Genomic DNA, 56,094 nt, shown 5'->3' on the forward strand with positions numbered 1-56,094 from the left:
TCAATTTAAGTTCTTAAAATTTAGGAAATGGAGCTTGAATAGCTATGAGATTGCAAAAGTCCTGAAAATCCATTAGAAAAACCACAGGATGCAAAAAACAAATTAAGTCAGGTCATGAAGAAGGCTTCAGAGGTCCCTGGTGTTCCAGCGACGGATAGCGCTAGTGTCCATCATCACAGGAAAAATTACGTGCTTTAAAAGGCAGAGGGTTAGCAGGGTGCGGGGGCTCACGCCTACAGTTTCAGTACTTGGCAAGCTAAATCAGGAAGATTGCTGTCAGCTCCATAGAGAATTCCTGACCAGTGTGGCTATAGAGTGAGAACCTGCATCAAAAAAGAAAAATGAATAAACAAAATGAGGGTTTCAGGAGAGGAAGTGAGGACTCTGATAGAAGCAGACTCGCCCTCCCACTCGAGTTCGGGCTTTTACTTTAACTGGCAGGCATCTATTGCTTTGGAGATTAATTCAGCCCTTCACAGCATTTCAAATCCACTATGGCTTTGCTAGAATGTTTTAATACATGATAAAAATTTCATCCTAAACCGAAACACAATAAGCGTTCTTGCAAACCCCACCCCAATTTCTAGTCTACAATTAACCTATTACATGTGCTGTTGACGGTATACTTAATTGGAAACCTAGATTTAAAAACCTGAAAAAAAATCAATCTTCATCTCTAAATAGAAAAAAAAAAAAAGAAAAGAAAACGTGTAACTTAAGGTTTATAGCACATAGTTTAGGTGAGCGCACACAAGCAAGGGGGGAAACAGACATGGAGGCGTCCCAAGCAAAGCTGCATGATGGAACACGCTCAGCGGGGCGGATGTTTGCATAAGGCTGGAGTGCACATCAGGAAAGGCGGCGCGAGCATTCGTGCGCACGCGTCTGGAGGTACTGGATGCCTCCATGGCGGACGAACGAGGGGGGGGAGCTAACGGAGGCCCCTCCCAGTTCGTTTTAGACGTTCCACGTGGAAGAGCGTGGGGTGCGGAGGAGCGGGGCTGTGGCTTACTGGTTCCGCAGGCAAAGTACAGAGAGTGCGTCAGCTCCGCTCTCGGAATGACTGACTGGTCTGGGCCCACCCCTTTTTCCCAGCCTCATCACTTCCTGTTTGCCTAGCACGCGCTTCAAGGGCTTGTTCCGGGCCGGAAGGAGTCAAATATCTTTCCTTGCTCGATCACCCGGCTGTAGCGCACCACGCAGGCTCGGCGGCGCTTCGGGAAGCGGCAGCCGACTTGGGAGGGGTTGGTCTCCACCTATACTCCCACGGTAGCGGCGGCGACGCGGCGTGGGGAAGGGGAGGGGCGGAGGGCGTGCACCGGAAGTGAACTCAGCGGAGGCCTTGGATTCTGACTCTTTCTTCCGGGTGCCTATTACGCACGCGCGCGCCGCGGGCGCTGCCGCCGTTCACCCTCACGCCCCGCCCTGAATACAACGATGAGAAAAAAACTGATTTCCAAGCAACTAGGCATTTTTATTACAAAATTGTTCATCAAAATTATCTGTTCCAGGGCCCAATACTCTCAGGTCTTAGGCTTTTTTTTTTTTGTTGTTGTTAAATGTATTTTTTTTCCTGTTCAAAACAGGAAAGCCTTTTTCCTCATTGACAGCATATGGTGCCTATAAAATGCATTACTATAATTTTTACGTGTAGTCTGGTGGAATGACTGATCTGTTCCCGCAGCAATAGCACACTTAAAATATTATGCTGTTAGTCTGGTGAGATGAGTCAGCCAGTACAGGTGCTTGCTGTCAATCCTGACAGCCGAGTTCGATCCAGGGACTCATGATGAAGTTCTTGGACATCCACGTGGGCTATGACCATACCCCCTCCCCACGCACACTATAAATAAAATAAATATAATTTAAAAATCGAACAAACAAATATGTTTTTAGATGTTGTAAAATGTGGTATGCCGGGGCTGGAGAGATGGCTCAGCGGTTAAAAGTACTTACTGCAGTTGCAGAGGACCCGCATTAGGCGGCTCACACTTGGGTTTAACAGTTCCAGAGGGTTCCTATGCCTCTGGCTTTGGCAGGTACTGGCACACACGTGCATACCCAGACAACACACATACACATAATTGAAAGTAATAAAAATCTTAAAACTGTACTATTGTTTTATTGTATATTTTGTCTGCAAGCATGTGTATATAGTGTACCACGTGTGTGCTTGGTGCCTGCTGAGGCCGAAAAGGGCGTTGGATCTCCTGGAACTGGACTTACAAACAGTGGAGTCGCCACGTGGGTACTGATAATCGAATCCAGGACCTCTGCAAGAGCAGCCCGTGCTTTTAACTGCTGAGCCTCTAAAAAGAAAATATTAAAAAATATATAATTGTTAATATAAATAAATATATGGGTTGGGTGTGGAAGGCTGAGGCAGGAGGATCTCTGTGAATTCGAAGCCTGCCTGGTCTACATACTGAGCCCCAGGACAGCCAAGGCTACATAGTGAAACCATGTCTCAGAAAAAAACAAGTAAATAAATAGCCAGGTGTGGTGGCGCATGCCTTTAATCTCAGCATTCAGGAGGCAGAGGTAGGCGGATCTCCGTGAGTTTGAGGCCAGCCTGGTCTATCATTGTGAGTTCCAGAACAGCCAGGACTATTCAGAGAGGCCCTGTCTCTAGATAGATAGATAGATAGATAGATAGATAGATAGATAGATAGTCAGCCCTCCACTTGTTTTTTTTATTATTATTATTATTAGTGTGTGTGTGTGTGTGTGTGTGTGTGTGTGTGTGTGTGTGTGTGTGTGTGTGTGTGTGTACATGAGTGATGGGGCCCACAGAAGCCAGAGGCATTGCACCCCTCTGGAGCTGGAGTTACTGGTGGTTATGAGCCACCTGAAGACTCCAGTCCTGTGAAAGAGGGTACTGCTCTTAACTGCGGAGCCATCACTCCAGCCCCTGGACAAATATTTAAAAGTCTTACTGATATTTAAAGGCTGGTGAGTGGGATGGCTTTGCAGAGAAAGGTGCTTGCTGACTAGTCCTATGACCTGAGTTCAATGCCCAGGACCCACATGGTGGAAGGAGAGAACTGGCTCCTTCAAGTTGTACTCCATATGTGCCATGGAATCCGTGCATGCATGCACATTGATGTGAATAATATGGACATGCACACACACACACACACACACAATTGTATTTTTTTTCAAATTTTACTGAAATTTTGATTGAGATCACATGGAATGGAAGGAAAAATTTGGAGGCATTGACATCTCTATAATAGAGTTGTCTCAACCAAGAATATTGTCCATTTTCTAATTGTTCATATTTTTTTTTTTTTTGGTTTTTCGAGACAGAGTTTCTCTGTGTAGCTTTGCGCCTTTCCTGGGACTCGCTTGGTAGCCCAGGCTGGCCTCGAACTCACAGAGATCCGCCTGGCTCTGCCTCCCGAGTGCTGGGATTAAAGGCGTGCGCCACCACCGCCCGGCTATTTTTTTATTTTTAGCAAAATGCTAGATTTACTCACACATCTTATTCCAGTTAAGTGTATGCCTGAATAGTTTATATCTATTGCATTTTTATTGTGTATGTTTGGTAGATAAGGAGTAATTTTGCATAGTTTTTAGTGCACTGTGACACAGATGTGCCACACACATGTGCACAAATGAAGTGCAATAGGGAAAATTAACAAAGGCAAAAACTGGTCTTTTGAAGAGAATAATATAATTTAAAAAAAAGTCATGTGGCTAAGGATCCTTGAGACAAACAAGGTCATAGGATTAGTGCTTTTGAGATTGCTACAGAGCTGTTAGGTTTTGTTGGATTTTCACAACCCCTTGGAGGTTGATGATTACAGACAATGATATCTCTAGGACTTCCAGAATTTACAAGGGGGCAGAGTTCTTGTTTAAGTTTGAAGTACACATGTTATCTATCCTACTGACCCTAAAACGCATTCTTGGTTAGTTGAAGGTTTTTTTGTTTTTTTTTTTTTGGTTTTTGGAGACAGGGTTTCTCTGTGTAGCTTTGGGCCTTTCCTGGATCTCTCGATCTGTAGACCAGGCTGGTCTCGAACTCACAGAGATCTGCCTGGCTCTGCCTCCCGAGTGCTGGGATTAAAGGCGTGCGCCACCACTGCCCGGCTAGTTGAAGTTTTCACTGTGACATTTTTGTTGTTGTTGTTTGTTTTTGTTTGGGGGGGGGGGTTGGTTTTTCGAGACAGGATTTCTTTGTGTAGTTTTGGTGCCTGTCCTGGCACTCACTCTGTAGACCAGGTTAGCCTTGAACTCACAGAGATCCTCCTGCCTCTGCTGGGATTAAAGGCATTGTGTCACCATGCCTGGCTCCTAAAGATTTATTTATTTATGTATATGAGTGCTCTATCTGCATGTACGACTTTATACCAGAAGAGGGCGCCAGATCCCACCAGATATGGTTGTGAGCCACCATGTTGCTCTGAATTGAACTCAGGGCCTGTGGAAGAGCAGCCAGTGCTCTTAATCATTGAGCCATCCCTGCAGCCCGTATTTTTGCGTGTTTATCTTCAATTTTGTCACCGTATTCTCTTACCTGTCCCAAGTTATGTTTTCTGGGTGGAGAGCCAATATCTTGTAAGTAATGTTCTGTCTTTTCCATTACGAATATGTGTACCTCATTTCCTAAGGGTCAGAGAACAATACTGCAGAGCTGAAGTGGGAACTGGCCGTCAGGGATTGTTCTAAACAAGAGCATCAATTCAAATCCAATGCAATTTCATCCTCTGAATTTTATCCTAGTTGCTTCCTTAATCCACAATTCTCACTCATCCCCTTTGGAGACAGTCTTGTGGTGTAGCTCAGAGTAGCTCCAAACTTACAATTCTCCTGCTTCAGTCTCCTGAGTGCTTGAATTACAGATGTGAGTGGCTGTACTTGGCTTTCTTGTTTTCATGCAATGTAAAAACTTCCCCTATCTATGGCCCTGGGAGCTATCACTAAGCTCTAGTGTTTCAGTAAGCGTTCCTTTGCAGTACCAGGGAGCGGGAACTGGAGCCCTGGACGTACTACATAACCTTTCTACCACTGAGTTGTACCCCAGCCCCATGGTTTCATGAAATGATTGATGGTCCTAAGAGTTCTTTGTTTCGAATGTTATACTATTTCCTTTTCTACATTCACTTAGGTTCTTTCTTAAAATTACTTTAAATTCTATCAAATACATCTCTAAGCCATTCCCCCTTTTAATTGAGAAAACATTCATGTGAACACAAGAATGCAATAATTGCTGGATTTTACTTTTAAAAATTTTTAAATATGTATGTTTATGAGCCAGGCATGGTGGTGCATGCCTTTAATCCCAGCACTTCGGAGGCAGAGGCAGGAGGATTTCTGAGTTTGAGGCCAGCCGGGTCTACAATTCGAGTTATAGGACAGCTAGGGCTGTTGAACAGAGAAATAACCAAAACAAATTTATGTTTGTATATATGTGTGTCTTTGTGGATACATATGTGTGCAAGGGTGACTTCGGAAGCCAGAAGAGGGCATAGGATTCCCTGGAGCTTGGGTTCTTGTATAATATTAGAAGGTGGGATTTGGCTTCCTCTGAAGGAATTCCTTGATCCCTTCAGGTAGTGGCTTTGCCATAACCAGCTGAGTTCTTATAATAGATTCCTGTGGCCCGCAGCATCGAGTTACAAGGTGGTTGTGAACTGTCTGATTTGGATTTTGGGAGCTGAACTCTGGTCCTTTGCAAGAGCAGCAAGTAGCTTAACTGCTGAACCATTTCTTCAGCTCCTTTCACTCTTAAAAAAAATGAAAAAATTGTATTTTTAATTATGCATACATGTGTGCATTTGTGTCTTCAAACGTGAGTTCAGGTATCCACAGACACCTCTTATCTCCCTGCTGCTGGAGTTCTTCTAGGTAGTGGTCAGACACCCAATGTGGGTACTGGGAACTGAACTTGGGTCCTCTGCAGGTACAGCATGAACTCTTAACTGGTTAGCCACCTTTGTCCCCTTTTGTTTTTTGAGACTGGGCATCACATAGCCCAGGCTGGCCTGGAACTTTCTACTTAGCCAAACGTGATTATTAATCTTCATTGCCAACTTCACTGGATTTAGAATCACCGTGGACACACACCTCTGGCTGTGTCAGTGAGTGTATTTCCAGAAAGTTTTAGCTGAGTAGGGAAGACCTACCCTGAATATGAACAGCAGCATCTCATGGGCTGGGTTCCAGGACTAAATAAAGTGAAGAGAGCAAGTTGAACACCAGCCACATCTGTTTGCTTCATGACTGTGATACAGTCGACCAGCTACCTCACATTCCAGGTGCCTTCACAGCCATCATGATCTCCCAAACGGGAAGCCAAAACAAACCCCTCATTCCTTTAAATTGTTTTTTGTCAATTATCCAGTAGTGAGAAAAGTAACAAGTGCAGAAAATTGGTATTGTTGCTGTGGTAAACCTACATGGTTTTGGGCCTTTGGAAATGATTCTCAGAAGGAATGAGAAGAGTCTGAACTATATGGGCTAGAAAAGCTAGACTGCTGTAAGCAGGGCTAAACTGGGTATTCTGGGGAGAATTTAAAAGACCACACTGCGGAGAGAAATGGAGAAGAGAAGGCCCATCTTGTCAGGTTTCAGAAAGGAACATGAACTCTAGAAGCCATTCTTGATATAACGGGTAAAGAATCTGACTGCATTCTACCTCCATTCTGAGAACTTGAGTAAGGCTGAATTAAAAAGTAATGATCTAGCTGGGCATGGTGGCACATGCCTTTAAACTCAGCACTCAGGAGGCAGAGGCAGGCGGATCTCTGTGAGTTCCAGGCCAGCCTGATTAAGTTGTTTGGCAGAGGAAATGTCAAGACAGGATAGTATTCAGGCTGTCATTTTATGTCACTGCCTTTGTTCAGGTCCACAAGGAGTAAAATAGGAAAAAACAGTTTGGCAGGGTTGGGGGTTTTAAATTTGTAAACAAGTCTGGTGCTGAAACGGCAGCTGTAATTGTTAAAGGAATTAGTACCGAACTGGGACAACAGGAAAGATAATGTTCTACCCATCGAAGGCGCCATCTTGTGAAAGGAAATTCATTGAAAGGAGGGAACCTAAAGAGAGAGCAGGGCTTCCCTGCTCCAAAACCGCCACTTAGGCACTGAGCTCACTCCAGCTTTGGTTTAAGGAGGCCAGGGTCCTTCCTGAGCTGCCTAAATCCAGAATTGGCAGCTTTGCCCACGTTGCCTCGGTTTCACAGGCATGCAAGATGCTCGAGCACAAGGCATAGGGCGGTACCCTAAAGTCTGCCAAGACCCGATGATGAGGGAAGAAACGTGTGGCAGGGCGGGAGTCCTTCTGAGGAGGCCCTGAGGTGCATTGTGTGAATGGAGTGCGGCTGGCCCAAGGCAGGCTGTGTGTGCTGGCAGGCAGCAGCAGAGCTTGACGGTTGCAATTACCCATGATTTCTGAAGCCAGGATGACTTTGTCATGAACCTCAAATGCCTGCCTGACAAGGAGCTGCAGATTTGATGTTTGCTCGGAGTTTTGGTCTTGCTCTGGCCAGATCTTTTGTTCCTACACCCCATCCCTATGCAAATGGGAATATTTATCTTGTGCCACAGTGTATATAATTTGTATTCTGACTTTCTATCTTATCAATTTGACTGAATAATTTACAATCACCATGGAAACACATCTCTTTGGGGTTGTATATGAGCATGTTTCCAGAAAGCTTTAAGCACGGAAGACCCACTCTGAACATGAGTGGTTCAATCCCATGGGCTGGGTTCCTAGACTGAATAAAATAGAGATGGACGGCTGGGTTCCTAGACTGAATAAAATAGAGATGGACGGCTCAGCAGTTACAAAGGTGCTTACCGCTCTTGCTAAAGGTCCCAGATTCAGCTCACAGCTCAGCTCTGGGGGATCTGACATCTGTGAGCTCCTACACGTGGCACACATATATGCACGCACTCAAACACTAAAACATACACATAAAAATAACCGACTCATGCCGGGCGGTGGTGGCGCACGCCTTTAATCCCAGCACTCGGGAGGCAGAGCCAGGCGGATCTCTGTGAGCTCGAGTCCAGCCTGGTCTACAAAGTGAGATCTAGGACAGGCTCCAAAGCTACACAGAGAAACCCTGTCTTGAAAAACCAAAAAAAAAACAAACAAACAAAAAAAAAAAACGACTCATTAACATTGTGGACTTTACACCTACATGAAAATAGTCACTCATTTTGTATTGGTTGTGCTGGAGATCGAGTCAGAGAACTATACTAGGCCTGCACTCTATACCTCCTAGCCATTTTTCACAGGATTCTTCCATGTTTGGGTGGCAGCAATTTGTAAAAATTAACAAAGTAATGGGTTTCATCATGGCATTTTAAAAAAAATATGTTTTACTTTATTTATATGTGCATTTGTGTTTTTGCCATGGGTGTCAGGGTCCCCTGAAACTGGAGTTACAGACAGGTGTGAGCTGCCATGTAGGTGCTGGGAATTGAACCTGGGTCCTCTGGAAGAGCAGTAAGCGCTCTTAACCCGAGCCATCTCTCCAGCCCCTCATCATGACATTTTCATACATTTATTTCATCCTCTCCTGTGGCAATACATTGTGTCCCCCAATATATTGCATACCCTAATAAAACTTATTTAGGTCAAAGAACAGAACAGCCACTAGATTAGACAGAGGCCAGACAGAGTTGAAACACACACCTTTAATCCCAGCACTTGAGATCTCATGTCTTGCTTGGGTAAGGCACACACCTTTAATCCCAGGAAGTGATGGCAGGAAGCAGAAAGGTATATAAGGCGCGAGGACCAGGAACTAGAGGCTTTTAAGCAGCAGTTCAGCTGAGATCCATTCAGGTGAGGACTCAGCTTTCAGTCTGAGGATTCGTAGAAACAGGATCGGATGAGTTGTCAAGGTGAGGTTGGCTGTGGCTTGTTCTGCTTCTCTGATTTTTCAGAATTCACCCCAATAGCTGGCACCATGTTTTTCTTAATAAAACCGTTTACCAATTACACTCTCCCTTCCCTGCATCCCTCTCCTGCTTGTATCCTTCTCTCAATAGATCCTATTCCATTTTATGTTTTATGTATTCTAATGCCCTTAAAATTTTCCCCCCACTTTTTTGAGACCTCCAGCCTCCCTAGTGCTGAAGATTAGCAAGCAGCCTGGCTAGGGATATAATTATCCTGAACAACAAGCTATCTTCCACTTCCCTTTTATATTCTTTAATATTCAATTAGTATAAGAATAATTTCTTTATTGAAAATTGGCAAATGTCCTAGCTTGTCAAGATTTTTGCACAAGTTTTTTTTTTAAATAGGTATTTTGGCCGGGCGGTGGTGGTGCACACCTTTAATCCCAGCACTCGGGAGGCAGAGGCAGGCGGATTTCTGTGAGTTCCAGGCCAGCCTGGACTACAGAGTGAGTTCCAGGAAAGGCACAAAGCTACACAGAGAAACCCTGTCTCAAAAAAAACCAAAAAAAAAAAAAAAAAAAAATAGGTATTTTGCCTACACGGCCTTGAGTTCAGTCCTCCAGCCTCAACAGTCTTCTGAGTGTTAAGATTATAGGCCTGTGACACTGTGCTTGGCCCGAGCATCAATCTTAAGTATATCTGTTTTCAGTAAAAAACAAAAAACAATCGAACAAGCCCCCAAAGTATCTATTTCATTGAAAGCAAAACCAAATGAAATCTTTTCTTAAAGAAATGAAATTTATGAATCCAGTTATTTGCACTTATTAGTTCTACTCCTCTGTAAAAAACTAGCACACATCTCATCCTTGGAGGTTACATACAGAGTATAGAAATAGAGCTTTAGGTGGCATATTCATGACCCTTATTCTTTTAGTCTAACTTTAAATCACATACATGTTTTGCTGAGAATCACTGCACTGATTTGAAGTGACTTTTTTTCCCCCTCCGAGACAGGGTTTCTCTGTGTAGTTTTGGTCCCTGTCCTAGACATCTTGCTCTGTAGATCAGGCTGGCTTTGAACTCATAGAGATCCGCCTGGCTCTGCCTCCTGAGTGCTGGGATTAAGGGCATAACCACTGCACGTCTTGAAATGACTTTTAAGACAAGGTCCATTGCTTTCATACCTGTATGGTCACTACATGAAGCACAGCGCTTTATAAAACTGGTATTCACACAGACGCTTGAAATGAATAATAAGAGATTCTGGTTTCAGTTCTGACGTGAGATTACATAAGCCATTCAATAGTTTCAGTCTCATACCAGAATTTCTAGTGTAAAGTATCTATAAAACACATGGGCACGTAGATATAAAATTAATGCTTGACTCAGAACCTTGTTTTATTTAAATGTGTTCTTCATGCTACAATACAACCTTCAGAGTCAATCAAATACGTAACGTCAATAGTTTCCTCAAAACTCTTAAAAACTCACAGCCACAGTTCTACACCTCTATAAGGCAGCTTCAGTATGCAAAACATCACAACACACTAATTGTGGAATTAAATCCCATTTTTATGCAAATCAAAAGAAAAGCAAACAAGAGTATCAAATATCAAACTACCAAAAGCCGGTGACATTCAGTATGTGTATTTCTCAACCCCCTAAACTTTTCTCAACACTGGGGAGTTGCTTCCCCCAAGTTTTTTGAGACAGGGTTTCTCTGTGTAGCCCTGACCGTCCTGGAATTCACTCTGTAGACCAGGCTGGCTGCCTCTGCCTCCATAGTGCTGGGATTAAAGTTATGCACTACCACCACTACCTGGCCTTTTTTTTTTTTTTAAATTCCCCAGCAATTCTCTGTCAGCTAGAGTTGGAAATCACTGCTCTAACAGAACATCTAATTAAGCAAAATCACAATTCAAAAAGCACAGCACAGGAAAATTGCAGGCACGTGGGGGATAGACTTAGAACCAACATACTCTGCTTTTGAACAGTCTATCTCTTCCAAGACTCAAAGATTACTAACAGCGTAATTTATACCATAATCCTACCAACTACTACAGCTAGGGGCAGTAGTCAGCAGGTGCTTGTTCATCATGCAGGAGACTCTGTTACTAAAACAAAGACCCCAAGAAACACAACCTGGACAGAACTTTGTCAACTATCAATCATCCATCGTTATAATACTATTTGTTGGTGAGGGAAGACTGAGATTTTTAGGCGTAAATAAGAAAGACACAGTCTCAGGGCACTGGAAGAGGGCGAGACCTTCTGGTGCTGGATTCCCCTGGTCCCATCCAAGAAAAAGCTAAGAGCAAAGGGTCACCTGTGGCAAGGGACTGAGCACTCAATTTTTAAGAGTCTTGCTCATTTGAGCTCACTGGTCTTCCTTCCCTTCCAATTTCAGATAAGAGAAGACCAAATAAAGGGAGTGGGTCACGGAAAGTGTGGGCCCTTGTTTTTGACAGTAACAACTGTCCTTCACCATGGAGCCACTCACAGATGAAAACATGAAAAAAGAGACCGGTTTCATTTTAGATAGGTTCATGATATGTGTGCTATAGCAAAGGCTGGTTGTAGTGAAGTTCCACTTCAAACTTTCACTCATTGACAAATCAAACATCGTTTTGGAATGTTTAACTTCTGCTAAAATGTAGATTTAACCCAATATAGTATGTATTTTGACATTTACTTGTAGGCCCTATATTAGAAGTTGAGGTTAAATTTATCACCAAAATATGAGAATATTCTTACAGCTACTACTAAGGTAATGAGCTACGAAATTAATTCCCTAGTATTGCTTTGAAAATATACCCCTAGATATTAAAAGAAATCCCAATTCCATCCCAAGGCATTGTTTAACTTGGATTCTTCAGTCATCATCTACAGTTGGCTTAATGGTCACTCCTCTTCTTATCTGACCCCAACCAATTAAACTGCAAAATAAAAATAGAAGAAATTATGAGCTTTACACTACCGCACTGGCATCACCACATAATCACCCGACAGATTGCTTTACCTGCCTACCTTCTAAATGCAGATATGTTCCCAAAGCTGCTTCTTTTTTTTTTCTTTTTTAAAGATTTATTTATTTATTATGTAGATAGTATTCTGTCTGCAGGTATATCTGCAGGCCAGAAGAGGGCACCAGATCACATTACAGATAGTAAGTTTGAGGCTAGCCTGGGCAAGAGGAAATCCCATCTTAAACATTGCCGGTTGTGGTGGCTCATGCCAACAGAAGAATGCAGATCTGTGTTCAAGGACAGCCTGGTCTACAAAGTGAGACCCTGCCTCAAAGAAAAACAAAACCTAAGTGCTAGAGAGATGGCTCAGTGCTAAAAAGCACTCATTGCTCTTGCAGAGGACCTAGGTTCAGCTTCTATCACCCATATGGTGGCTCATAATCAAACAGATCTGACAATCTATTCCAACCTCCTTGGGCACTGGGCACACACATGGTGCACACATCAGGCAAACACATAAAATAAAATTTAAAACAACAACAAAAACAACTCCCCAGAAAGAATGATTTGCCTTACAAGTCTAACCAACAGAAGAAAAGAACTCATATACCTGTTCAGATCCATCTAAGGGCCCTTCAGGCTACCCAAATTATGTATCTAATACATTTTGTGTTTGTGTGTGGACATGCATGAGTGCACCTGTCAGTCTATAAATGTGTTTTGTTTTCTTTGAAAAGGAGTTTTACTGTGTAGTTCTGGATGCTCAAAGTTGCTTTGTAAACCAGGCTGGCCTTGAACTCACAGAGGTCCACCTGCCTTTGCTTATGTGCTGGGATTAAAGGTTTGTGCCACCACACCCAGATCAGATTTAAAAGCAAATCAAACCCTCTTCTCTATACTTGTCTTTCGAAAATGCTTTCTTTCCACTGATTGCCTCAGCAGATCAATGGTCTTTAAATAACATCAGCTGGGAAAATAAAGAGAACCACAGGAACACTGTCTAGAAGCAGACTGCTCTCCATAGCAGGATACCAGATAGCTATGATGATGCATGTCTTTAATCTCAGCGCTTAGGAGGCAGAGGAAGATGGACCAATTTGAGTTCCAGGGCAGCCAGGGCTACCTAGGGGTGATGGTGGTAGAGATTACAAAAAGGTTAACTTTTGCTAAACTGCAGCGACAACTCAGATCAATCTTCTTGGCAAGCATGCAATCAGAGCCGGTCACCTGCACAGCATCAAGGAAAGACAGACAAGTAAAGAACAGTCAAGATGCAGAGGAATAATTAGGGGAAAACCAGCCCGCGGGATAGTCTAATTTAGGGGTATTTTAGACAAATCCACAGGAAAGGTTAAATGGACCAAAACTGGCTTCTAGAAAGACCCCAAATATCCACAAGCAGCGACAAAATATTAGAAATTCTTTAGCACAGCACTATGACAGTGTTTAGAAGAGTCATCCTGCCTGAGTCCCTAAGTAACAACAGATAAAGCAAAGCAGAATTCTTTCGCTACAAGTTAAAATGATAGTATAGACCACAATGCAGCGAGGAATGGGAAGGAAGCAGTAGACTCAATAATTAATTTGGGAAAGAACACAGAATGAGAAACCAAAGATAAATGCTTCCCAGCTTGTGCATAGGCCTGCATTTCTAAGGGTCCCTCTCTACTGACCAAATCTTGGACAATTTGTACATCAAAATAAACACAGCAACAGATCATAGCCTAATGAATTAAACAGATCCTCAGGAACCTGCATTATGAAAGTAGGTAATCAAATAATGGGGAAGAAAAGAATGGCAACCAAATGTGGACTGGTGGAATTGGCAGGGGGAGGGTGCTGGTGGGTGGAATCACTGTTTCAATCAATACAATGAAGTTCAATTCAGGCAAAAATCATCCGCGAATGATAAATACAGAAGGGGGTAGAATTTGATGAACAGCAGGCTATTTGCATATACAGGGTTTCCAAACACATTTCTCTTTCTTCTCTTTTTGGCTGTGCGTGCGTGTGAGCGTGTGTGTACTTGCATGCACATGTTAACTTTGAGCTAGCCCAGGTTACCCTCAAACTCACTATGGAGCTGAAGATGACTTTGGACTCCTAATCATGTGCATCCACCTCCCAAGTGCAGGGATTACATCTAGCCTACTAGACTTCTTATTAATTGCAAGAGTAATTAAGAGTAACTAAATAGCAGGAAAGTTGGACACGCTCACCACAGCAATAGTCAACTTCCAGAGAGAGCAGTCAGTCATGTATCTCTGGCCATGATTTCCTGAGAAGACATGACCATCCATATAAGAATTCCAAGGTTGCTGGGTAATGTTGGCACGTCTTTAATCCCAGCACTCAGGAGGCAGAGGCAGGTGGATTGCTGAGTTCGAGGCCAGCCTGGTCTACAGAGCAAGTTCCAGGACAGTCAGAACTACACAGAGAAACCCTGTCTTGAAAAACCAAAGAATTCCAGGGGATTCAGTTCCCAGCACCCTCACTGGGTGGCTCACAACCACCTGCAACTCCAGCTCCATGAGATATGACAACTCTTCCTTCCATGGGTACTATACTCATGTGCACATATCCATATATGAAATAAAAAAAAGAACTTCAGACAAGAACATCTAACTTAAATCGAATCTTAATTTCCAAAACGATAAGACAAGCCCAAAAGCAGTCTATAAAATTACTTTCTATAGCCTTCAAATTTATCAATGTCAAATAAGAACAAAGGAAGGCTGAGAAAGTTCCAGATGAGAAATCAAAGAGACATGAAATCCAAATGTGAATTCTTATTTTACATGGCAGGGTCATAAGAAGTGTTATTGGGTAGAAACAAAACTGGAGGATGGACTATATACTTTAGTATTTTAGCAATGGTCAGTGTCATTTCTTCCCTCTCCCCACCTTCAAAACAATTACATTCATCTATTTCTTTGGTTTGTGTATGCATATGCTGAGGTGCACACATGGCAGCCAAACGATAATTCTATGGATGTCAGATGACAACTTTTGGGAGCTGGTTCTGTCCTTCCACTAATGGGTCCTGTGATAAAATTCAAGCCATCAGACAAAGGCCTTAACCTGCTGAGCTTCCTTACCAGATGCCATCATTTTATTCCCATTTTTGAAACAAGGTTTCACTATGTGGCCCTGGTTGGCTTGGAACTTGCTATGTAGATCAGATTGGCCTTGAACTCATGATAGACTCACCTGCCTCTGACCCCCAAGTGCTGGGACTATAGGCATATGCCACCACGCTCAACTCATTTTTAAAACCAAACTAAACCATTTTTTTATTTCATGTGTATGGGTGTTTTGCCTACATAGTATCTGTGTACCATGTGCCTGCCTAGTATCCACAGCAGCCAGAAGAGGGGGTTGAATTCCTTGGAACTGGAAGAGACAGTCACGAGCTGCATGTGGATGCTGGGAATCAAACTTGAGTCCCCTGAAGAGTAGTGCTCTTAACTGCTAAGCCATCTCCCCAGCACTTTCTTTTTTGCTAGGATTTCAGTCTGTGGGGCAGACTGGCCTAAAACTACGTAGCCCAAGCTGGCCTTGAACTCCCTGTAATTCTCTTGGCTTCAATGTTCAATTTCTTGGTTATGAAAGAGAAGGCCCTTGTTTTATAGATATATACTGAACTATTAAGACATCAAAAAGCTTGACATACACAACCTACTATCCTGCACATAGTCCAAAAAATTATATGTTAGTAAACAAATGGCCGGGCGGTGGTGGCGCACGCCTTTAATCCCAGCACTCGGGAGGCAGAGCCAGGCGGATCTCTGTGAGTTCGAGGCCAGCCTGGTCTCCAAAGCGAGTTCCAGGAAAGGCGCAAAGCTACACAGAGAAACCCTGTCTCGAAAAAGCAAAAAAAAAAAAAAAAAAAAAAAAAAAAAAAAAAAAAAAAAAAAAAAACAAATGTGTGTGTTCACATCTTTCTGGAAAAGGTATGTATGAGTTTTCTATTCAATTCTTTTTTTTGTTTGTTTGTTTTTCAAGATAGGGTTTCTCCGTGTTGTTTTCTTTTTTGGTGCCTGTCCTGGATCTCACTCTGTAGACCAGGCTGGCCTCGAACTCAGAGAGATCTGCCTGGCTCTGCCTCCTGATTGCTGGGATTAAAGGCACTCACCACCACCACTCAGCTTCTATACAATTCTTACAAAGTTACTGTAAAGTATAAAATTAACTACAAATAAAAAACTTATGGGGGGCCAGGTGTGGTGACACATGCCTTTAATCCCAGCATTCCAGAGGCAGAAGCAGGCAGATCTCTGTGAGTTTGAGTCCAGCTAGGGCTACAGAGTCCTTGTTCCCAAAACCCAAGTTTATGAAGGACAGACCTGGGAAGGGTTGGGAGTAGGTAGGCAAGTATGATCAAAACACAGTGTATGAAACTCTTTTTGTCTGTTTCAAGACAGGGTTTCTCTGTGTAGCCCTGGCTATCCTGGAACTCACTTTGTAGAGCAGGGTGGCTTCAAACTCATAGAGATCTGCCTGCCTCTGCCTTCTGAGTACTGGGACTAAAGGCATGTGCCACCACCGCCTGGCATGTGTGATACTTTTAAAAAGAAACCAATTGAAAAGAGAAGTTTGTCAGTCCAGGGCTGATAAAGATGGCTCATAAGACAAAGGCACTCATCACTCAGCCTGACTACCCGAGTTTGATCCCCAGAACCCAACCCACATGGTGAAGAAGTTGTTCTCTGATCTCCATATGTGTACCATGGCACGTGTGCACCTCCACACACACGCACGCACACACACACACACACACACACACACACACGCACGCACGCACGCACGCACGCACGCACACACAACAAACAAACAAACAAACAACGGTTTACAAAGGGTGCTTGCTGCCAAGCTGGATGACCTGAGTTCAATCCCTGGAACCCACATGGCCGTAGAACCAACTTCCACAAGTTATTCTGACTCTCTCTCTCACCTCCCCCACTCCCCGCCCCCAACTAAATAAAAGGAGGGAAAAAGTCAGATGATGCAAATACTGAAACATTATAATTCACTGTTTTTTGGATAGATTACATCTAAAACGAGGGAAGCCAAATGAAGTATTTGTACTAATATAAATTACTATAAATCAAGGCTATAAATACAACTTTCAAAACCATCCAAACAAAAAGGTGACCGCTAAAGTCACACTGTCTGTCGTGTTCAAGGAGAAGTGTGTCTATATCTATATATATCTATATCTATATATATCCCACCAAGAACTTAAGCTTTTTTTTTTTTGAGCTGAGGATTGAACCCAGGGCCTTGCGCTTGCTAGGCAAGCTCTCTACCACTGAGCTAAATCCCCAACCCGAACTTAAGCTTTTTAATAGACAGTGGTAAAGGTAAACAAACTTACCGCCAATGTTTCTCAACTCTTCGGCTAAGGGCAATTTTTTCTCCTACTTCTGTGCACACAGGATTAGTCAAAACAATCTTGCCCAAATCAGCCTTGACAGCACTAACTCTTCCTCCTGTTGACAGGGACCCTATGTTGACCATAAGCACTTCATTCTTAGACAGCTTTTGGACCTAGGAAATGAATTACAGAAAGGGAACAACAAATAAGGAAACGTTCTTTGAAGAGGGTGGTGGCACAGACTCTTAATCCCAGCAGATCGATCTCTGTGAGTTTGAGGCCAGCCTGCTTTACACAGTGAGTTCTAGGACAGCAGGGGCCTCAAAAACCAAACCCAACTCAAAACAAACAGGAGCTGGGCACATCTCAGGAAGCAGAGGCAGGCAGATCTCTGTGAGTTCAACACCAGCCTGGTCTACAGAGTCAGTGAGTTCCAGGACAGCCAGGGCTACACAGAGAAACCCTGTCTTGAACCCCCCTACCCCCAAAAAACCCCAAACAAACAGAAAATCCAAAACAAATAGTTTTTGTTTCAGTTGGAATTTTTTTTTTTTTTTTTTTGGTTTTTCGAGACAGGGTTTCTCTGTGTAGCTTTGCGCCTTTACCTGGGACTCACTTGGTAGCCCAGGCTGGCCTCGAACTCAGAGATCCGCCTGGCTCTGCCTCCCGAGTGCTGGGATTAAAGGCGTGCGCCACCACCGCCCGGCTCAGTTGGAATTTTTTAAATTTAATTTGATTGCTATAGAAGTCAATTTCCTTCTAAATCAACTACATATTGACTATAAAAGACCCAAACTCCAAACTGAGTTTAGCATTGGTGTTGGTCCTTTCTGAAAGCTGAGTTACACACATGCACTCACCTTTGCTGCTTTCTTGTCTCCTTCAGTTCGGACGCCCAGAAGACGTCGAAGCAGGAAATAGGAAATTTCCAGTTCTGTGAATATTTCAGGTAAAGCTCCAACTGCACCAAGCACTTGTCCCACCATTCTGTCAGCTCTGCACAAAGTGGGGTCGATCTTTGTGCCAACTCCTAATATAAAGTAAGGTGTATTTGACTTTATTTCTTCTCTAAAACACCTTTGGAGTGATTGGCTTTAAAGTCTAGTTAAACAAGCATAAAATGACACCCCTTTACATATACTTCCATATTCACACACATAAATTAAGTCTAACAAACTATCTGCTTTTTTTCTAGTTCACCCACTCACTCACTCACTCACTCACTCACTCACTCACTCACTCACTCATTCATTCATTCATTCGTTTCTCTGTGTAACAGCTCTGGCAGTCTTGGAACTCGCTCTGTAAACCAGGCTAGCCTTGAGCTCATAGAGACCCACTTGCTTCTGCCTCCTGAGTGCTTGGATTAAAGGCGTGCACCACCACCACCACCCAGCTATTTTTTATTTCTAAGTTATGTGTATATGTATATTATCTGTGTATGGATCCGTGGATGTAAATGTGGTAACAGAAGAGGGCACTGGCTTTCCTGGAGCTGGAGTTACAGGTGGTTGTGAGCAGCTCCTGAATTCAGGAACTCTGCAAGAGCAGTAGGCACTCCCACATGGTAGAAGTTCTCTTATTTGATCTACCCCTACCTCTATCTTTTTCTGATTTGTTTGTTTGTTTGTTTGTTTGTTTTTGTTTTTAGAGACAGGGTCTTACTTTAGAAATGTCTTATGTCTTGAGTCTGGTTATGCTGGCCACACTGGTCTCAACTCTCTGTGCTAAAGGTAATCCTCCTGCTTCAGACTCCCAAGGAAGTGGGGCTATAGGTGCTCACTACCATGCTTACGTGGAAGTTATTTCTTTTACTCCCGCCTCAGTATGAGTATAATCTGACATTTTTGAGTAACTTTACATTCGCAAACCACTCATAAAAAGCAAGCCTAAGTGTTTCAAAGTGTTTCACCAAACAGTAAATCAGGCACTCTAGTGCAAACCTGTAGTCCCAGCTACTTCTGGACCAACTGACTAAGGGAATTCAAGGCCAGCTTGGGAAATACAGCAAGGCAGTAAAACAAACAAACTGAAATCCCCAAACTATAGGTAACTAGTTGGGTGTTTTGAATGCTAGGCCACCAAACTTATTTTATGCCAGGCACAGTGGCATAGACCTGAAATTCCAGCTACTGAAGACAGGAGGCAGGAAGACCTCAAGTTCTAGCTCAGTCTGAAGTACAGAGTAAGTGAGTTCAAGGACAGCCTGGGTAACCCTGTGAGATCCTTTCTCAAAAGGAAAAAGAGTGGGGCTGGAGCACTGGCTACTCTTCCAGAGACCCAGCTTCAATTTCTGTAGTGAGTAGCTATTCCAGCTTTGACCTGGAAGTACTACCCCCATTGAGGCTTCAGTAACTGTCATGCCTACAAGGCGGGGCCAAGACAGGAGCCCTTAAGACCTGAGATCCGGATGGGCCAGCTCTCTTGGTTCCTGGATCCTGGACACTGGAGGTAGACCTAGCAGAGTTTTCCAGAGAACACCGCTGGACTGCGCTACACCTTTCCCGGACCCTGTAACCTATCCCTTTATCTGTAAGTTACCCCACAAAATAAACCTCCCTTTTAACTACGTGGAGTTGCCAGGACCTCACAACTGTCTGTAACTTCAGCCCAGGGGATTCAATGCCTTCTCTGGCCTCTGTGAGCACCAGGCATGCATTTGGCCACGCGCATGTGCATACACAAGCACGCACAAAACACCCATATACATAAAATAAATAATAATAATAATAATAAAAGGAAAAAGAGGGCTAAGGCTATAGCTCAGTGGTAGAGCACCTGCCTAGCATGTTCTAGACTTTAGGCCCAAACCTTATTACTTTAAAACAAAACAGCCAGAAATAATTATTATTGCTAATAAGTATTTACCCACCAAAATGTACTTTAAAAATATTGCTTTTTATTAATGTGTTTGCTTGTATGAGTGGGTGAGTCATACTGCCAGCTCCAAAATGTATTTTCTGTTTAAAATATTTCAAGATGTACCAATAAGGCCAAGTGTGGTAGTACACATCTGTTAAGTCTAGCACTTGGAAAGCTGATTTGGAAGGGTTGCTTTGAGTCCTAGCATAGTGTCAAAATTTAAAACAGGATGTGGTGGGGCATACCTTTAATCTCAGCACTCAGGAAGCAGAGGCAGTTGGATCTTTGTGAGTCTGAGGCCAGCCAGGGCTATGTAGAGACCCTGTCTCAAACAAACAAACAAACAAACAACCGCCCCCCCGCCCCCAAGAAAAAAAGGGAGGCGAAGAGCTGGCTCAGCAGTTAAGAGCACTTGATGCTCCTGCAGAAGACCTGGGTTTGGTTCCCAGAGCTCACAAGGCAGCTCCCAGCCTCTGAAACTCCAGTTCCAGGGGGTCGGATGCTCTCTTTGGCATTCTTGGGCACTAGCACACACACAGTACAGATATATATATGCAAACAACTTGTACACATAATAAATCTGTAAAAACAAAACAAACTCTACAATCTATCTTTAATATTTCCTATGAAACATACCACGAATCTCCACAAATTAAGAGATGACAGAGAAATCCTTACCAATGAGACCACCCGGGGCAGCATACTGAAGATCATTATGTTCCGCAAAAAGTGATACAATTTTGGAAAAGATTGGTTTACACATGAGTTTTCCTTCACTATCTTTGGAAACAATACCAGGTCTCACTTCTATCTCCTGGCCTACCTGTAAACATATAACCAGTAGTGAGATTTACTATAGAACACCACATTTATTATTTACTTACCAATGTTCTAACAAAAAAAGACCACAAAACTAAAAAGGCAAATTTTTTGTCTAATTTTAAGATCATTACTTTTATTTACTTCTTACTATTATTTTTATTGGCCTGCAATTCATTAGGTAGAACAGGCTGGCCTTGAACTCACAAATACCAGCCTGCTTCTGCCTCCCAGCTGTGCACCATCATGCCAGGTTAAAATCACTACTCTTAAAAAAAAAAAAAAAAAAAAAGGTATTTTGTATTTTGGTTTATTTGAGACAGGGTTTTACTGTGTAGCCCTGACTGTCCTGGAACTCACTCTGTAGACCAGGCTGGCCTCAAACTCACAGAGATCCATCTGCCTCTGCCTCCCGAGTGCTGGGATTAAAGGCTTGCACCACCATGCTCATCTTTTTTTTTTTTTTAATGGAAAAAACTGACATGGAGGAGATAGATGGCTCAACAGATAAAGAGCACTTGTTCTTACAGAGGATCAGAGTTCAGTTCCCAGCACCCACATGGCAGCTCACAACCATCACTAACTCCAGTTTCAGGGGATCTAACACTCTCTTCCGGCCTCCATGGACACATACATATATGGAGACAAAACATCCATATATATAAAATAAATAAATCTAAAAGAATATTTTAAAATTCAGATCTAAGCCGGGTGGTGGTGGCGCACGCCTTTAATCCCAGCACTCGGGAGGCAGAGGCAGGCAGATCTTTGTGAGTTCGAGGCCAGCCTGGTCTCCAAAGCGATTTCCAGGAAAGGCGCAAAGCTACACAGAGAAACCCTGTCTCGAAAACCAAAAAAAAAAAAAAATCAGATCTACTCAACTGCTGTAATTTACCAAGTAAACCTGTTGTCACATAAAACATGCTCCACATTCACTAGAGAACTTAAATTTAGAGGTTAGACATCTCTCAAAGACAAAAATAAATCCATATTCAATACCAGACAACATGAAAAACCATTTCTCACTGGGTGTGGTGGTGCAGACCTTTAGTCCCAGCACTCGGGAGACAGAGGCAAGGGGATCTCTACGTTTGAGGGCAGCCTGCTTAAGACAAGGGCAGGCTGATGAGCTGGCCCAGAGGGTAAAGGTGCTTACCACCATGCCTGATGACCTGAGTTCAATCCGAGGACCTACTAGACAGAAGGAGAGTCAACAGCTGCAAAGTTGTCTTACTTCCACCTGTGCACTGTAGCACTCACATAAGAAACAAACACACAGACAGCGGAACGGTTCAAACCCAGTTACCTTTAACACTCCTTTCAGAATACTACCACCAGCTACACCTCCCTTAAGGTCATCAACTTCACAGCCAGGTTTGTTGACATCAAATGACCTGATAACTAAAAGAAAAATTTACCACAAATGAAAGCCATTCTATTTACTTTAGATTTAGAAGACACATTCTTTTCCAAGTCACCTTTTCTAATAACAATCTAGTATTATTGCTTTAATGCTTACTGAAGCCTTACCTGTGATAGGAAAAAAATACCAATAGTTTGAAAGTACACTGAGATGGCTTATTAAAGTTTATCAATACTATAAAAGGGTCTCTACTATGGAATATCATGAAGCTATTTGAAATTAATGTTAAAAGTATATATAATGATCAGAGATGGGTTTCATATACTGTTAAAGGAAAAAGCAGTTATAAAAACAGAAGAAAAAGCCTGGTCTCCAAAGCGAGTTCCAGGACAGGCGCAAAGCTACACAGAGAAACCCTGTCTCGAAAAACCAAAAAAAAAAAAAAAAAAAAGAAAAAGAAAAAAGTTAAAACATGTGGCTTGCCCTTCATATTTAAGGGTTCTACATCTGTGTAATTCAAGCAGCCAAAGAGCAAAACTACTTATGTAATGAACACAAAAGTGTTTTTGTGTGTGTGAGGGTCACTATCCCCTATGTATCATAACTATTTACACATCATTTACAATAAATTAGCTATTATGACTTAATGCCTACAGGGACTGGGGGTACAGCCCTTGCCTCACATGCATGAGGCCTTGGGTATCTCCAGCACCACCAGCAAAGTCAATCAACCAAGTGCACAGGAGACTGTATATGGATGCACACAGTATGCCATTTCACTTATTTTTTGAGAGAGGGTCTTACTTTGTAGCCCTGGCTGTCCTGGAACTCACTACAGAGACCAGGCTAACCTTGAACTCACAGAGATCCACTTGCCTCTGCCGCTCAAGTGCTGGGATTACAGGTGTGTGCCACCGTGCTTGGTATTTTATATATAGGATTTCTGTATTATATGTCTTCTACCATACAAATTAAATTTTAAAATTATAAAACAATTTTAAGACTATATGACTTATACTTAGGTCACCCAAGAGAATGTTCCCTAATAATCACACTAACAGCTCCAAATGAAGGTCTGGAAATGCCCAAATACATGCTTTGAAAAGGCTCCTACAGCAACAGGTCCACTGCTGTGGAACAATCTTTTTGGACACTGTCAATATGTATTACTCTCACTGGTTAATAAAGAGCTGACTGGCCAATAAAAAAAAAAGAAAGAAAGAAAGAAAGAAAGAAAAAGAAAAGACTCCTACATCTTTGAGCAACAACCACAGCTCAGTGAAATTAAACGCATCGGTTTCTCAGTAATAGTACAATGGCATCATTTGTATGGAAACTATAACATCCCAACATGTTGAACTTCCCTAGAAAACACTGTATTACTCCATGTTGGTTGCATAAAATGCTAAATACAAAGCACAAAAAGAGTTTCTTTTCTACTCAGGGTTTTGTCATCCAGCAATATAATCAAGACATTATTTCAAATAGGTTTTATGGATTTATCATCATCTCTTCAGTAAGAGAAAATATTAAGACAATCTTGAAGGGGAAGCACTATGTGGAAAAAATTCACTTAAACGTGACTCCTGTCACTTACCAATGAGACGGGGTTCTGAAGTAAAGTCTCTGGGGGGGCACTGGTATTTTCTTCACTATGTACTCACAGACGACTTCAATATTGTATTTCAGCTGAGCAGAAATTGGAATAATTGGTGCTCCTTCTGCTACTGTTCCTACATTAACAAATTTCAGAAAGATCAAAATCCTTGGGTCTTACAAAACTTGGTCTACACAGCTGCTAGACAAAGTAATTAGAGCTAACAGAGGCCTAAACATTCCCACACAAATGCCAGTCAGCAAGTAGAAAGTGGTCTATCTAGAAAGATGACAATATTCTTTTTTTTTTTTTTTTTTTTTTTGGTTTTTCGAGACAGGGTTTCTCTGTGTAGCTTTGCGCCTTTCCTGGAACTCACTTGGTAGCCCAGGCTGGCCTTGAACTCACAGAGATCCACCTGGCTCTGCCTCCCGAGTGCTGGGATTAAAGGCGTGCGCCACCACCGCCCGGCTAAGATGACAATATTCTATCTTGAAATCTGAAAATGAATTCTTTGTCCTCTAAGGGACAACTGCTAAAATTGTATCATTGGGTATATTTAACAAAGGCAAATGCTGTGTTTAAAGGAATAAAATACTAACACTTTTGGGAAGGAGCTCTTTACAAGCTGAAAAGGTTCTAACAACATGTAATTAACCTTTCCATAAATGCCAAGAGGAAATTACAGACTCTTTGCTAATCAAAGACTGGCTGGTATATATCACATTTTTTAAATTACTCATATGTCAAACAAACTGGTCAAAGAAATAGAGCAATAATTAGATTTTAATCAAAATGGATTAATCTTTTTCATGCTGGAATTAGGTTCCCAACAAGAAAAGGCTAAAAAATAATTAAATGTCAACAGTATTGTGTATTATCATGTCTTCTCAGAAAGTGAAACATGCCATGGTACTAGAGAAAGGAACTCTGCCAAGATTGCTTTGTTTGTTTTTTTGAGGCAGGGTCTCTATGCAGTCCTTGCTGGCCTAGAACTAGCTATATACACAAACAGGCTGGCCTTGAACTCAGAGGTCTGCCTGCCTGCGCCTTCAGGGTGCTAGAATTAAAGGCATGTGCCATGAGGCCCAGCAGAAAGATTGTTTTTTTAAATGATTTTATTCATTTTACTATCACTAAGGAATGGGAGGCAATGATGTGAACTCAGTGCCCTGGGTATGCCAGCCAAGCACTCTACCGTTGAGTTATACTCTAAGTCCTTGAAATTTAAAAAGCTTCAGTTTTGCTGGGTGGTGGTGGTACACGCCTTTAATCCCAGCACTCGGGAGGCAGAGCTAGGCGAATCTCTGTGAGTTCGAGGCCAGCCTGGGCTACCAAGTGAGTTCCAGGAGAGGCACAAAGCTACACAGAGAAACCCTGTCTCAAAAAACAAACAAACAAAAAAAACCCTTCAGTTTTAATTTTGTATATTAAATTCAGAAATATATATTTATAGTCTTATCAGGATACTGTATCAGGTCACTAACAAGTAGAATGTAGAAAAAAAATCTATGATACCTAAATTTACCGTTTTAGATGATCTATTACCTTTATTACTATATTATCTTTCAAAGTGATCCTCTGATTTATTAGTTATAACTTCTTACCTTGTACAAATGCAAGAATCTGCTCATATTGTTCCTTAGCCTGACTTTCTTTTACCAGATCAATTTTATTTTGTAAGATCAAAATATGCTTGAGTTTCATGATTTCTATGGCAGCCAGGTGTTCAGAAGTCTGAGGCTGAGGACATGATTCATTACCAGCTAGTTGACAGAGAACAAAACAGATAGATACATAAGAATTAATTAGAAATATCCAGACCATGCAATTTCAAAAACAGAAAGCAGACTGCTGGCTGTGAGGGGCTGGAGGGAGTATAATTGGGCAGTGATTGTATGATGGGCAGGGTATTCACTTTTGTGCTAAAGGAATTCTGAATGTAGTTCCTCTGAGTCGTACCCTTTAAACAATAATGGTAAGCTCTACAGTATGCACACATTCTACCACCAACTTTGCTTCACCCTATATCTGCATTCACTGCAGCCTCCCATTTCTGGTCCTAAGCAAGAAGCTTCCAATCAACAAATCTGGCTTCAAGAGCTTTTTTGTTCAGGCCTCCTAGCTCAATCTAGTCTAGGTATGTTCTGGCAGTCAAGCTCCTACGAGGAGGCTCAACGTCCTCTGAGGAGATTAAGGCTACTCCTTAACCAAGGAAGAGCACTATGAAGACAAGCAATGGTGCGAAAATAGGCAAGTTTGGCTCAGCATGCTAACAATCACCTTGCCCAGTCTGTTCATGTGTCCTGTACTATGTCCTCTCGCATACCTAAGAATACCATACCCACACCTGTCAAATCTCTTAAGAGCTCACACAAGGAAGCACAGCATTAACTTTGGAAACTCCCATGCTGTGCTACACCATGGCAATTACTGTGAATAAATAACAACACATCTACATGGAGGGGCAACTCACAATCCACATGTATGTCCGAACACACAAATTTTATTTAAGTAGAACTAATATGTGAAACGATATTCCTTTTTGGATACTGTAGGACTTCTCAGAAGCCATAACCCCCAGGACTCTTTTGCTTAGTATTTTGTTTGTGATATCTATTAGAAGGAAATGTCACTCTGGATGACACATTCCCATTCATGCCTCACTCAGGTAATGGACATGGCCTCCAAAGGCTTTAGTTCTTCCTCAAATACTCCACACGAATTAGTTCTTTATTGGTTTGTCCAAATCAATTCTGATGGTTTTACCTATCAACAGAAGAGCTGCGTCCATCACTGCTGCGCCGTTCAGCATCGTAGCCATCAAAATATCATGGCCAGGACAGTCAACAAAGGAAACATGCCTGACAATTGAAAAACAACAATCAAAACCACAAGCAAACTGTAGATTTCTTAAAGTTAAATCACACGGGCACTAGTTCTCACTGTTGGAAAATGTAGACTTTGGGTCTCTTATCTCTGGCTTCCACAGGTACTGGCACCCAGGTAAGCATACCCAAACACATACATATAATTAAAAATAATAACTATTAAAAAAAAAAAGAGAGAGAATGAGGATTCGAAAAAACATTGTCCAAAATACCACTACCCCTGAAAAACTTGAGTCGTGTGTCTGACGTGAGGACAGTACTACTTTAAAATTATAGTACTCAACTCTTTTGAATTGACTGTTCAGATCTTATTTGACCTCACAGAAAACAGAAGAGGGAATTAGCTCCCCTTGAGCTAGAGTTATAGGCAGTTGTGACTGTTAGAAACTCAACTCCAGTCCTCTGCTTAAGAATAAGTGCATTTACAGTTGGGCATGGTGGCGCACATCTTTAATTCCAGCACTCGGGATGTAGAGGCAGGCGGATCTCTGAGTTCAAGGCCAGCCAGGAGTACACAGAGAAACCCTGTCTTGAAAAACCAAACCAAACCAACAAAAACAAACTATCCCACCAAGCAAAACAAGTCACACTGAAGCAAGAGAATATCAGCAATATTGTTGGCCTTTATTTAAAATTCTGATTCTGGTGACTATGTTTTTAAATCCTATCCCCACATCCTGGAATGTGTCTTTCTTTCTAAGCTTAACATCTACACTAAAATATCTTCAATAAAACCCGGATCCAACTTTGTGGGGGTGGGGTGGGGGGAGCAACCAGGTATGATGGTACAGGCCTTTAAAATCCTAGCACTAGGAAGGAGGGAGGCAAAGGCAGGCAGATCTGTGAGTTCCAGGCTAGCCAGGGCTACATACTGACTGATACCCTATCTAAATAAAACAGAATCCTGATATCCTGTTCATTATAATTTTCTAAATTAATTTTAAAAACTGCATTAAACTGGGGCTGGAGAGATGGCTCAGCAGTTAAGAGCATTGGCTGCTCTTTTAGAGGACACCAGTTCAATTCTCAGCACTCACATGGTGGCTCACAACTGTCTGTAACTCTAGTTCCAGGGAATCTGGCACCCTCACACAGCCATACATGCAGGCAAAACACCACTGCACACACAAATTAAATAAAATTTAAAAAGTAGTTGTATTAAAGAATCTATCCTGATTATTGAGATTTCTTGGCTTCTCCTCCACCCCTAAATTTTGGGCCTGAGATGACTCTGCCCTGATCTAAAATGGTCTTGCGGACTTGCAATCCCCAAAGATGTTAGATACCAGCACCGTCTAGTAAGGAACCAACACGTGCAATCATATTGAGAAAACTCTTTGGAAACAAGGCCATTTATTTTAAAGAAACAATTTTAAAAATGGCTTAATTTTTTTCTTATCTAACAGAAATGACAGTTTAAATCCAATGAATTGTGTTTTCTTTCCCTTTCTTGCTCATGCAATACTTGCCTAAAAAAAAAAAAAAAGAATTTTTAAAAAAGACTTATTTTGGGGTTGGGGATTTAGCTCAGTGGCAGAGTGCTTGCCTAGCAAGCGCAAGGTTCTGGGTTCAGTCCTCAGCTCCGGAAAAAACAAAACAAAACAAAACAAAACAAAAAAGATGAAATAACAAAAAAGACTTATTTTTATTTTCTGTGAATGAGTGCTTCATGTCTGGTACCCTCAGAGGCCAGAAGAGGGTGTGGGATCTCCTGGAACAGGAGTTACAGATGGCTGTGAGAGCCACCAAGTAGATGCTGGGAATCAAACCTGGGTCCACTACAAGAGCACCCAGTGCATCCAACACCCGAGACCTCTCTAGCTCCCTTATGCAATTTTTCAGTTTATAGAATTTTTTTAATAAGTATTTAAAATTAATTGGAAAAAAATTTTTTTTTTTTTGTTTTTTCGAGACAGGGTTTCTCTGTGTAGTTTTGGTGCCTGTCCTGGATCTCGCTCTGTAGACCAGGCTGGCCTCGAACTCACAGAGATCCATCTGCCTCCAAAGGCTTGTGCCACCACCACCCGGCGAAAAATATTTTATCTTTCACTTATCATCATTGTATAAAATAATATGAAATAATGAAAAACCAACGAAACCATTTAGCAATTAAGTTTAGTGTTCAGTATCTTAAGTACACGTTAAAAAGCACAAAGCACAAAACAAGTGATTTAAAAAGCATAAAGATTTTTTTATCATAAAAGTTACCTGACTAATTTGAAGTTCCCTTTGGTCCCTGGAATGTCTGTAGGAAACTCATCTGGTGTACTACTTCCGCATGACCTGTAACATTCTGGTCTAGGACAACTTGGGTCATCAAGTTTATAAATCTAAAAGTTTCAGTGTTAAAGAAAAAAGAAAACTGGATTTGTTACCAATGCAATAATTAAAGTTAAATAGTTTCTAGTTTCATGACACATAGATCACCTTAGCATTAGCATATCCAAGCTTGATGGTAATATTTCTTTCTAGTTCATTTTTGAATCTGACGGTGTGAACTCCAGAAATAGCCTTTACCACAGTGGACTTCCCATGAGCTACATGACCAATTGTACCTATTGACAAAGCACAACAAAATTAACTCCTGCACGCAAGTACACCCAAACATTTTTTTTCAAATAATGTTGAGTAGGGAACAAAAAACCAGCCAGGCCGCGGTGGTGCACTCGGGGGAGGCAAAGACAGGCGGATCTCTGTGAGTTTGAGGCCAGCCTGGTCTACAGAGTGAGTTCCTGTCGCACTGAGATATGTTGCATTTGTTTGATTAAATAAAATTAACCTGCAATCAGGAGGCTGAGTCGGCAACTAGCTAACAGGAAGTGACAGGAAGAGGTGAAGCCAGAGCTTTTAAGTGGGGGCTGAGAAAAGGACGCTGGGTAAAGGCGCAAGCAAAGGGAGGTGAGCTACTTGCTATTCAGCCCCTCCAAGCGAGCAGAGCAGAAGACCACCTCAAATTTTGAATCTTGAGTTCTTTTTTTTTTTTTTTTTGGTTTTTCGAGACAGGGTTTCTCTGTGTAGCTTTGCGCCTTTTCCTGGAACTCACTTGGTAGCCCAGGCTGGCCTCGAACTCACAGAGATCCGCCTGGCTCTGCCTCCCGAGTGCTGGGATTAAAGGCGTGCCCACAACTGCCCGGTGAATCTTGAGTTCTTTAGAGGGACAGAGATCCCAGATAGTTTCCCTTAGTAGCTTTGAGAGAGTCAGTGCCTGAGGGAACAGAATTCCCTCTGGCTGTGGCTCTGGGAATTCTTGCAGTTGCCTTTTAAGGCAACCAAAGTAATAAAGAAAAACAGTTCCGGGCCAGCCAGGCTAACAATGAGCAAACCCTGTCTCAGAGAAAGAAAGAAAGAAAAAAAAAAAAAAAAGAAAAGAAATGTTGTCCTGACTTCTATAATGTGCATGGACAGACATGTACAAAATAATAATAATCGTAATAGAAATAAAATTATAAAATTGTTTAAAGGGGAATTCAATTTTTCCCGTTTATATGCTCGTTCCTATTATAAATTTCTTTTCAGACCAATTTTAGTAGAATATGTACTTGAGTGGAAGAAACAGGATGGATAGTTTGAGGCCAGCCTGGACAATGTAGGTAGACCTTACCTTGAAAGAAAGAAGAAAGAAAGAGAGAAAGAGAGAAAGAAAGAAAAAAAAAAAAAAAACAACAACCACTTGGTGGGCGGTGGTGGCACACGCCTTTAGTCCCAGCACTTGGGAGGCAGAGGCAGGCGGATCTTTGTGAGTTCAAGGCCAGCCTGGTCTATAGAGCGAGATCCAGGACAAGCACCAAAAACTAGATGGAGAAACCCTGTCTCGAAAAACCAAAACCAAAAAACAAACAAACAAACAAAAAAACCACCTTAAAACTTGTCTACAGAGGACAGGCACCAAAACTACAGAAAAACCCTGTCTCGAAGGAAAGCAAAAAAACAAAAAACACACCAAAAAACCCCAAAAACCAAACCAAACAAAAAAGAAACACTGACACATACCCGGTAGTTAATACGACAAACTCCAATACAACAAAAAAGAATACACTCATACTCACAGTACTCAGAAATCTGAGGCAAAGGGATTGTCTTGAGTTAGAGGTCAGCCTCGGCTACACAACTGAATACCAAGTTAGCTAAGGTTAGGATTACATAGCAAGTCTGCCTCAAAACTTAAAACAGAAAACAGACCACCTATTATTTTATACTCAAGCAATACACCTCGACGGTTCTAGGTGCCAATTAGGGGGCAAAGAATTCTACTTAATTATAGATTATATATCAAATAAAACTTCCATAAACTGCCTTTGTATGACAAGAGGAACGCATTTTCACTTCAAATTTCTGCTACCGTATGATTACATACTGCCTTGTCCTATTAAACTTTTCACACACATATATCTCAAAAAAAAAAATGTATGTAGCAACACTTTGTTCACAAGGGCTCCACAGCTTTCTTTTTGACACTGTACTGCTCAGGCCAATCTCCAAGTAACCACCCACATTATTCAAGTAATTGCACAAAAGAAAAGGTTAAAATTACTTTTAAGTCAAGTGTACGAGCTATCTTATCTTACCAATATTAATTGTAGCTTGTCTGCTGATAACTTCATGTGAAAGTGGTGTCAACTTGGTGACATCCTGCAATGCAATATTTCAAAGCATAATAAATATAAACCAGAAATTTTTCCTTGACTTTATATTCTCCCTGTATAAGCAGCTCTTTTCTCCTGCTAAAATGTCTTTTCCCCTAACGTGCTATGATTGGGAACCCTATTTGCCCTTCAGTGTCACACAAGACAACTCCACTCACTAAGAGAGGTCTGGAGATGAGAAGTCGTCTATTCTGAATCTTTGCAAGTCTCAAGTGTCCAACACGGTGGGCAGTGCAGTCCGGTTTCCAATTCTTTACACACTTAAAACTTTTAACAACCGCGGTGCGTCTCATGCTGGCCTCCAGCTCGGTATGTAACCAAGAATGAGCTTTAACTTCTGATCTCACCTCTTAAGTGCTAAGATTACAGGCGTGCGCTTACGCGCTTCTGGGGCTGGAACTCAGGAATTTGTGTCTGCTAAGAATGCACTCTACACAGTGAAGTTCAGCCCCATCCATATTCCTTAATTAAATTTATCACCAAAGTTTAGCCACACTCTAGGAGTTCGAAGTCTCACAATCGTTCATCAGTTTGGGGACTAGGGAAGGTACTGGCGGCAGAGCCGGCACGCCTTAGACTCTAAGACTTGGAGGGTCCGGGTCTAGGATAGCTCCTTTACCCCACGCTCCAGCCACCCAGGCACTGCCTCATCTCCACCCCGAGCTCATGGTACATTCCCGCCACAATTCAAGACCTTACCAATGTGGCGAGATCCTGTCGGGAAAGATGTGGCTGCCCGAGAGTCACTCCAACCTCACCTCCAGCCATCTTGCTTAGAGAGGAAGGAAAGTGCTAGATAGCCGCCTGATATAACGTAGGCCCCCTTGGGCGGAGCGAACGAGCAGCGGCGGGCGGGCGGACTACGATCCAGGCCTGGTAAAAAGGATGGCAAATGCAGCACTGATCTTACTGCTTGGACTTCTCTGTTTTAATTTGCACAAAAACTAGCTGCTAGCTTCCCTGAAAACACAATACAAAGTTTTGGAACGTATCCGTGGCAGACCTGTTAGATTTTTTTTTGTGCAGGCAAGACTAAGGACAGCCCCCAGGATAGGCCCCCCCCTTGAGGGGGAGGGGTTATCAATGCGACACTGCGCGCTAGACGGAGAAGCTATTTCCGTTTCCTTTAGGTGCTGGCCGGAAGAATTTCCCGGCATCTGGGCGTCTTACTGGAGTGTAAAATCAGAAAGTGGCAATTTCTCTTTTATTTTATTTCATTAATTTATTTACTCGTTTTACGCATTTCTATAATCGAATAGAGCGATATCAACTAGGAATCCTCTTCCGCCTTGCTGGGGCGGAGACCAAAATATAATGTATTCTAGTGTAGGTGTTTTTATTTGATTTTACCTTTTTTGTTTTCTTTTCCGAGTTTCTCTGTGTAGCTTTGCGCCTTTCCTGGAACTCGCTTTGTAGACCAGGCTGGCCTCGAACTCACAGAGATCCACCTGGCTCTGCCTCCCGAGTGCTGGGATTAAAGGCGTGCGCCACCACCGCCCGGCTGATTTTACCTTTTTTGTTTGTTTTTTGAGACAGGATCTCACAATATAGGCCTTGGCTGGCCTGGAATTCATAGACATCAGCCTGTCTCAAGTGCTGGGGTTAAAGGCATGAGCCACCATAGCACCCACCCCCACCCCTGCGCCCCCTCTTTAAACCTTATATCCTTACCTTTTGATTTTTGCCTTATATTCGGTTTTTGTTTTAGTTTGCATTGTAAATAGCTATACCAGTCAGTTTAAAAACCATTTTTCATCATCAATTCAAAAGAAGTGATGTTTCCTGTTTGTGCTGCAGCCGACATACTCTTCACACTCAAAGCACCCAGGAGATCCAGGAAGGCTAGGGGTACAACTCAGTTAGTAGAGCATTTGTGAGGCCCTGAATTCAATTCTCAATACCTAAGAAAAGGGAAAAGAAAAAGAGAGCAGTGAGTTAGGCATAGTAGCCAGAATCTGTAACTCCAGCATTTGATAAGCTGAGACAGGAGTTCAGGCCAGCTGGAGCTGTGCATAGAGAAACCTGTCTCAAAAAAAATTTTTTTTTGGTGTGGTGTTTTGTGCAGTGATGGTTTCTTATCCTTTGTGAATATGCTAAAACTCAGGTAGTTAGGAAGTTTAACAGAGTGAATCTCTAGATATGTGATTTGTAGGGCAATAAACATTTAAATTTATTTACACCAAATAGAACATAATATGCTTTATCATCATAGACCTTTTGGTAGTAAAAATCTCACAGTGGGACTAGAAAGATGGCTCAGTGGGTAAACGTGCCTGCCACCAAGCAAGGACCCACATAGAGAGAACCAATTCCCACAAGATGTCCTCTGATCTTGCAACTACACACATACACAAACATAAATAATAAAAACGTTAAAAAGAGAAAAGGGGGGAGGGAAAGAAACACCACAGGGCATGGTGCTGCATGCCTTTAATTCCAGCGCTTGGAACGTGGAGACAGGAGGATCAGCAGTTCAAAGGCTTTCTTGGCTACATAGAATTTGAGGGCAGCCTGGACTACATGTGACCTGTCTCAAAAAGACCAAACATTACCATTAAGTGTGAAGGTTCAGATGGTAGAGTGCTTTCCTGACATGCATGAAGTCCTGGATTCAATTCCCAGTACTGAAAAACAAACCTTGTCAGCCATGGTGACACTCACCTTAAACCCAGCACTCAGGACTCAGAAGCAAGGGGATCTCTGAGTTCCAGCCAAGCCTGGTCTATATATTGAGTTCTAGATCCTTTCTCAAAAAACAAAAACAAAAAAACAACAAAACAGTGTTTTCTCATACTTTGTCCACTTGCCTGTTTTTGTCTTGTTTGGCTTTTGTTTTGGAGACAGTCTCTTGTAACCCCCAGGCTAGCCTCAAACTTGCTGCGCAGCCCAAGAGGATGGCCTTGAATTCCTGGTCTTCCTGCTTCTACCCCCAAGTGCTGGGATTACAAGTGTGATCTGGGGTGAGGGGTGGGGGATGGGGATGAGAAGGCACACATCAGAGTCTTATTTTATAGCCTAGAGTAACACGAGCTGGCCTTGAATTTGATTTTCAATTCTCTTGCCTTAGTTTCTCAAATGCTGGGATTGCTTGGATTAACAGCATGCACCATCATGCCTAGCCTTTCCATTTCTTGGCGTATTCCTTTACCAAGCAAAAAATTTTAAGTCTTGATAAAGTCCAATTTCTATTTAAAATTTTCTTTTATGGATCATACTTTTTGCATTAATATCTAAGAACAACTTTGCCTGATCCAACGCTACAAAGATTTACCTGTTTTCCTTTTCCCCTCCTCCTCCTCCTCCTCCTCCTCCTCCTCCTCCTCCTCCTCCTCCTCCTCCTCCTCTTCTTGGTTTGGTTTGGTTTTTGACAGCTGCTGTCCTGGAACTCACTCTGTAAAACAGGCTGACCTTGGACTCACAGAGTTCCACCTGTCTCTGCCTCCCAAGTGCTGGGATTAAAAGCATGTGCTACCATACCAGACTAGATCAAATACAGCTGGGCATGGTGGCCAATGCCCATAATTCCAGTACTTGAGAAACAGAGCAGGAGGATTGTATGAAAGTTTGAGACCAGCCAGGGCTACCAAAACAAAAACATACATTGACCATAAATAAAATGATTATTTATGAACTTCCAAGTCTGTACTGTTGTTCTATATGTCTACCCTTTTATGGGTAGTACACTGTTTGATTTTTGTAGTTTTATCACACACATACATGCACACAGTTTTGCTTTTAAGGAAGGATCTCATGTATCTAGGCCGGTCATGTAGCCAAGGATGATCTTGAACTTGATCCTCCTGCCTCCACCTCTGAAATTCAGGGATTACAGATGTGCACCCTCATGCCTGGTTTATTTCGTGCTGGGGATTGAACCCAGAGAGTCATATATGTTGGGCAAGCACTCTACCAGCTGAACTCAGCTGCACATTTATTTGGTTTGAGATACAGTCTCACACTAGCCCACCCAGCCTGTAACTCATTGCAATTTCTCTGCCTCAGCCTCCCATGTGCTGGGATTACAGGAGAGCTTAAATATGTTCTTTTTTTCAATTGTTTTGGGTCTTTTCCAAGATAGGGTTTATCTTATATAGCCCTGGCTGTCCCTGAACTCCCTCTGTAGACCAGGCTGGCCTCAGACTCACAGAGATCTGCCTGCCTCTGCCTCCTGAGTGCTGGGATTAAAGGCAAGGCTACAAATTGTCTTCTAATCTCCACACTAGGGTAAAAGAGCCAGCCAAAGAAACACACTTTGGCCCTGAAACCAGAGCCAAAGAAACCCACTCTGCCTGTGACCAACTGAGCACAAAACTAACCAATCCCTGAGCAGGAAAAGCAACCAATCCCTGAGCACGAAACAAGCCAATATCTGAGCAGGAAAAAGCCATATTCATGAAATCCAACCAATTTCCGTCCTGAAAATCTGGAAAAACTCTGTCCCTAAGAAGCCCTATATAAGCCCTGTGCCTATTCAGTTGGGAGCTGCCTTTTTCTACCCTGGCAGAGGCAGCCACTTTCCTGGATTCCTCCCTCCCAATAAATCTTTTGAATGAGTTTTGGGTGACAACCTTTGTTTTACCTGAGTGGAGGAGCAGAGAAGTAACAATTTTTGATGGAACCGGAGCAGAACTGCTACATTCCTGATGGGGAAACATCCCCCACCAGAACAGAGTTGTTGATATTGCCTGGCTTCCAATGGCCAGGACACCTTTCCCTCCAAAGCTGTAACACTCACATACACACTCACCATAGCTCAGGCACCCCTTCCCACCATGAAAACAATTAAATATAATAAAAATTATATTCTTTTTCAAAATTGTTTTTGCTATTCTAGGGCCTTTGCCTTTCCACATCAATTTTAGAACCAACTTGTCAATTTCCATTAAAAAATTTCCTGCTTTTTAAAAAAGTTGCCTTAACAATAATGAGGGCCATAAGGGCTCTAGCGAGTACTGATCACAACCAGCAGTGGCGGCAGTGATGACTGATAATCTGAGCCAGCAGCAGTACGAGAGACTCCTGGCTAAGGGCCCTTCATACTTTTTATCAACAATAAGAAGAACAAATAGCCAGGTTTGGTGACACAAGTCTTTTATCCCAGCACTTGGGAGATAGAAGAAAGCAGATCTCTGTAACGAGTCTTTTTCTGTCCTGCCAGCCAGCTCCCAAATAATGACACAGAGACTTATTATTAATTATGAAAGTTGGCCTTAGCTTAGGCTTATCCCACTAGCTCTTCTAACTTAAATGAACCCATTTATTTTAATCTATGTTCTGTCACATGACTTGTTACCTCATCTCTCCTCTCCGTACTGCTCATGCTGCTTTATCCACACCTGGCTAGTGACTTCACCTTCTTCTGTGTCTCCTGGAATCTCGCAAGCACCTAGATTAATCTTCTCTTCCTTTCTTTCCCCAGAAATCCTGCCTATACTTCCTTCCAGCTGTTGGGCGTTTAGCTTCTTCTTCTTCTTCTTCTTCTTCTTCTTCTTCTTCTTCTTCTTCTTCTTCTTCTTCTTCTTCTTCTTCTTCTTCTCCTTCTCCTCTCCTCCTCCTCCTCCTCCTCCTCCTCCTCCTCCTCCTCCTCCTCCTCCTCCTCCTCCTCCTTCTTCTTCCCCCGAGACAGAGTTTCTTTTTTTTTCTTTTCTTTTCTTTATTTTTTTTGGTTTTTCGAGACAGGGTCTCTCTGTGTAGCTTTGGAGCCTGTCCTGGAACTCACTCTGTAGCCCAGGCTGGCCTTGAACTCACAGAGATCCACCTCCCTCTGCCTCCCGAGTGCTGGGATTAAAGGTGTGCGCCACCACTGCCCAGCTGAGATAGGGTTTCTTTGTGTAGTTCTGTAATCCTGGCTGTCCTGGAACTCACTATATAAACCAGGCTCACCTCAAACTTGCAGAGATCTGCCTGCCTTATCTTTACACAGTGTAAAGGAATATTCCACAGCAGGTACCCTGTTTTCTAGTCAGCAACCCAATTCAAAGCTGAGGGGGCCAGAAATGACTTAAAGTCTCTCTCTGCCTTGTAAACTACAAAGAAGTTCTGTGTTGAGATAGTTATGCAGTCACTGGTTTTTGATTTTTTTTTTTTAGACAGGGTTTCTCTCTATAGTCTTGCCTGGCCTGGAACTTGCTCTGTAGACCAGGCTGGCCTTGAACTCACAAAGATCCACCTGCCTCTGTCTCCTGAGTGCTGGGATTAAAGGTACATGCCACCACCACCCTATGGTGATATTTTATTTGTGCTGAAATGTGATTTTATTGGTATGTTAATACAGTTGCCTGGAGATCAGAAGTCACAGCGAGCCATAAGCGGGAGTCAGGTGGTGTTAGCACACGCCCTTAATCTGATCACATGGCAGGCAGAGTCTCTGTGGTGAAGGACACATCCAAAGCAAGGTGACCGGAACTTTTAATCCCAGTACCAACCATAGAGACCTGGAGGTCTCTATAGACAGGCAGTGACGAGGAAATCATGTGGTTGGGTTTAGAGCCAATGAGAAGGCAGAGCAGAAAGGCAATAAAAAGGACACAGGAAGAAGGTCTCTCTCTCGGGAAGGATGGCAGCGAGTGGTAAGATAAGGTGGTCTTAGCTCTTCGCTAGTGCTCTGATCTCTGGGCTTTTAACTCTGCATTTGGCTCTGTGTTTCTTATTTAATAAGACGGTTTAGAATTTCATCTACACCACCCAGCTGGTTTTTAATTTGTTAAACACTTATTTATTTATTTATTTTTGTGTGTGTGTGTGTGTGTGTGTGTGTGTGTGTGTGTGTGTGTGTGTGTGTGTATGAGTGTGGGGGCACATGTGAACACCACAAAGTGTGTGTGTAGGTCAGAGGAGACTTGTTAAGAGTTGGCTCATTCCTTCTACCATGTGAATTCTGGGAATTTAACTCAGGTTGTCAGACTTGGAAGCAGGCATCTTTATACTCTAAGCATGAAAAGGCCTGCAGTCACTTAAAAAAAAAAAGAATTTAGCTACAGCCAGGCGTGGTGGTGCATGCCTTCATTCCGAGCAGAAGCCTGGTCTACATTGTGAGTTCCAGGTCAGCCAAAACTACATAGTGAGAGCCTGTCTCCAAAAACAAAACAAAGAAAAGAGAATTCAGTTTCTGCTGGGCGTGGTGGCACACTCCTGTAACTCCAACACTTGGGATGCTGACACAAGAAGAGCACGGGTTCCAGGCCAGCCTTGGCCAGAGCTGGATGCTGTCTCAAAACCAGGGAAGAAAAGGCACAGTATGCTGGGGCCCAACTGTAATCCCAGCAATTAGGAGGTAGAAGCACGGTGACCAGCAGTTCAAGGCCATTCTTGGCTATAGAGCAAGTTAAGGCCAGCCTGACCTACAGAATATTGTCTCAAAGTAAGTAATAAAATATGAAAAGGGGGGTGATAGTGGTTGGAGAGATGGTTTAGTGGTTAAGAGCACTTACTGCTCTTTCAGAGGACCAGAACCCACTTTGAGCAGCTTACAATCACCTGCCAATTCCAGCTCTAGGGAATCCAGTGCCCTCTTCTGGCCTCTGTAAAAACACACGTGGACATGGCTGTTGCAGGATTTTGTTTACAATTTAAAAACAACAACACATGGCATATGCATGTGCATATCTCATACATTCACATAACTTAAAATGAAATATTTAAAAAACATTTTTATTGGAGCCAGGTATGGTGGCACATACCTTTAATCCCACCACTTGGGAGGCAGTTTTACTCTATAAAGTGAGCTCTAGGCCAGCCAAGGCTACCATAAAAACAAACAAACAAAAATAATTTTATTTTTATATTTATGTGTATTTGTGTGCACCTCCCTGTTTGTAGTCCATATACATGCAATTCCCTCAGAGGCCAGAAGACTGCGACATATTGCCTGGAACTGTAGTTTCAGGAGGTTGTAAGCTGCTCAACGTGGGAGTTTAGAACTAAACTCAGGTCTTCTGCGAGAGCAATAAGTGCTCTTAACCACTAAGCCAATCTCTCCAGCCCCAGTGAAAATAAACCTTTAACTTAAAAGGTCTTAAAAAGCAGGTCTCTGAGTTCAAGGCTAGCTCATCTACATAGTGAATCCAAGCTAGCCAGGGCTACATAGTGAGATCCTGTTTCAAAAAAAATTTTTTTTTAAAAGAAAAAAATGAACTTAGATTTAGGACCAAGAAACAACTCAAGAGCCTGCATTCAATCTTATTTGTATTTTTTTCTTGTTTTTTTGTATTTTGTATTTTTGTATTTGTATATTGTTGTTGTTTTGGTTTTGGTTTTTCAAGACAGGGTTTCTGTGTGGAACTCACTTTGTAGACCAGGCTGGCCTTGAACTCACAGAGATCCACCTGCCTCTGCCTTCCGAATGTTGAGATTAAAGGTGTGGGCCACCACTGCCTGGCTCTTATTTGTATTCTAAACCACAGTCCCTAAACTCTTAAGTTTCAAAGAAATTACTGGAGCTTTTTTTTGCTTCACTGGTGCAACATCACATAGCAACTCTTCATTGCTACTGCTCAACTCAACTCTGTCACTCTGTGTGTGTGTGGTGTGTGTGTGTGTGTGTGTGTGTGTGTGTATGTGTTCTTACACATCTGAAATAAAGCACTCATGAATACATGGCTTGATGTCATGAGACTTCTAAAGTATAGGGTTACTTTTCATCAGTTCAGAAACAGCATTACAATGATCAACTTTGGAAGTGATAGATTTTTGACAATTTGTTTTGTTTTGTTTTGTTTTGTTTTGTTTTTCGAGACAGGGTTTCTTTGTGTAGCTTTGTGCCTTTCCTGGAACTTGCTTTGGTAGACCAGGCTGGCCTCGAACTCACAGAGATCCACCTGCCTCTGCCTCCCGAGTGCTGGGATTAAAGGCGTGCGCCACCACCGCCCAGCTAGATTTTTGACATTTTAATTTACAAAAGGCATATTGCCCATGCTGTCTTTCCAAGGCGATACATTCAGTTAAAGTGGTGATATTCATTTCTTCTTTTTACTGGTATTGTTTGGATGGTTAGTGATTACAGCATTTTTCTGTCCTATCTCACGGTGTACACCATTTTTCTCTTCCTCTTATCTCCGCTGGTTACTCTTTGTCTCCTTCATGTTCCCTATCTTGTCTAGAGGACTCCTGCAGGGCCCAATCTCAGCCCCATTTGTACTTAGCTCCCTGTTAATCTAAACACCTCTGGAACAAACACATGCTGGAATTTGCCGGCTTCTGAAGCACATTGCTAGTCTCATTGACTCATAAACAGCGCAAAAAAAAAGTATTTATTTTAAAAATACATTTTTTTCTTTAAGTTTTTTATTTTTATGTATGTATGTATGTATGTATGTATGTATGTATGTATGTATGTATTTATTTAGTGTGTGTGTGTGTGTGTGTGTGTGTGTGTGTGTGTGTGAGAGGACAACTTGCTGGAGTCTCTCATTCCACCATGTGGGTGGGCCCCAGGAAACAAATTCATGTCATCAGGCTTAGTGGCAAACACTTTTATCTGCTGAGCCATCTCTCTGGCCCTGTTTTTCTCCTTCTGAGACAGGGTCACATGTAGCTCAGGTTGGTTTGAACTGGCTGTTTAGCTGGGGATGACCTGGGCCTCCTGATTCTCTTGCTTCTACCTCCTGAGTGCTGGTATGACAGGCTTGCAGCAATGCGTCTGGCTCATTCCTTTTAACTATTTCCATTACCACAAGGCATTGTCCATGTTAATGTTTCAAAGTAAGAATATTCAGTTAACAGCAATAGTCAGTGCATCTTCTGGTATTTCCTTCTTTCTTTCTTTTCTTTTCTTTTTCTTTTCTTTTCTTTTTTTTTTTTTTTTTTGAGACAGAGCTTCTCTGTGTAGCCCTGACTGTCCTGGAACTCGCTTTGTAGACCAGGCTGGCCTCAAACTCAGAGATCTGCCTGGCTCTGCCTCCCGAGTGCTGGGATTAAAGGCGTGCGCCACCACTACCCTGCTGGGCATTTTCTTAATGAGTGATTGATAGGGGAGGGGTCAGCCCCTTGTGAGTGGTGCTACCCCTGGCCTGGCAGTCCCGGGTGCTCTAAGAAGGCTGAGCAAGCCATGAGGAGCAAGCCAGTAAGCAGCACTCTTCTGTAGCTTCTGCTTCAGCTCCTGCATCCAGGTTCCTGCTGTGCTGTGGTCCTTCCCTGACTTCTTTGGATGATCAACTGTGATGTAGAAGTGTAAGCAAAATAAACTCTTACCTCTGCAAGTTCATTTTGGTCACAGTGTTTTATCACAGCAATAGAAACCCTAACTACGGCAGAAATGAATGGTGGGAAATGCAGAGCGACACACATGCTAAGGTGTCGAGAGTAAGTGACAGCTGAGATCTAGGCCCTCAACAGGACATTGTGGCCACCCTAAGGCTCAGAGGGTAAGAAGATAAGGGAAGAGCCACGTAGAACTATCTTCTGGGTATGACACAGCCAATACAGTCAGTACCTCACTGCAACTGTGGCTAGGTATGATGGGCCCAAATCAGACGGGATCTATCAACAGCCAATTATTGATTGGGGAGGGGCTCACAGACCCCCTTCCTGCTGAACTATTGGCTATTGATGGAATCTGAGGGAGGGACAGTCATTATTGTCTTCAGTTGTGTACCCATTGATGCGTTCACCAGGCTCCAACGGATAGTTCCAAACCCATGGAACGAACTATCCACAGATGATCCTGGTGAAAATGTATCTCATAAAAAAATGAGAAACAACAACCACAACAAAACAACGAATGAATGTGAAGACTTGTGGGGGTAGATAATAAGGCTAGGGGTGTGGGCTATTCATGCTGACTCAGGCAGTGGGGCAGCTTTCTTGCCACACAGAGACTCCCCTTGAAGGCCCTGCCCCTGGAGACCAACTGCCAGGCTCCACACCCAGACTACTCTGGCCACCAGGCCTGACCTGTTGAGGCATCAAAGTGGTTAGCCTTCCCCATCCCTGAGGAGCTCCAGTGGCCAGGACCCACCCCTGAGGAGCTCCAGTGGCCAGGACGGACCCCTGAGGAGCTCCAATGGCCAGGACCCACCCCTGAGGAGCTCCAATGGCCAGGACCCACCCCTGAGGAGCTCCAGTGGCCAGGACCCACCCCTGAGGAGCTCCAGTGGCCAGGACCCACCCCTGAGGAGTTCCAGTGGCCAGGAACCAACACTGAGGAGCTCCACTGGCCAGGACCCAGCCCTGAGGAGCTCCAATGGCCAGGAACCACCCCTGAGGAGCTCCAGTGGCCAGGACCCACCCCTGAGGAGCTCCAATGGCCAGGACCCACAACTGAGGAGCTCCAGTGGCCAGGACCCACCCCTGAGGAGCTCCAGTGGCCAGGACCCACCCCTGAGGAGCTCCAGTGGCCAGGACCCACCCCTGAGGAGCTCAAATGGCCAGGACCCACCCCTGAGGAGCTCCAGTGGCCAGGACTCACCCCTGAGGAGCTCCAATGGCCAGGACCCACCCCTGAGGAGCTCCAGTGGCTAGGCCCACCCCTGAGGAGCTCCAGTAGCCATGACCCACACCTGAGGAGCTACAATGGCCAGGACCCACTCCTGAGGAGGTCCAGTGGTCAGGACCCACCCCTGAGGAGCTCCAGTGGCCAGGACCCACCCCTGAGGAGCTCCAATGGCCAGGACCCCACCCCTGAGGAGCTCCAGTGGCCAGGACCCAGCCCTGAGGAGCTCCAATGGCCAGGAACCACCCCTGAGGAGCTCCAGTGGCCAGGACCCACCCCTGAGGAGCTCCAATGGCCAGGACCCACCCCTGAGGAGCTCCAGTGGCCAGGACCCACCCCTGAGGAGCTCAAATGGCCAGGACCCACCCCTGAGGAGCTCCAGTGGCCAGGACTCACCCCTGAGGAGCTCCAATGGCCAGGACGCACCCCTGAGGAGCTCCAGTGGCTAGGCCCACCCCTGAGGAGCTCCAGTAGCCATGACCCACACCTGAGGAGCTACAATGGCCAGGACCCACTCCTGAGGAGGTCCAGTGGTCAGGACCCACCCCTGAGGAGCTCCAGTGGCCAGGACCCACCCCTGAGGAGCTCCAATGGCCAGGACCCACCCCTGAGGAGCTCCAATGGCCAGGACCCACCCCTGAGGAGCTCCACTGGCTAGGCCCACCCCTGAGGAGCTCCAGTGGCAGGACCGAACCCTGAGGAGCTCCACTGGCCAGGACCCACCCCTGAGGAGCTCCAATGGCCAGGACCCACCCCTGAGGAGCTCCAATGGCCAGGACCCACCCCTGAGGAGCTCCAGTGGCCAGGACCCACCCCTGAGGAGCTCCAATGGCAGGACGCACCCCTGAGGAGCTCCACTGGCCAGAACCCACCCATGAGGAGATCCAGTGGACAGGACCCACCCCTGAGGAGCTCCAGTGGCCAGGACGCACCCCTGAGGAGCTCCCATGTCCAGGACCCACCCCTGAGGAGCTCCAGTGGCCAGGACCCACCCCTGAGGAGCTCCAGTGGCTACGCCCACCCCTGAGGAGCTCCAGTAGCCATGACCCACCGCTGAGGAGCTCCAATGGCCAGGACCCACTCCTGAGGAGGTCCAGTGGCCAGGACCCACCCCTGAGGAGCTCCATGGCCAGGACCCACCCCTGAGGAGCTCCAGTGGCCAGGACCCACCCCTGAGGAGCTCCACTGGCCAGGACCCACCCCTGAGGAGCTCCAATGGCCATGACCCACCCCTGAGGAGCTCCAATGGCCAGGAACCACCCCTGAGGAGCTCCAGTGGCCAGGACCCACCCCTGAGGAGCTCCAATGGCCAGGACGCACCCCTGAGGAGCTCCACTGGCCAGAACCCACCGCTGAGGAGATCCAGTGGCCAGGACCCACCCCTGAGGAGCTCCAGTGGCCAGGACCCACCCCTGAGGAGCTCCCATGTCCAGAACCCACCCCTGAGGAGGTCCAGTGGCCAGGACCCACCCCTGAGGAGCTCCAGTGGCTAGGCCCACCCCTGAGGAGCTCCAGTAGCCAGGACCCACCCCTGAGGAGCTCCAGTGGCCAGGACCCACCCCTGAGGAGCTCCAGTGGCCAGGAGCTACCCCTGAGGAGCTTCAGTGCAGTACCCACCCCTGAGGATCTCCAGTGGTCAAGACCCACGCCTGAGGAGCTCCAGTGGTCAGGACGCACCCCTGAAGAGCTCCAGTGGTCAGGACACACCCCTGAGGAGCTCCAGTGGCCAGGACCCACACCTGAGGAGCTCCAGTGGCCAGGACCCACCCCTGAGTAGCTCCAGTGGCCAGGACCCAACCCCGAGGAGGTCGAGTGGCCAGGACCCACCTCTGAGGAGCTCCAGTGAACAGGATCCACCCCTGAGGAGCTCCAGTGGCCAGGACCCACCCTGAGGAGGTCCAGTGGCCAGGACCCATCCCTGAGGATGTCCAGTGGCCAGGACCCACCCCTGAGGAGCTCCAATGGCCAGGACCCATCCCTGAGGTGCTCCAGTAGCCAGGACCCACCCCTGAGGAGCTCCATTGGCCAGGACTCACCCCTGAGGAGCTCCAGTGGCCAGCACTCACCCCTGAGGAGCTCCAATGGCTAGGACCCTCCCCTGAGGAGGTCCAGTGGCCAGGACCCACCCCTGAGGGGCTCCAGTGGTCAGGACCCAACGTTGAGGAGGTCCAGGGGCCAGGACCCACCCCTGAGGAGGTCAAGTGGCCAGGACCTACCTCTGAGGAGCTCCAGTGAACAGGATCCACCCCTGAGGAGCTCCTGTGGTCAGGACCCACCTCTGAGGAGGTCCAATGGCCAGCACCCATCCCTGAGGAGCTCCAGTGGCCAGGACCCACCCCTGAGGAGCTCCAGTGGCCAGGAACGAACCCTGAGGAGCTCCAGTGGCCAGGACCCACCCCTGAGGAGCTCCAGTGGCCAGGACCAACCCCTGAGGAGCTCCAGTGGCTAGGCCCACCCTTGAGGAGCTCCAGTGGCCAGGGCCCATCCCTGAGGAGCTCCAGTGGCCAGGGCCACCCCTAGGAGCTCCAGTAGCCAGGACCCACCCCTGAGGAGCTCCAATGGCCAGGACCCACCCCTGAGGAGCTCCAATGGCCAGGATCCACCCCTGAGGAGCTCCATTGGCCTGCACCCATCCCTGAGGAGCTGCAGTGGCCAGGACCCACCCCTGAGGAGCTCGAGTGGCTAGGCCTACCCATGAGTAGCTCCAATGGCCAGGGCCCATCCCTGAGGAGCTCAAGTGGCCATGGCCACCACTAAGGAGCTCCAGTGGCCAGCACGAACCCCGGAGGAGCTCCAGTGGCCAGGACCCACCCCTGAGGAGCTCCAATGGCCAGGACCCACCCCTGAGGAGCTCCAGTGGCCAAGACCCAACCCTGAGGAGCTCCAGTGGCCAGGACCCACCCCTGAGGAGCTCCAATGGCCAGGACCCACCCCTGAGGAGCTCCAGTGGTCATGACCCACCCCTGAGGTGCTCCAGTGGCCAGGACCCACGCCTGAGGAGCTCCAGTGGCCAGGACCCACCCCTGAGTAGCTCCAGTGACCAGGACCCAACCCCGAGGAGGTCCAGTGGCCAGGACCCACCTCTGAGGAGCTCCAGTGAACAGGATCCACCCCTGAGGAGCTCCAGTGGCCAGGACCCACCCTGAGGAGGTCCAGTGGCCAGGACCCATCCCTGAGGAGGTCCAGTGGCCAGGACTCACCCCTGAGGAGCTCCAATGGCCAGGACCCATCCCTGAGGTGCTCCAGTGGCCAGGACCCACCCCTGAGGAGCTCCAGTGGCCAGGACCCACCCCTGAGTTGCTCCAGTGGCCAGGAACCACCCCTGAGGGGCTCCAGTGGCCAGGGCCACCCATAAGGAGCTCCAGTGGCCAGGACGAACCCCTGAGGACCTCCAGTGGCCAGGACCCACCCCTGAGGAGCTCCAATGGCCAGGACCCATCCCTGAGGAGCTCCAGTGGCCAGGACCCACCGCTGAGGAGCTCCAGTGGCTAGGCCCACCCCTGAGGACCTCCAGTAGCCAGGACCCACCCCTGAGGAGCTCCAGTGGCAAGGACCCACCCCTGAGGAGCTCCAGTGGCTAGGCCCACCCTTGAGGAGCTCCAATGGCCAGGGTCCATCCCTGAGGATCTCCAGTGGCCACGGCCACCCCTGAGGAGCTCCAGTGGCCAGGACGCACCCCTGAGGAGCTCCAATGGCCAGGACCCAGCCCTGAGTAGCTCCAGTGGCCAGGCCCACCCCTGAGGAGCTCCAGTGGCCAGGACCCACCCCTGAAGGGCTCCAGTGGCTAGGCCCAACCCTGTGGAGCTCCAGTAGCCAGGACCCACCCCTGAGGAGCTCCAGTGGCCAGGACCCACCCCTGAGGAGCTCCAATGGCCAGGACCCACCCCTGAGGAGCTCCAGTGGCTAGGCCCACCCCTGAGGAGCTCCAGTAACCAGGACCCACCCTTGAGGAGCTCCAATGGCCAGGACACACCCCTGAGGAGCTCCAATGGCCAGGACCCATCCCTGAGGAGCCCCAGTGGCCAGGACACACCCCTGAGGAGCTCGAGTGGCTAGGCCCACCCATGAGGAGCTCCAATGGCCAGGGCCCATCCCTGAGGAACTCCAGTGGCCAGGGTCACCCCTGAGGAGCTCCAGTGGCTAGGCCCATCCCTGAGGAGGTCCAGTAGCCAGGACCAACCCCTGAGGAGCTCCAATGGTCAGGACCCACCCCTGAGGAGCTCCAGTGGCCAGGACCCACCCCTGAGGAACTCCAGTGGCCAGGACCCACCCCTGAGGAGCTCCAGTGGCCAGTACCCAACCCTGAGGAGCTCCCTTGGCCAGGACCCACCCCTGAGGAGCTCCAATGGCCAGGAACGAAGCGTGAGGAGCTCCAGTGGTCAGGACCCACCCCTGAGGAGCTCCAGTGGCGAGGACCCACCCCTGAGGAGCTCCAGTGGTCAGGACCCACCCCTGAGGAGCGCCAATGGCCAGGACCTACCACTGAGGAGCTCCATTGGCCAGGACTCACCCCTGAGGAGCTCCAGTGGCCAGGACCCACCCCTGAGGAGCTCCAATGGCTAGGACCCACCCCTGAGGAGGTCCAGTGTCCAGGACCCAACCCTGAGGAGCTCCAGTGGTCAGAACCCCACGCTGAGGAGGTCCAGGGGCCAGGACCCACCCCTGAGGAGGTCAAGTGGCCAGGACCCACCTCTGAGGAGCTCCAGTGAACAGGATCCACCCCTGAGCAGCTCCTGTGGCCAGGAACCACCCCTGAGGAGGTCCAATTGCCAGGACCCATCCCTGAGGAGCTCCAGTGGCCAGGACCCACCCCTGAGGAGCTCCAGTGGCAGGACCGAACCCTGAGGAGCTCCAGTGGCCAGGACCCACCGCTGAGGAGCTCCAGTGCCTAGGTCCAACCTTGAGGAGCTCCAGTAGCCAGGACCAACTCCTGAGGAGCTCCAGAGGCCAGGACCAACCCCTGAGGAGCTCCAGTGGCTAGGCCCACCCTTGAGGAGCTCCAATGGCCAGGGCAGATCCCTGAGGAGCTCCAGTGGCCAGGGCCACCCCTAGGAGCTCCAGTAGCCAGGACCCACCCCTGAGGAGCTCCAATGACCAGGACGCACCCCTGAGGAGCTCCATTGGCCAGGATCCACCCCTGAGGAGCTCCATTGGCCTGGACCCATCCCTGAGGAGCTCCAGTGGCCAGGACCCACCCCTGAGGAGCTCGAGTGGCTAGGCCCACCCATGAGTAGCTCCAATGGCCAGGGCCCATCCCTGAGGAGCTCAAGTGGCCATGGCCACCACTAAGTAGATCCAGTGGCCAGCACGAACCCCTGAGGAGCTCCAGTGGCCAGGACCCACCCCTGAGGAGCTCCAATGGCCAGGACCCACCCCTGAGGAGCTCCAGTGGCCAGGACCCACCCCTGAGGAGCTCCAGTGGCCAAGACCCAACCCTGAGGAGCTCCAGTGGCCAGGACCCACCCCTGAGGAGCTCCAATGGCCAGGACCCACGCCTGAGGAGCTCCAGTGGCCAGGACCCACCCCTGAGGAGCTCCAGTGACCAGGACCCAACCCCGAGGAGGTCCAGTGGCCAGGACCCACCTCTGAGGAGCTCCAGTGAACAGGATCCACCCCTGAGGAGCTCCAGTGGCCAGGACCCACCCTGAGGAGGTCCAGTGGCCAGGACCCATCCCTGAGGAGGTCCAGTGGCCAGGACTCACCCCTGAGGAGCTCCAATGGCCAGGACCCATCCCTGAGGTGCTCCAGTGGCCAGGACCCACCCCTGAGGAGCTCCAGTGGCCAGGACCCACCCCTGAGTTGCTCCAGTGGCCAGGAACCACCCCTGAGGGGCTCCAGTGGCCAGGGCCACCCATAAGGAGCTCCAGTGGCCAGGACGAACCCCTGAGGACCTCCAGTGGCCAGGACCCACCCCTGAGGAGCTCCAATGGCCAGGACCCATCCCTGAGGAGCTCCAGTGGCCAGGACCCAACCTTGTGGAGCTCCAGTGGCCAGGACCCACCGCTGAGGAGCTCCAGTGGCTAGGCCCACCCCTGAGGACCTCCAGTAGCCAGGACCCACCCCTGAGGAGCTCCAGTGGCAAGGACCCACCCCTGAGGAGCTCCAGTGGCTAGGCCCACCCTTGAGGAGCTCCAATGGCCAGGGCCCATCCCTGAGGATCTCCAGTGGCCACGGCCACCCCTGAGGAGCTCCAGTGGCCAGGACGCACCCCTGAGGAGCTCCAATGGCCAGGACCCACCCCTGAGTAGCTCCAGTGGCCAGGACCCACCCCTGAGGAGCTCCAGTGGCCAGGACCCACCCCTGAAGGGCTCCAGTGGCTAGGCCCAACCCTGTGGAGCTCCAGTAGCCAGGACCCACCCCTGAGGAGCTCCAGTGGCCAGGACCCACCCCTGAGGAGCTCCAATGGCCAGGACCCACCCCTGAGGAGCTCCAGTGGCTAGGCCCACCCCTGAGGAGCTCCAGTAACCAGGACCCACCCTTGAGGAGCTCCAATGGCCAGGACACACCCCTGAGGAGCTCCAATGGCCAGGACCCATCCCTGAGGAGCCCCAGTGGCCAGGACACACCCCTGAGGAGCTCGAGTGGCTAGGCCCACCCATGAGGAGCTCCAATGGCCAGGGCCCATCCCTGAGGAACTCCAGTGGCCAGGGTCACCCCTGAGGAGCTCCAGTGGCTAGGCCCATCCCTGAGGAGGTCCAGTAGCCAGGACCAACCCCTGAGGAGCTCCAATGGTCAGGACCCACCCCTGAGGAGCTCCAGTGGCCAGGACCCACCCCTGAGGAACTCCAGTGGCCAGGACCCACCCCTGAGGAGCTCCAGTGGCCAGTACCCAACCCTGAGGAGCTCCCTTGGCCAGGACCCACCCCTGAGGAGCTCCAATGGCCAGGAACGAAGCGTGAGGAGCTCCAGTGGTCAGGACCCACCCCTGAGGAGCTCCAGTGGCGAGGACCCACCCCTGAGGAGCTCCAGTGGTCAGGACCCACCCCTGAGGAGCGCCAATGGCCAGGACCTACCACTGAGGAGCTCCATTGGCCAGGACTCACCCCTGAGGAGCTCCAATGGCTAGGACCCACCCCTGAGGAGGTCCAGTGTCCAGGACCCAACCCTGAGGAGCTCCAGTGGTCAGGACCCCACGCTGAGGAGGTCCAGGGGCCAAGACCCACCCCGGAGGAGCTCCAGTGAACAGGATCCACCCCTGAGCAGCTCCTGTGGCCAGGAACCACCCCTGAGGAGGTCCAATGGCCAGGACCCATCCCTGAGGAGCTCCAGTGGCCAGGACCCACCCCTGAGGAGCTCCAGTGGCAGGACCGAACCCTGAGGAGCTCCAGTAGCCAGGACCAACTCCTGAGGAGCTCCAGAGGCCAGGACCAACCCCTGAGGAGCTCCAGTGGCTAGGCCCACCCTTGAGGAGCTCCAATGGCCAGGGCCCATCCCTGAGGAGCTCCAGTGGCCAGGGCCACCCCTAGGAGCTCCAGTAGCCAGGACCCACCCCTGAGGAGCTCCAATGACCAGGACGCACCCCTGAGGAGCTCCATTGGCCAGGATCCACCCCTGAGGAGCTCCAGTGGCCAGGACCCACCCCTGAGGAGCTCGAGTGGCTAGGCCCACCCATGAGTAGCTCCAATGGCCAGGGCCCATCCCTGAGGAGCTCAAGTGGCCATGGCCACCACTAAGTAGATCCAGTGGCCAGCACGAACCCCTGAGGAGCTCCAGTGGCCAGGACCCACCCCTGAGGAGCTCCAATGGCCAGGACCCACCCCTGAGGAGCTCCAGTGGCCAAGACCCAACCCTGAGGAGCTCCAGTGGCCAGGACCCACCCCTGAGGAGCTCCAATGGCCAGGACCCACCCCTGAGGAGCTCCAGTGGTCAGGACCCACCCCTGAGGAGCTCCAGTGGCCAGGACCCACGCCTGAGGAGCTCCAGTGGCCAGGACCCACCCCTGAGGAGCTCCGGTGGCCAGGACCCACCCCTGAGTAGCTCCAGTGGCCAGGACCCAACGCTGAGGAGGTCCAGTGGCCAGGACCCACCCCCGAGGAGGTCCAGGGTCCAGGACCCACCTCTGAGGAGCTCCAGTGAACAGGATCCACCCCTGAGGAGGTCCAGTGGCCAGGACCCACCCTGAGGAGGTCCAGTGGCCAGGACCCATCCCTGAGGAGGTCCAGTGGCCAGGACCCACCCCTGAGGAGCTCCAATGGCCAGGACCCACCCCTGAGGAGCTCCAGTGGCCAGGACCCATCCCTGAGGAGCTCCAGTGGCCAGGACCCACCCCTGAGGAGCTCCAGCAGCCAGGACACACCCCTGAGGAGCTCCAGTGGCCAGGACCCACCCTGAGGAGCTCCAGTGGCTAGGCCCTCCCTTGAGGAGCTCCAATGGCCAGGACCCATCCCTGAGGAGCTCCAGTGGCCAGGACCCACCCCTGAGGAGCTCCAGTAGCCAGGACCCACCCCTGAGGAGCTCCAATGGCCAGGACCCACCCCTGAGGAACTCCAGTGGCCAGGACCCACCCCTGAGGAGCTCCAGTGGCCAGGACCCACCCCTGAGGAGCTCCAATGGCCAGGACCCACCCCTGAGGAGCTCCAGTGGCCAGGACCCACCCCTGAAGAGCTCCAGTGGCCAGGACCCACCCCTGAGGAGCTCCAGTGGTCAGGACCCACCCCCGAGGATCTCCAGTGGCCAGGACCCACCCCTGAGGCGCTCCAATGGCCAGGACCCACCCCTGAGGAGCTAAAGTGGCCAGGACCCACCCCTGAGGCGCTCCAATGGCCAGGGCCACCCCTGAGGAGCTCCAGTGGCTAGGCCCACCCCTGAGGAGCTCCAGTGGCCAGGACTCACCCCTGAGGAGCTGCAGTGGCTAGTCCCACCCCTGAGGATCTTCTATGGCAGGACCCACCCCTGAGGAGCTCCAGTGGCCAGGACCCACCCCTGAGGAGCTCCAGTGGCCAGGACCCACCCCTGAGGAGCTCGAGTGGCTAGGCCCACCCCTGAGGAGCTCCAGTGGCCAGGACCCACCCCTGAGGAGGTCCAGTGGCCAGGACCCACCCCTGAGGTGCTCCAGTGGCCAGCACCCGCCCCTGAGGAGCTCCAATGGCTAGGACTCACCCCTGAGGATCTCCAGTCGCCAAGACCCACCCCTGAGGAGCTCCAATGACCAGGACCCACCCCTGAGGAGCTCCAATGGCCAGGACCCACCGCTGAGGAGCTCCAGTTGCCAGGACCCACCTCTGAGGAGCTGCAGTGGCCAAAACCTACCCCTGAGTAGCTCCAGTGGCTAGGCCCACCCCTGAGGAGCTCCAGTGGCCAGGACCCACCCCTGTGGAGCTCCAGTGGCTAGGCCCACCCCTGAGGAGCTCCAATGGCCAGGACCCACCCCTGAGGAGCTCCAATGGCCAGGACCCACCCCTGAGGAGATCCAATGGCCAGGACCCACCCCTGAGGAGCTCCAATGGCCAGGACCCACCACTGAGGAGCTCCAGTGACCAGGACCCCCCCCTGAGGAGCTCCAGTGGCTAGGCCCACCCCTGTGGAGCTTCAATTGCCAGGACCCACCCCTGAGGAACTCCAATGGCCAGGACCCACCCCTGAGGAGCTCCAGTGGCCAGGACCCACCCCTGAGGAAATCCAATGGCCAGGACCCACCCCTGAGGAGCGCCAGTGGCCAGGACCCACCCCTGAGGAGCTCCAGTGGCCAGGACCCACCCCTGAGGAGCTCGAGTGGCTAGGCCCACCCATGAGTAGCTCCAATGGCCAGGGCCCATCCCTGAGGAGCTCAAGTGGCCATGGCCACCACTAAGGAGCTCCAGTGGCCAGCACGAACCCCTGAGGAGCTCCAGTGGCCAGGACCCACCCCTGAGGAGGTCCAATGGCCAGGACCCACCCCTGAGGAGCTCCAGTGGCCACGACCCAACCCTGAGGAGCTCCAGTGGCCAGGACCCACCCCTGAGGAGCTCCAATGGCCAGGACTCACCCCTGAGGAGCTCCAGTGGTCAGGACCCACCCCTGAGGAGCTCCAGTGGCCAGGACCCACGCCTGAGGAGCTCCAGTGGTCAGGACACACCCCTGAGGAGCTCCAGTGGCCAGGACCCACCCCTGAGTAGCTCCAGTGGCCAGGACCCAACGCTGAGGAGGTCCAGTGGCCAGGACCCACCCCCGAGGAGGTCCAGTGGCCAGGACCCACCTCTGAGGAGCTCCAGTGAACAGGATCCACCCCTGAGGAGGTCCAGTGGCCAGGACCCACCCTGAGGAGGTCCAGTGGCCAGGCCCATCCCTGAGGAGCTCCAGTGGCCACGGCCACCCCTGAGGAGCTCCAATGGCCAGGACCCACCCCTGAGGAGCTCCAGTGGCCAGGACCCACCCCTGAAGAACTCCAGTGGCCAGGACCCAACCCTGAGGAGCTCCAATGGCCAGGACCCACCCCTGAGGAGCTCCAGTGGCTAGGCCCACCCCTGAGGAGCTCCAGTAGCCAGGACCCACCCCCGAGGAGCTCGAGTTGCTAGGCCCACCCATGAGGAGCTCCAATGGCCAGGGCCCATCCCTGAGGAGCTCCAGTGGCCAGGGCCACCCCTGAGGAGCTCCAGTGGCTAGGCCCACCCCTGAGGAGCTCCAGTGGCCAGGGTCCATCCCTGAGGAGCTCCAGTGGCCAGGGCCACCCCTGAGGAGCTCCAGTGGCTAGGCCCACCCCTGAGGAGCTCCAGTAGCCATGACCCACCCCTGAGGAGCTCCAATGGCCAGGACCCACACCTGAGGAGCTCCAGTGGTCAGGACCCACCCCTGAGGAGCTCCAGTGGCCAGGACCCACCCCTGCGGAGCGCCAGTGGCCAGGGCCCATTCCTCAGGAGCTCCAATGGCCAGGACCCACCCCTGAGGAGGTCCAGTTGCCAGGACCCACCCCTGAGGTGCTCCAGTGGCCAGGACCCACTCCTGAGGAGCTCCAGTGACCAAGGCCCACCCCTGAGGAGCTCCAGTGGCCACGACGCACCCCTGAGGAGCTCCAGTGACCAGGACCCACCCCTGAGGAGCTCCAGTGACCAGGAGCCATCCCTGAGGAGCGCCAACAGCTAGGCCCCACCCCGCAGACTTCTCTAACAGCCCCAACAGTTAGTCACTAAGGGTTGTAACAGTGATTCTCAGCCTCTCAAGGTACTAGAGTGGTTAGGCTTCACCCTACGGGAAAAATTCCCATCAATCCCTGAGTTTGCGTCAAGACCAGGCCACAATAATCCCAACAATCCCATGCCACCCTGGAAATCTCCACCCACAAGAAACCCTATATAAGGCCTGCCTTCTGGTCAGTTCTCTCTGGCCTCTCACTCGAGTCGAGGCAGTCACTTCTGAGTTTTCTCTCCCAGTAAATCTTTTGTGTGAAGTTTGTGACTTTGTGGTAATCCTTGGCTCCCGACTATCAGGTTTTGCCTCAGAGCCATAACACTTACATTGGAGGTGTGACTCACGCTCCCCTGGTGCCTGTGCTCCCCCCTCAGGGTCTGAGCCCCACTGGGACCCTGTCTCTCATTTCTGGTCCACCCAAACAGACTCACCTTCCAGCTCACCAACTGCTTGGTACCCCATCCACCGGTAGCATTCGGTAAATTTCCCCTTTTGTAGGTGTAACTGCTCCCCTGAGTCTGAGGATGTGACCATTGAGTATCTGGCACCCCTCTGGTACTCTTGGAGGTGGAGGTACCCCACAGCCATGGTCTTTAAGGCTATGGCTGGTCTTCTTCACCTGGCCTTGACCCTCTACCCTTGGAGCAGTAATGCTGCAGCTTCCTTAGTCCCAACCAGGCTATTGTGTCCCTTCCTGCCCCTTCCCCTGCCTTCCCTTCAGAGCTGCACATCATAATCCCACAACTCCTCTAGACCCTCCTAGCTAGACAGTTCCTTCCCATTTCTTTCCCAACACATCTTTGTGTGAGGTTTGTTGTGTGGTGTGACTTTGTGGTATTCCTTGACTCCTGACAACCAGAATACCTTTCCCTTCCGAGCTGTACCATTTATAGGGGTAGATTAAAGAGGGCATTAGACCACTCAGGATGTCTGTTATATGAGATTGTCAAGGAATGAACTCAAGAAATGTTACAAACAAACCAAAGGAGACAGCAGAGGTTGCCGTGTGCGGTCTTTTGCTCCTTTCTCGTCTTGTCTCGCCTTCTTTTGGCCTCCATTTTCACCCTACTCAGACATTAGCACTTATTGAAGAGTTTCCGCTTCTCCTAGGTCTAGACACAGCCTGTGGGCGCCTTATTTACTCTCTCTCTTTCCTTCTGGACTGGATTTAGAGATCACACCCTTTGAGAAGCCTTGCTCAATCCTTCAAAGCCTGGCTTCTACCGGAATACCCCATGTCACCTCAAACTACTGCTCTGAGGCCAGCTTCGAATGTTTTGAACCCTGATGGCTATCTATAGGGGTTGTGCTGTTGTTACTCTAAAAACTGCTAGGAGATCATTTGCTTCCTCGAGGTTAAAGGGTTGAAATGAGCCTGGGGGGTTACGTGACTCAGTGGTAGAGTCGTTACCAAGCAAGGCCCTGGGTTCTATCTCCAGCCTCTTTCCCATGCCCACTCCCCCCCCCCCAAAAAAAGGGCTAGGTGAGACCTCAAGGGTAGAAGTTTAAAAAGTTGAGCATTTGCTTCATTTCAGGATAGGGCACACTGAATTCTCTTTTTTTTTTTTTTGTCACGCACATTTAAGTTGTTAATTTTCTTAGATAGTTCCCTATATATTCTGAAATAATGCAATATACATAGTTTAGGCACCCAGTCTCTTGGGGCTACACAGGTCCTGCTGAGTCATTCTGGTCATGTAGACTTGAGTTACTGATTTATTTTCCTTGAGTAGCTCCCAGTGTTTCTGAACTAATGGAATGTACACATTTCAGATGCCTCTCTGGGGAGTGGGTTTCTTAGCTCATGATGTGTCATTACGGCTTGGCAAGTATGAGCTGTTTTGCTGGTGGAGAACCTATGTTCCTGAAAAACAGCAAGGTACAGACAGACTCTAGGTACTACCTTTCAGAATTTTTTTTTTTTGTCCTTGTACTCAGGATCCTTTCAAGTGTTTAAGGACTTGGCATTACCCTATCTGGATCTTGGGGGAGGGATTTGGGCTTCATGATATGAGAGAATATAGAGGAAACAATGTAAAGATTCTTACCAAATAACTAGAGATCTGACGTAAGGGACGACAAGTGAGGAAAATCCTTTTGTAGACATCTCCAGAAGCCTCGGCCTATTTAAAGAGATGGAAGTTTTGATACAATTCCCTTACAGTTTTTACTTCTAGAAAAGTG

At 47.7% G+C, this 56,094-nt stretch overlaps 1 protein-coding gene across 1 annotated transcript; it reads right to left on the reverse strand.

Annotated features, from left to right (window-relative positions):
• Positions 1-10,232: 10,232 nt before the first annotated feature.
• On the reverse strand, positions 10,233-32,205 carry Eif2s3 (eukaryotic translation initiation factor 2 subunit gamma). Its single transcript, XM_052732610.1, is given in 13 exon segments — positions 10,233-11,800; positions 17,208-17,380; positions 18,068-18,237; positions 20,748-20,892; positions 22,195-22,289; positions 23,849-23,885; positions 23,887-23,984; positions 25,453-25,611; positions 26,615-26,709; positions 28,945-29,066; positions 29,164-29,291; positions 31,302-31,365; positions 32,079-32,205. Coding segments are annotated over 13 exon segments (1,419 nt in total). The 5' UTR covers positions 32,148-32,205; the 3' UTR covers positions 10,233-11,736.
• Positions 32,206-56,094: the final 23,889 nt, after the last annotated feature.

This window comes from Peromyscus californicus, unplaced genomic scaffold (assembly GCF_007827085.1).
Source record: "Peromyscus californicus insignis strain IS unplaced genomic scaffold, ASM782708v3 Scaffold_10__1_contigs__length_136768540, whole genome shotgun sequence".
In the NCBI taxonomy this organism is placed as follows: Eukaryota; Metazoa; Chordata; class Mammalia; order Rodentia; family Cricetidae; genus Peromyscus; species Peromyscus californicus.